Below are 68926 nucleotides of genomic sequence, written 5' to 3'. Positions count from 1 at the left end.
ATGCAGTCATTTTACATGATATTGATGTATTTTTTCAAGTTTGATTCAACTAGATTTTGTAATCATCTTTCTTGATCCGATTATATGAGAACCCAAAAGTTTTTTCATTGAATGTTATACAAGTCAATAGATCGAGACCTGAAGTCTTTTGATTTGATTATAGAGGGCCTGAAGTTCCTTGAGAGTTACATAATCAAAATTGCTACATGAAGTTTCTCAGAGCTTATACAATTAATGAGGGCCAGAAGTTCCTCAGAATTATACAATGATTAAAATCGCATGTTGCTTGATCCCTGATCATATGGGGACCTGAAGTTCCTCTAGGGTCATGAAATGTTAATTAGAAAATTGTGACATGAAGCTCTTCAGAACTTATACAATTACGAGGGCCAGAAGATCCTCAGAGTTATATAATCGAGTATATGAACTCACATATTTTTGATCCCCAATTATAAGAGGGCCGGAAGTTCCTTAAAATGTTTGGGTATTAGGGTTCCCTCCTCTGCAAGACAATATGAATTTGAAGTTCAATTCTGAACACTTGCTAAAGCTAGAAGCTACGTTCTCCACAAGATAAAATTATGTTCTTGTGTGATTAGAGGAGAGAGAAAAAAGATTATCTTTTTGAGAAGTTAAGCAGACCAGAAGTTCTGTGTAATTTCTTCATTAATGGAACCAGAAGTTTCCACAGTTAATTTTATTGCATAGTTTATCTATTTATTTTTCCTCCTTGCAATTTTTCTTTTTTATTATGTACTTTCATTATGGGGAAGTCTAAGGTGTGTTGATGTTTGTCATACATCAACTTTTTAATTAATATATATTAAATTAAATTAGTTAGTGAAACCTGTTGTACAGGTCAACAGGTTATCCACTTATAATTTGACATGTGTACTTAAAAAAAATAAAAATTATCATACTAAGTACTCATTTATTCTTTTATATGTAAATCGTTCAAAAACTTGTAATGAAGATCGTAAATGTTGTAATTACTTTTATTACAACTATAATTATCACTAAATACGTCCAATGTCGTATTTTGTTGTAAAATGCCTCATCGATGATATAATTTACAAAAGAAAGGACTCTAGTTACAAAAAGAACAACTGGATTACAAGAATAAAGACTTGAAAAGTTTTAGGTCTAATATGATTATTTACCATATAAACAAAACATTTGTTGTAGCATTGGTAAAGGGATCGTTTTTTTTTGTAAATGGATCATATTTCATGTAATTATCATAAAAACAACCATAATTACCACTTTATACCTCAATTGTTGTAATTTATAGTAAACTGCATTGTCAAACGAGTAATTCTCTCATGGATGATGAGATTTACACAAGAAAAGTATTAAATTACAAAATATAGAACTTTAATACACAATTAAGGACTCGCGCCTCATTTACAATATATACATAAAGTTTTACCACTTTGACAGCAATTCGTTGTCACATTAGTAAAATGGTTCTCAGACTTGTAATATAAAAAATTACCACAAATAAGAGTTTGATTACTACTTCTACAACAATTTGTTGTCAAACTTGTAATATTGAAGAATTACCACAAATACAACCTTGGTTATTACTTTGGACCTCAATTGCCGTAAAATCTAGAAAAAACATTGTCAAATAAGTAAATAACTCCTAAAGGACAGTAGTTACAAAATAGACAACCTTATTACACCATAAATGACTCACTGCAAATTTACTTAAACATATGAAGTGTTACTATTATAGCAACACATTCGTTGTTTTATTAGTAAAGTGAATCTGAAAACTTGTAATAATGAAGTATTAACTATGTTTTTTTTTTTTTTTTTCGAACTGAGGATTGGGGTTCTCTATTTCCCTTTCTCTTCCAGCGTCCTTCTTCCTTCTTTCTTCTTGGTCAGAGGCGCTCAGATTATTTGCTTCTTCTTTTTTTCTTCTTTTGTTGTCATTTTTCTTCTTTCTCTATCTTTTACTTCCTCATCTCTCCTCCAGTCGCTCTCACCCTCAAAAACCAGATCGAAAAACATACCAAACACCAAACAACCAAATCTGAATCGTACCTTCGCCATCCGTTTCGTCATCCTTCTCTCTCAGCCTCTCACATCCTGTTTCATTTCCTATGAAACCAATCTTGGCCCAAAATCCGTAATACCCAAATCAAAAAACCTAACACCTCAGCCCCAAATACCTCCTCCAATCACACGTGCTCTCTCGACTTCTTGCTTAGCAATCAGTTGCTTGTCACACTCGATTTCTGTTTAGCAATCGAAATCTTGTCGCTCGTTAGGTATTTTTGGCTTTTTGGTATATGTTTGCAGTTTATTTTCCGTAAATTGGAGTTGATTTTGGTTAGTTCTTTGGTTTTTGAATGTGATTCTGAAATTTTGTTCCTTTAATGAACTTTGGTCCAGTAAAGCTTTGAAGATAAGTTATAGGTTTCTGGTAGTGATTTGGCTTGAAATCTGGTAGTGATTTCAATTCGCAGCAGTCAATTTGAAGGTATTGGAGTTCGATTCGCAGCAGGCCATTTGAAGGTATTGGAGTTCGATTCGCAGCAAGCCATTTGAAGGTATGATTCCAATTGATTTCATTATAAATCTGGGTTTGAGTTGTTCCGTTTGGATAAAGTGAGTGTTATGGTCCTTCTCGGTGTTTACATGACCCTTGCATTTGGGAGCTCGTGGTCTATATTTATTAGGACTGTGTTGGTAGCTACCTTTGGTCTAGAAGCTGCACAGAAATTCTTTCTGAAGATGCTTAGGAGTGTTTTCTGCGCACCAATGTCTTTCTTTGATTCTACTCCTGCTGGACGGATTTTGAATTGTGTAAGTTTCTTATTTATCTTTCTTTGCTTTCTGCATGCTTTTACTTGTGAGCTTTCCACATGGAACCATTGATCCAAGTAAGTTCATGTTTTCTATTGCTGAAAGTTATCTCTATGTTATCATGAGGAACTGAGTGTGGTAAAAACATGTTGAGGGAAGTGGTGAGTAAGTATATGTACACTTCTATTTCACAGTGTACAGAAAAGAATGAAAATTCTTTAAACTAGATGGTGCAAATAAGAGTATGACATGTTATCTTTTTCATGTTGACATTTTCCGTTTGGCATGACTATTAATTATAACTGAATTAAAATCTTTCATTCTTTAAACTAGATGGTGCTAAGAGTATGACATGTTATCTTTTTCATGTTGACATTTTCCATGACTATTAATTATAACCGAATTAAAATCTATGAGCTTATAATTTTGAACTAGCAAGTATCCTATCTTATCTTGTTTTTAGCTCAATTCATTGTGGCCTTTTCATTCAGTATGACATTTCAGTGTGCACTGTAGTGTAAAACGCTCATTTTGCTATGTGCCTCTTGTATTAATCAACATAACATTTTGTCATTGGGATTTCTCCATTTTGTTATTGCCTGCTCTTTGGATAATTATCATGTAGCTCAAGACTACATAATGAAGGTTCGATGTTGGACAAGGAGTTCAGAAGTTCAAAGCGAGTGATAATGTTGTAGCATTTCACCATGTGAGAAGAGCCTCTGCTTCAGAATTGGAATGAACAGTAGTAGTAAGAGAAAATGCTAACAACTGAAGCTGCTTTGTGTTAACTACTTGTTTCTATGTACTTATTATGTCAAGAAAATGTACTGATGACTTGTACTGTACTTTTTATGTCAAGATAATGTACTGATGACTTGTACATATGGAGTTGCTAATATAGATATGTAACTGATTCTTTGCCTATAGTACTTGTGTCTGTATCTTATTATGTCAAGATTGGAGGTGTTAGTTGACAGGCATGAGAACAAAAACAAGCTGAAATCCGAATCAACATCAAACAACGTTGACACAAAAGGCATATATATAGAAAAATAACATCAGACATCCAAGGAAGGATAAACAAGGCTTTTAGTTTGTCATCATCCATAGCAGTTCAGTTAAACCATCAAAACCTAAAGTGACACCTAAAGAAATGCAGTTCTAACAATCAAATGTAACTTGCAAAAGAGTCTGATAAAATGTAACTAGTTGTAACTTGGTGTGCGCTATTGGTTATTTCTTAGGTTTATTCTTTGAGCCACGAGGCCGACCAGGACCCATTTTCTTGTTCATGTTGGTTGCATCTATTTCTTGGATTGCCTTCATTTTCTTTGGAGACCTTTGCGAACCTTCATCGGTATCGCTGCGTGTTGTGCAGTCTTGATCTGTCTTCATTGTGTTTGATCCACGTTTCTTGCATATAACTTTTTGAAGTGACCTTTGTCTAGCTTCAGCAATATTGTTGCGTGCTTGGTTGTCCGGATGCTTCAACAAGGTGAGAGCTATGCGCAAACGCTCGTTCACAGAATGATACTGCATGCATGAGTTTATTAGAATTTTTATAAAACAATAACTTGAAAAATTAGATGCTTAATTTCAGATAAAATAAGTACCTTGTCCCCTGCTTTGGATGCATTCTCATAATCCTCCATGAATTTAATCATAAAAATGCCACAATCGAATCCATTTCTTTGTACTGGAACACAATCGGGATGAATAATTTTAATCATAAAACCCATGTGTAAGTCTCAATCGTTTCATCCATGAGTAATGCAAAACCAAAAACTGTGGTCGATAAATGATTGTTTGAACCAACAAACAACACTAACGGCTTCTCATAAGGATTGGTTTTGTAGGTACTATCTGTTGAGACATAAAAAAAATATACAATTCCAAAATTTATTCTACCCCAGCAAGTTATGTGGGTGAACACCAAAAAGGAAAAAACAAAAAAAAAACAATATAGGCACAGGGCTTCTAGGAGAATACGAAAGTAGCAAAATAAAGGTATATATGTCCCAGCATGCTTCTTCCAAACAGAACACAAATTTCATGTTTGGTCAAATACAAAAAGCAAAGAAGTACAATAGAGATGGGAGTGTAGAAACCAGTACAATTACCGTCTCTTCATGTGGATCATTAATTGGTTCATATCCATCTCTAAAAGAAAGGAAGTATACAGCTGGTGATATATCTTGCCCGTGCAAGTTGGTGCCAAGGTGGTGTTTGAGACTGATTCAAATTCAAAGTCTCATCTATCACTCCTATAAAAGATACTCTACATCAAAAAAGACAGAGGACGAACAGGAGGAGCAGAGCAGCGTGAGAAGGAGAGGAAGAAAGCAAGAAAGAGGAGGTGAGCCTTTCACCGATCTGCACCTTTTCCTTTGCTGTCCTCAAATGATGCAGACCTCCAACGAAGTGATACCGTAGGGTATCAATATCATGCTCCGACACGGCGTGCCTTAGGGTGCCGATATTGTCGTCGAGCTCCAGCACGGCGTGCCTTCGGGTGCCGTATCATCCTCAAGCTCCGACACGGCGTGCCTTAGGGTGCCGATATTGTCGTCGAGCTCCAGCACGGCGTGCCTTCGGGTGCCGTATCATCCTCAAGCTTAGACACGGTGTACATTGGGATGCCGTATTGTCGTCGAGCCCCGGCGATATCCCTGGGCACCATTTTTGCCCTCAAAATCCGGGTGACGGCTGTTGGTTTGTAAAATCCCGGTAGCAGCCCCCTGGCTCTCCCATGTTCCAGTAGCAAGCGCTGCTCTCAAGTTCCAGCAGCGCCACAAATCTTTGACTGAAACCTGCAACAATCTGCAAGCAGGAATGTCAAAAAAGAAGAAAAGAAAGAGATGAGCTCACTTTCATCCTCACTGACAGCGAAAAAATAAGCAAGTTAAAGGCTTCCTTGTCAAACCATCTTAACAAAAAAAAATCCGAGCAGAGGGTCCTTAAAACTTTGGCTCTGCTGCTCTTCAAATCAAATCGAGCTCGGTGGGTTTTCTCTCAAAAAAAAAAAGAGTCAAAGAGGATGAAAAAACAAATGACTAAGAGAACTAATCTTGCACTTTGGGGGTCACTGCTGCATGTGGCCGAATTCTTCTTCAGTAAGATGACAAAAGCACCTCTTGGAAAGTCATTTAATGAACCATAGTTACATGATCAAGTCTTCTTCAACAGACCAAGACAAAACCAAAATATGTATATAAAATAAGGCATAAAGAAGATAAAAATAAAGGCCTGCGGTGGTCTGTCAAAACAAAGAGGAAGGCTTATTTAAACATATCTTCTTATTATGCAAAGGGTGCTGGAACATGATGGCACCACTGTGAAATAAAGACAAAAGAGGCTACGAGTGGAACTCATTGGAACTCTTGAACTACGAGTGGCTTGATCCCTTCCCGGGTACGTAGGCAACCCATTCCAAAATTCGGGTGCAGCCGCAAAAACAAACAGTCACACATTGGTTTCTTTATAAATGGAATCAAAGGGTATTCCCTTGTAACAAGGGATTGTAATTAAGAGACACATTCTGTCTTGAATGGGTCGAACCCAAAATAATTAAAACTCTATTCTATTAATGAATACGAGTGAAATTACGTTGGGTGACATTTTCACTTTGTGCAATTTTTTGCCCAACACTATCAAACACCAAGACATCTCCAAAACAAGTATAATCCACTAGAGAATTAGAGTCTCTCCAAAACATATTCGCCAACCTGTTATCTTCATCTATGCTAAACTTGCAGTAGAAATGCGAGTCTGTGGCAACTTTGCCTCTCATATATGCAAGTGCAGCTTCTGCATCACCCTCAAGTAAAATTTCTCGGCGTCTTGAATCTAACTTGTTGTACAAGTCCTTCATAATAAACCCGACATTCTTAAAACCTCCTGATCTATCAACAATGTATTCATATGTATGACAAGGCTTAACAGACACTCTCTGCATAGATGTGGCCAGTGCTAAATGATGATCTTCAACTGATCTGTGTGATCGAAGAAGATGCGACTCATGTGCTTGTGCAAGCTGATGTGAGTGGTTCGTTATGAAATCATCAACAATATAGGCATTAATATTCGAACGGTACCTTACTTTGAACAAGCATGGACAACTGAATCTTGTTTCTTTCTTTGGCCTGCGAACTCTTTTCTTGTTACTCATGTACTCTTCTCTTCTTTTCCCTTGAGCAGAACAAACCAATCGCAATGAAGTGACTCTCCCTGTTGTGCGTATACTTAATCTCTTGTAGTCGTTTCTAACATCAAAACCCATGGCCTTTGCATAAGCATTGTAAAAGGACTCAGCTTCCTCCACAGTATTAAACTCCTGCCCTTTAAGATCTTCTGTAGACAACTTATCATACCGAACTCCCTTATATTGCATTTCATTACAGTCACTTCCATTACACATTGAAGATTCATACGATCCATCCATGCCTAAAATAAAATAAAAAAAATTACAGAGATTGAGATTACAAACTAATATGCAACATATAATTAGATGGATTATCTATATCAAATTGAAACCTGTAGGATTATTAAAACAAAATTACTGTACTGGGAACAATATGTACGTACATAGTAGATCAATTTAAGGAAGAAACAGGGTTTGTGATTTGTAAAATGGAGTCTTTTGGGTGTTTTGGATTGTGGAGTAGATGATGCTGAAACAAAAGCTAGTTCCTCGTTTATATGGAAGATCAAAGTAAAAAGATTTTAGTTTATTGTCTCCTTCCATGACAATAAATGAATCAGCAGCTAGGCCTTTTTTTTTTTCTTTCTATTTTCAATAATGTTTACATTGGTTCAACTCAAGTGGGATGAGAATAACAAAAAAGATGCCTCAGTTTCCACCTGCAAGCCAACAAATAAGGTGCACCCAGATTTCATATTTAATCTTGAATATCCAAAAGAATGTTTACCTTCAGATTGGACTACAATACATGCTCAAACTATTAATCGATAACAGTTACTTTCTATGTAGAAAAGCAGAAAATTGTCCTCAGTGCTGCTGTATCTTTAGTAGTTCAAGTCATCAAACATAACCTATAAACCCAAATCCGGAAACCTTTATTAGTCGATCTGGTACCATTGTCTTCTTAATTTCTTTTCAAATTTGAAACAACTCTCATTAAACTTTGCATATAAGCAGGGTGGTGAGACAATTACACCAAAGGAAGTGGAAATGGGTGGTTTTTGGAAGTCCAAAGGATCAACACCTGACACCTATAACACCAGTGCTGCATGATGACGCATATGAAAAAAAATTCTCGTTGTTTTTCACTACATCTACCGGATCTGTTTTCGAATATCAAATACCAAAACAATCATGTGAGTGCGGATTGAAAATAGTTAATTACTAAAAACTTTCTGTATCATGCACACTGAGGACAACTTTCCCTTATTAAATCTGACAAAGTTTTGTTGTTGACAAGTTTTCCACCTGTATTGTTGTTCAAGAATCTACCACATAACTACCCCTGCATACTGTATTGTTTTTCAAGCACCAAAAACCTATATAACACACTTAGTCATGAACTTCTAAATTCCACCTAAATAGAGGCCCCGAATATGATAATAATCATGAATCTTGGTGCAGCTACAAGATTGATGGCCTACTCATATATGTGTCAGAGACTAAATTAAGTAAAAGCATGATTAACCCACTCATCATTCTTCACCGTCTTTGCCGCAGGAGATTATAGAACAGAACAAGGCAAACTTAACCAACATTACAAGTAGAAGTAAGAACTAGAATAGAACACAAAGTTCAATCAAAACTGACAATGATGAGAAGAAGCAATCTGGTAGTGTCACAATGATAAGCTTTATAGCCATTCATTAATGGGACAGAGAGCTCAATTAAGTGTGGTATACAACTCCTGTCAATTTCATGTGCAACGCTCAACCTCAACGATTTGAAGATAAAGTACAAAAAACAAAAGAACAAAAAAACAAAAAAGAAGAAGAAAAACTTACGAACGCTCTTCCTTCTTCTTCTCCTTTTCTCCTCGATCTTCACTTTGTTCCCCGTGGTCCTTCAATCCTAGTTAATATTGCACATCATCATCCAATTCAAATCACACAAAATATCATCTCCACGTCATCCAATTTATATGAAACAAAAAGGAGAGGACAATCAGTTCTATTTCTATACCTGGTTGTGGTGTTTACTTGAAACAGAAAGGAGAGGACAGCTACACAGGCTAACAGGACAATTCTCGTTTTGTACGTACAAGAACAAAACTGGACTGAGTTTCTTCCTCTTTTCTTCGTCTTCTCTTCTCTTTTTCAATTTAGGGTTTTCTAAATTTTTTTTTTTTGATATGTAATTGGGAATCTTAAAAAAAAAAAAAAAAAAAAAGTAGATACAGGTTACCTGGTAAGCAGGTTACCACTATTGAATATTCCAAACCGTCAGATATATTCAACTTTTAATTAAATCCAACGGTCTAAAATATTCAAAAAACTTGATGTATGACATACGTCAACATATACTAGAATTTTCCCTTTCATTATAGTACTTCTCTTTTAAATTTTTTTTTTTGTTACTCATATGGACCAGCAGTCCTATACCTCGAACATATGAATTTCGAATGTAATATTTTTGAACCAGAAGTTCAAAATTTCATAGCAGAACTTGAAGTTCTAACAATAAAACTCAAACCCGAAGCTTTGAGTATAAAATATAAATTAGTTAAAAGTGAACTTGAAGCTTCACTTTAGTCACCTCGAGTCTGAAGTTTCGAGCACCAAATTTATTTGAACCCGAAGTTCAAATTATAAAATCTTAGAACTTGCAGTTCATAGAAAAAATATTCGAACCTGAAGCTTCGATTACACATATAATTCATTCATAGTTTATTTGACTTTATGTGAACTTGAACTAAAAGTTTCGAGTAAATTTTCAGATGTCGATTGATACATTCTTCTTTATGCTTGCTTAAAGCATTCCACCTTAGAACCTGGAGTTCTAATTGTGCAGACTCGAGCCTTAAGTTTCGAGTGGATATATAGACAATTTATCATAAAGTTTTAATCTGGGTCAACCTCAAACCTGAAGATTTGAGGGGATTATTTTGACACCAATTTAAAAGTAAGCAGATATTTAACCGGCCGTTGGTTTATGACGAATGTGTATGAGTATACCCCAAATTTGTGATCGTGAATTTTTGTAATTAAAAGAGATCAGAACCTGTAGTTCTTTGATCCTTAATTACATGTGGACTTGAAGTTCCTCAATGATCATACTGACTAGATGAGCACCTGAAGTTTCTCACTTATAAGTTATGGTCATGAAGCTTAAACTTGACATTTCGAATATATCATTTTGGCCAGAAGTTCAAAATGCATTTGATGTTAATCTACATCAAACAATAATACAATAATTGAACGTCATATTTTAACTGTAGAACACGGACCAGAAGCTTCGTGTATATCCTATGAGATCCGCCGTTCAATTCTTACAAATTTATTTTGTGTCATCTTCAAACTTATGTTTTGAGTGACTTTCAAGCAATGCAATTTTATCCATGGTGTCCAGAAAACATTATTAAGGCTTATGCTTATGAGACTAATATAACAATCATCTCAGATCTTACATATCTGATTGATGGCTCCAGAAGAGCACATATTATTGTCTCTTTGCATCCTGCGTCTCCAATATTACCAGGATGTATAACCTCTCCCTTTGGATCTCATTGATAAGAAAGTCGATTGACATGGCTATTCCATGAAATGCCACCAGAAGTGGATCATGGGAATAGAGAAACCATGAGTCGATGTAAATACTGCCCTAACATCCACACATGTGAGGAAATTGTAAATTAGGCTTGTGTCGCCTATGGTACACTATATGGTGGATGTTTATCAAGCCATTTTTAAAATGGCACTAGTCAAATTAAATTGCATTGACTAATAAGAACATTGAGATCATCACACATCTCTGATGTCTTTTGCTTACAATAAGCAAAGTTGAAAGCACTATTGTGTTACTCCACTGATTTATTGTAACCTCTTGATTTTCCACTAAAACTAAATGTTTCTTAATCCGATTATCTAGGAACCTGATGTTCCTTAAGAGGTTTTTTTATAAATTGAAACATCAAGTTTCTTGGATCTCCAATTATATGAGGGCCTAAAGTCCCTCCTCTTTATGACTACACATTTATATGTGTGAGGTTCTCCACGTGATAAAGTTTTATAGATTGTAGCCTTCAACTCAAAATTTCGAGTATATCATTTTGGCTAGCAGTTCAAAATAAATTTGGTCCATTGCAATTGTTGATATTTCACAATTGATGTTTACTAAAGTTAAGGTAACACTCATATCAAGAGTTGTAGTTCTTGTTTTGTGGCTCCAAATGAACTACTATCATGTTACCTAATTTGAAGTATTGTCGCACTAAGTGCCTCCAATGTGGTTAGAGAATACCATTTGCTCTTTCATGTCAAATTTGTATAGTAAATTGAGGCATATAATGTCATGAACCAGAAGTTCATTGAATCAAATACACTATTTTGGCATGTGAAGTTGCGTCATCTTTTGTCTACTATGTTGTGTGGAATCACTTACAAGTTTTGATGACTGCTAACCTTACACACAAGCAAATTATTTATTTACCGCATATTTGCGAGTTGTCACTTTAATGAGACAATCCTCCTGCCATGAGGGGGAGAAAGATTGTTCCTGAAGAACGATTTGAATTGGTGTGAGATATTTATCCACCGTCTCATTTTGACTTAGAGAAATATCAAAACTAGTGAATTGATAAAAGAAAGTGACAAAATCATATGCTAAATGCAAAGTCATCTGCTTGGGTTAAAGTCCTTGAGACCGACCATATAAATTTAAACAATGTACACTCCATTTGATTTGTGGGATGTAAATGTATCCAATTGACATGGTTTTCCGGAAGAGAATGTCATTAAACAATATCAAAGCTCATTATATGGCTACACATACAAAGGGTGTAAGAACGCCATTAGGAAATGATGTCTTGGTGATACAATAATAAATTAATATAGTTGATGCTAATGAACAAAGCATGTTTTGACCTAAATCTTGGTTTGGGTTCGCCACCAACCAATGAACATCTTCAGTCCAAAGAAAGTGATAGATTTTGAATGCATCTTTTGAGCATGGTCATAATAAGACAGTCTTCCCGCTGTTAGGGAGAGGAAATACTACTGTCATTTGAATAACGGTGTGAATTTGTGTGGATTGTATCCACCAGGTCTAAAGTTTTAAACTCCCAAAACAGGGAAGATTATACAAGCCCTATAATGCTCTATATGAGATTATAAGTAAAAAGATCCACATTCGCTACATAATTCATCTATGAGAGATAATTGTCCTAGAAGCGACAATGTATGCCCCAGAAGTGGCATGGGTACCCAGTATCAATAAGCTTATTATAGCTAATGCATGCATATAAGAATGTGTGGGATCTATGATTGTTGATCATCGATGATAATTTACATTTGGTAGCTACCAAAAATCTTTAAGGGCTGTATGGACGCTATACCACGTTTCACCATGAATGTTGACAAAGTATATGTACATACCTCCAACAATATGGAGTATTTGCTATCTCACCAAGCATAAGTAACGCCCTCTTTGGGACACCCACAAGCCATGGTGAGGCCCAACCGAGACATGCATCGTGTAGCCCTATGTTCAAGCTACGCCACGGTATCCGGAAATGGCAAATCCGTCGCCGGGAAGCCACGTTCCCGCCCTTGCCAAGATGCCCTCACAAATAGGCTTTCTAGACTAGAATTGTGTGGTTGCTTGTCCCACATCGAAAACCATGTAAAGGAGAAGCATTCCTTCATCTATAAAAGGAACTCTCCTCCCACTTAGAACAACATCCCATTACACACTTTGTAATCTTGTTAGGCCGCAAGGCTCAACATACTGGTATAGCATTCAAGTGGACGTAGTCTCCCGCTAAGGCGGGAGATGAACCACTATACATCTTGTGTCACTCTCTCTCTCTCTCTCTCCTTACTTATCGTTAATTAGATCCCCACGGATCCAAACATTAACATTGGCGCCGTCTGTGGGAAGCCAACACAATGGCTTCGTCACCTACCGTGAGCTAAGTCTGCTTAGCGGAACTCAAAGAAAGTTTTCCCTCCTTTGAGCTGCTTCAAAATCATTGGTCATCTCTCTCTTTCAATCATCATTCTTGAGTCATCATTGGATCCCAGTGAATGCATCTTTGAATTGATGTTTCTTGGCTGCAACTTTTGCCAAGGCATGATCAACATTACTCTAGCGGTACAACTAGAGCAGAAATGTGCAGATATTTGCACTTTGAGGGCCGGTCAACACGCGGTCAACGCCCATCAGGCCCGGTCAACGCCCCAAAGGGCTGGTCAACTCTGGTCAACGCCGAGCTAGCTTGGTCAACGATGACCATGGTTAGTCAGCGCTGGACACACTACCCCAGCGGCAAATGTTACCCATCTTGGGCGGTAACTTAAAAAAAAAAAAAAAAAAAGAGCACTTGGAGCCTAATTTCTCTGGACACCCAGCGATTCCCTTTGGCCACCCTTCTCCTTCTTCGTTGCATCCTCCGCTCCGCCAGTCACACACCCAGTGGCGCACTTCCGCTAGCCAAGCCAACTTAGCTGTTCCTGCTACCCGGAGGGTTCCACACTCCGCTCCGTCCACTATTGCGCAGGCCTCCGCTCACTGCAGCGCAGGGCTCCGCCCACTGCTGCGCACGTCTCCGCTGCACACCCCGCAACACATCTCCGCTAGACAGCTCCAAGCTCCGGCGAATATCACCAAGGACAAAGCACCGCTGGCCATGCTCCACTAAGCTTCACCGCCGGATAACTTCACCACTGTCGAGCTCCGCTGCAAGTCCTCTGCTGAACTTCACCACTGGCCTCCACCGCTGGCTAGATCTACCGCCGGCAAAGCTTCCTCCGCTGACCAGCAAAACCTCCGCTGAGCTCTACCGCTAGGCATCCTCCGCCGGGCAAGCTCCGCCAATGCTGACTCGCTGAGCATTATCACTAAGCTTCACCGCCCAACTTGCTGCAATTATGAATTAAGCTCCGCCGAGCACCATGCTCCGCTCCGCCGGACAACCCGCTAGCCAACTCCGCGCGAGCACCATGCTCCGCTCCGCTGGACTGTTCACCGCCGGCATCTTCCGCCAAGCTCTGCCAGGTTGCAAGACCACGAGCAAAGTTCCATTCCGCCAACCAGCTGCCACCGCTAGCTAGCCTCCGCCGGATTCCATGTAAGAATAGAGTTTGAACATAAATACAATTTGCATTATGATTGATAACTTATCATAGATTGCAGAAATAATTAATCCGAGACAGAACACTTTTCCTAGTCCTTGTATAATTATGTTGTGATAAGAATCACACTTCATAATAGGAGATCTAAATATCTTGGAAACCAAGTAATAAACATCGGATATAATTGTAGTAGATCAGTTACGATAGAATTCATATGCCTCTTATGGGGAGGACTCTATTTACATTGATCACTATATAAACAAGGTCCCTGTGACCTCTCTATTCACGAGCTTTCAGAAATCTAGCCCCATAGATAGTTGCGAGTAAACAGAGAGAGGATCACAGAAGTTCTTGTTTCTAGAGCAATGGCGTCCTTTTCATCATCCACTGGTACGAGTCCTTCTGCAAGTTATGAAGGCTCATGGGACATGTTTATTTATCTGCTGCACTCTGTTTTGTAATGATATGTTTGTTGTGTTTATTCTATATGCAATTATGTGTGCTTTAGTGTTATTAATCTTTCAATTGGTATCAGAGCTTGAATTGCATGTTAATAAACCGGATTAAGTTTTACAGAATTAAGGGTTATTGTTATATGCATATATGTATATTGTTTGTTCATGAGAAACAATCATCTTTTTCCGGAACTGGGCCATAACATTAATGGGTCCAATACTGACCATGCAGAAGCTTTTTCTATCAAGCCCAAATGCGCAAACGCGCGTTTTAGTTTAATCCCAGAATGGCCGTCAGAACGGTCTCCTCTCTTCAGTTTCATATTTTGGGGATTAATTTCGATTCCGCTGATTTTGTGCTTCTGATTGAAATTGATTTAAGAAACCAAGTTTGCATGTGTCTTCGAATCTTTCTATACATATATATGCATATGATTAACTCTAATTGCAGCGCGGGAGCGTCCGGGTACGTTTCTTCTTTTCAAAACTGGAACTTCATATGTAATTGATTATAATTGTGAGCAAGAACCCTAGAATGCATTCCCGGCGTGCACGTAGGATAGAGTAGAACGTGACCGGATGGAATTTGAATTTGAATTTCTTGATCATGATTTTCTGGTATCTCGACCTTGCTGGTATTGATTGTGATTGAGAATGATTCTTGTGTGTTTTGCTTGTTGAGATTGATCTGTGTGTTTGTATCAACTTTAGTGAAATATCAATTAACAAGAAAATCTCCCAAAATTGATTCATTACGCCTTGTTATTTGATTTTCTAATTGACTGGTTGTATAAGATTAAAATCATTCAGTAACAACCATAAGTTCTAGATCACGTAATGGTGTTTTGATGCATGTTGTAACATCAATCTATCACTATACTGTTCTGTTGATCATTAGAATAGAACTAAACTTGTGTCTTTATTTTTGGGATGTGATTGTATCTTCAACAGAAGGATTGACCTTCATATTCTTAAAATCAAAACAGTGTAATATGAAATTTTAGAGATTAAATTCAGTGATCTGAACTCTTCTTCTTGCTAACATGCGTTGATTGTTCAGTGATGCCTTATTTTCTAAATTTTCAGTTTTACAATTGAGTAACTTCAGTATAATGAATTATCTTTTTGCCAACAGGTAAAGTCTTTCATTGAATGTGCTTTTGGGGTTTGTGTGTTTTCTGTGATGAAATGTATCTCATACATTGTGTATTTTTGTTTGAATCGCTGTGTATTATTATGCGATATATATTTATCCACCTTTTCAAACAAATTTTTATTTTGACAGAAAACTAAAACCTTCTTTATTTTTTGTTTTCAGCTTTGCATTCTGGCATTTCCCTGTCCAACATTGAGCCTCTGAATGGGTCTAATTTCAAAAGATGGAAAGAAAATGTTGAGCTCTATCTTGGTCTTCAGGGCATCGATTTCTGTTTGACTGACCCTGAGCCTATTATTAATGATCAGAGTGATGAACCTTCGATTGCTAGGCATAGAGATTGGCACAGGGCGAATAGAATGACGAAACTTATCTTGAAGCAGACTATGTCACCAATTGTGAGGGGTAGTGTGATTGAACCTGAAACTGCTTTAGAATTTATGACTGCCATTGGAAGTTTACAGAGAATGTGAAGGCTGAGATATCACTATTGCTGGATAGGCTGATAACCTCTAAGTATGATGCATCAGGTAGTGTCAGAGAGCACATCATGAAAATTATTCAGATTACTACTAGGTTGGCAAACTTAGAAATTGTCTTTCCAGATGCTTTTATTGTCCATCTTGCCTTGAGAAATCTCCCTGCAACCTTTAGTCCACTGAAAACAACATATTTTGCTCAGAAAGAGCAGTGGGATCTGAATGAATTAATAGCTATATGTGTGCAAGAAGAAGAGCTGCATAAGAGAGAGGGTACAGTTTCAGTCAATTTAGTTAATAAGCCGAGCTGGAAGGGTAAAGGGAAAGCAGCAGGGTCTAGTGCAGTAGCTATTGCTGGTTCTGGTGAAGGTACTAGTGGAGTTAAGTCCACCAAACTTAGCCCCAAAAAGGCAGCAGGCAAGATGAAAAAGGCTGGAAATTTTAAGTGTTTTTTCTGCAAAAAGGAGGGGCACATTAAGAAAAACTGCAAGGGCTTCAAGGATTGGTTAGCTAAAAAGGGTAAGGTTTCAGTGTTTTCTATTGAGGTTAATGCAGTAGATTTTTCTTCTAGTTCTTGGTACCTTGACACAGCCTCACCTATACATATCACTAATTGTTTGCAGGACTTCCTAACAAAGAGGGCCCCAAGTAGAAGTGAAATCAATGTCTCAGTAGGAAACGGAATGGGAGTGGCTGTCAAAGCTATAGGGACAGTCAAGTTGTCTTTAGGATCTGGCTCTAGTTATATTTTGGATAATGTTTTTTATATTCCCTCTATGAAGAGGAAGTTGATTTCAGTAGCTCGTTTGGTTAGGAATGGATGTACTTTTTTCATCAATCTTGAAGGAATAAAAATCTCCCATTCTTCTGGCTACCTTGCTTCTGCTTCTTTTGTTCATGATTACTGGATGCTTGATTGCAGTTTACCACATGATGTGTTATTGATTGAAAATGAAAGAAACAGTTTGAATAAGAAAAGAAAGTTCAGTGAAAATTCTGCTTTTCTTTGGCATAGGAGACTTGCGCATATTTCAAAAGATAGACTTAAAAGAATGGAAAAAGAAAAATTGTTACATGTACTTGATTGGTCTGATTTTGATATCTGCATTAAGTGTGTTAAAGGAAAACTGACAAAGTCAAGAAACAAGACATCGAATAGAAACACTGAACCTCTACAGCTAATTCATACTGATATTTGTGGACCCTTTGCAAATAGAACTATCTGTGGAAATAGATATTTCATTACATTCATTGATGATGCAACCAGGTTTTGTCATGTATTCTTGTTATCTGAAAAATCTCAAGCATTGGAAAAATTTATTATCTTTAGAGCTGAGGCAGAAAAGGAATTGGGGAGAGAAATAAAAGCAGTTAGATCAGACAGAGGGGGAGAATACTATGGTAAATACACTGAAACTGGGCAGCAGAAGGGACCATTTGCGCTTTACTTAGAAAAACATGGCATTCAAGCTCAATACACCACACCTGGAACTCCTGAATCAAATGGTGTTTCAGAGAGAAGAAATAGATCTCTTCTCAACATGGTGAGAAGCATGATGTGTACCTCGGGGTTGCCTAGATACCTTTGGGGTGAAGCTTTAAAAACGGCTAACTACTTGATAAATAGAACCCCAAGCAAAGCCGTTCCCAAAACCCCCTATGAATTGTGGAAAAATAAGAAACCTAGTGTGCACCATTTACATGTTTGGGGCTGCAGAGCTGAGGCTAGACCTTATAATCCTCAAATTGGAAAGCTGGACCCCAAAACCATTACTGCCTATTTTATTGGCTATCCGGAAAGATCATTCGGATATAGATTTTATAGTCCAGACCACACCACAAGGATCATTGAGACAAATAGAGCAGTATTTTTCGATGAAATAAACTATGCACATGCTTATGAAGATTTGGAGCTTGAATTCCAAGAATTACCAGATGAAGAAACTGAACTTTTACTATCACCACCATTAGACTCTATCGTCACCAGTGAACCTGCTGTACAACCTCAATTTGAAGTTGTGCAGGAAGACCAAAATGCTCAAATACCAAATCCTGTAGATGTCATAGCTAACCCTCAACCTGAAATTGTGGCAGAAGAAGAAGCTCAAAATGAGAATATGAATGATAATCAAGTTTTGAGAAGGTCAGGAAGAGTTAGAAAACCTGCTATTAATGCTGAAGAATATGAAATCTACTTGCAGGAAGCAGAGCTTGACCTTGGTGATGACAATGACCCTCTAAGTTTTAAGCAAGCAGTAAGTAGTGATGATAGATTGAAGTGGGATGAAGCTATGCAAGCTGAGATTAAGTCCATGTATGACAATCAAGTGTGGGAATTAGTTGAACCAGTTAAGAACCACAAACCAATTGGCTGCAAATGGGTATTTAAAACCAAGAGATGTGCAGATGGCTCAATAGAGAGACATAAGGCCAGACTTGTAGCCAAAGGATTCACCCAAAAAGAGGGAATAGATTTTAATGAAACATTTTCCCCGGTTTCTACAAAGGATGCTTTTAGGATCATAATGGCTCTAGTAGCTCATTACGACATGGAGTTGCATCAAATGGACGTTAAAACAGCCTTTCTAAATGGTGATTTGGATGAGGAAATTTATATGAAGCAACCAGAGGGTTTTGTGGAACCTGGGACTGAACACTTAGTATGCAAATTGAACAAATCAATCTATGGTTTGAAACAGGCTTCGAGGCAGTGGTATCTTAAGTTTGACGCAGTTATAAGTTCTTTTGGTTTCACAGAAAATGTAGTAGATGAATGCGTTTACATGAAAACAAGTGGCAGCAACTTTATTTTTCTTGTTCTCTATGTTGATGACATTTTGTTGGCTAGCACTGATTATGGATTGCTGCATGATACTAAAATCTTTCTATCAAATCATTTTGATATGAAAGATTTGGGGGAAGCATCATACGTTTTGGGGATTGAAATACATAGAGATAGAACCAAGCATCTCTTAGGATTATCTCAGCAAAGTTATATCTCTAAAGTTTTAAAGAGGTTTGATATGCATAGCTGTTCACCAGGACATGTTCCAATGTCCAAAGGTGATAAATTAAACAAAAGTCAGTGTCCTAGAAACAAGCTTGAGGAAGAAGATATGAAAAACAAGCCATATTCTAGACTTGTAGGCAGCTTGATGTACGCTCAAGTTTGTACAAGGCCTGATTTGGCTTATGCAGTGAGCATCCTAGCTAGATTTCAATCCAATCCAGGTCATGAGCACTGGATTGCTGGAAAGAAGGTATTAAGATACTTGCAGAAAACCAAAAATTATTGTTTGGTTTATCGAAGGGTGAATGAGCTTGAAGTAGAAGGCTACTCAGATGCAGATTTTGCAGGGCAATATTCTGATTCTGGAAAGTCTACCTCTGGATATGTATTCATGTTAGCTGGAGGTGCTATAGCCTGGAAGAGTGTAAAACAAACTCAAACTGCTACTTCTACTATGATGGCAGAATATATTGCAATCTATGAAGCGACTTGTCAAGGTCTATGGTTGAAGAACTTTCTGCAGCAAACTAAGTTAGTTGATTCTATAATTTCTAGACCTTTGAAAATACATTGTGATAACTCTGCTGCAGTGTATTTTACAAAGAATAATAAGAGGTCAACTAACTCTAAACATATAGACTTGAAGTACTATAGTGTTAGGGAAAGAGTGAAGCATAAGGAGTTGGAGATTGCTAAAATTCATACACTGGAGCAACTTGCAGACCCTTTCACAAAACCCCTAACTGTAGTAGCTTTTCAAACTCATACTGAAAAGATTGGCATCCTCCCAACCTTGGACTCTGAAGTTTAGTGGGAGATTTGCATTTTTAAGTGGGAGCCATTTTTCATTCCAGTAAAGCTGAATTTTCTTTAAAGTTTAAACTTTCCTTTGTTTTAGTTCTGTTTTCTCAGAACTATTTTTGATGTAATCTTCAGTTGATTTTATTAATAAATCATTCGTATTTTCTGATCAATTTTGTTACTGCAGTACCTTTTGTTTGTTGTTTCTTTTGATCCTTATGACATTTACAATTCACGTATACATTCTGGTAATTGGTCATATTGAATCAAATATTTATGAGATGTTGTTTATATGTTTAAATAACAAATTGATGAGGTTCTGGCACATTGAACCATTCTGTGGATCATATGTAATGCATTATCAGTTGATTCTTTTTATATTGGCATTACATATATTAAGTGATGTTTAGTGTCTCATGTAATGTAGAACTATGGAGTCTGTAATTGCAGAGTAATCAAATTTTTCAAATTTGAAATTTTCTGTAGTTCTTCTTTATAGTGCTGCATTGACAGAGATTTGATTAGATTTTTGGAGCTTGTTTTGTCTCAGTGCACACTTCAGTGATTGTTGTTTCTGATTAAGATGATATCGTTGTCAAAGTAAATTGTATGAATGTTCAAGTGGGAGATTGTAAGAATAGAGTTTGAACATAAATACAATTTGCATTATGATTGATAACTTATCATAGATTGCAGAAATAATTAATCCGAGACAGAACACTTTTCCTAGTCCTTGTATAATTATGTTGTGATAAGAATCACACTTCATAATAGGAGATCTAAATATCTTGGAAACCAAGTAATAAACATCGGATATAATTGTAGTAGATCAGTTACGATAGAATTCATATGCCTCTTATGGGGAGGACTCTATTTACATTGATCACTATATAAACAAGGTCCCTGTGACCTCTCTATTCACGAGCTTTCAGAAATCTAGCCCCATAGATAGTTGCGAGTAAACAGAGAGAGGATCACAGAAGTTCTTGTTTCTAGAGCAATGGCGTCCTTTTCATCATCCACTGGTACGAGTCCTTCTGCAAGTTATGAAGGCTCATGGGACATGTTTATTTATCTGCTGCACTCTGTTTTGTAATGATATGTTTGTTGTGTTTATTCTATATGCAATTATGTGTGCTTTAGTGTTATTAATCTTTCATTCCAAGCCTCCGATGAGCAACTCCAGCAAAGTTTCCACTGAACTCCAGGCAACCGCTGACCTCAGTGCCTCTGCTAGGACATTGGCGGGGCTCCTCCGCTGGCATCCTCCTTCGGCCATCGCCGCTGGCCAAAGCTTCACCACTGGCCAAGGCCCGCTCCACCGAGCTTCACCGTTGCCCAAAGCTCCCCCGACCTCCACTCCCGCTAGCCAAGGCTCCGCCAACCGCTACCGCTGGGCAAGTCTACCGCTAGCCATGTTCCGCCGAACATATACCGCTGAACATGCACCGGAGCTTTAATCTTCCTGGCGGAGCTTCAATTTTCCAATGCACCCAGTTTACTCTGGACACCCAGAGCTACCTCTGCACAACGCCGATCTTGTTCTCACCGATCTTGTCAAAGCACTCTGCTGAAATAAGAGACCTGGGCACCCTCCTGCAATTATGAATTAAGGTGTTGGGTTTCTGCGGGGACAGAGCGGCCAACAAAAGCTGAGTTTCTCTTCTTTCTTTATCTATTTATTGGGTTTTTTATGGACACCACACACCCATGGCTTCGCACAAGTCAACAATTTTACTCTGTCCATATAGAAACTCGTGATCTACTGTCATAGCATGTTGTACTTATTCATATATGTACACGCAACACAGCGATATAATTGCTTTTTATATGCTCATTACTCAAAGTGACACGTGTGCTCATCAACATGCATATGACACATGAAGTGTTTGTAATATATGTCCATACATACATGTACAAACAAAGCCTCTTAACTGCCACGTTAAGCTCATTTTAGGCTTTATACATGCTAGCTCTATTATGCATGATTACATCTCGCTTTTGGTACTTGTTCACTGGTTGCATACGCCATCCCTACAGGCCTTTTTAATACATATGCCTTATGACATTTACAGCAGCTATCTAAACCAGGCATGTTAATTTATTAACGCACACAACCACATGATTATTAAACAAAATAGATATATATGCAAGATATTTGTCATCCATTATTACTTTGCTTATACACTTTGCTTACAATCTTATCAAAGTACATATGCAACATATACATGCAAATAACTAGTGTTGATTTTACATACTCGTGTACTAATCACCTATTCTGTTTCAAGGAGAGACAATCACCAAATACTTCTTTGATCAATGATGTTATTGACCATCTCCTATGGTACATTGCCGGAGCAATGGAGCGCCATGCTTGGAACAACTCCACCATGATTTGGGTACTTACATTAATTCCAACTCCAGCTCGCTCCAAATCGGCATAAGATAAGTAACTATATCTTATCTTTTACGCTCGTGCAATTAGAGCTATTGCTACACTTGATATGCTTTTACATGCTTCCATAAACTTTTGGGCATGCCAAACAACATTTCGTCGATTTGGCAACACTTTCTATTTTTATTGCAACTCACTCGAACAAAATATTATTACTTGCTCTATGTGTTTGTCATTTTTTCATGCAGATACAAACTTTACGAGTCTATGGTCTACGACCAACCGCCAAGCGGTAAGGCAACGCCTCATAATAACAATGACCGCTACGCGGCATTGCAGCAAGGGACTAGTTAACACAGCCTATGGCAGCCATTGATCCGGCAGTTAACCCCGACGCTTGGGTACCAAAGATTGGGATCGCTACCCAACACCCTCTGCTCCGTGCAGCTCCCCCTCAACAACCAATTTACCGACCATCCGGAGGTCCGTCGTGGCTGGGGAATCGGGGACTCCCTGGCGGGCCTAGCAGGGGCCCACCCAAAAGGGCAAAAGCGTTCGCTCCGACCAATTCTAGATGGACGACGCACTCGCACTAATTATGCTTGACTTCGGGGACTTGTACATACAGCCCAGCATAATTCGCACCGGTCACGCTCATGCCTCAGGGCATCACCTCGAGCTTACCGCTCAAGCCTTCCCGGCAACCATTGAGCTACCGCTCATGCCTTCCCGGCAACCCCGAGTTTCCCGCTCACGAGCTTTCCGCTCATGCCTACTCGACACACCACACGTTAATGGAACATTGAATTCTTCTACCATTTGTCACTTGCGACAAATTGAATTCTTTTCGCGTTCCATTAATGCGACCGACACCCACACAAACACAAAGCGTTCACATATTCATCATTCACGGATTACAAACGCTTACCTTCGCACCGCTCATGCAACTTACATTTATCATATGCAATCCATACGCTCACACGACCATACGCGTTCTCGAGTTTGTACATCATAATCGTTCATACTCGGCACCATTCGCGTATATGCATCAACATGTGTCACGCACCCCATACGTTTATATATGCCAACGCATATCCATACAACTCACATTTGTCGCCCAATGCAACGAGCATTCTACGTATGCCTGTTATTTTGTCTTTGTTGTGCAGGTTAGACGAGTCCCTTCTTGCTTACGGAGTTCGGGGACTTGTAGGGGCTCCGTACCGCCCGGTTACTTATGCTTGGTGACATCTTGTTTATAACTCCCCAACCAAGAAGCTCCTCTTACTTGGGGACTTCGGGGACTTGTACATACCTCCAACAATATGGAGTATTTGCTATCTCACCAAGCATAAGTAACGCCCTCTTTGGGACACCCACAAGCCATGGTGAGGCCCAACCGAGACATGCATCGTGTAGCCCTATGTTCAAGCTACGCCACGGTATCCGGAAATGGCAAATCCGTCGCCGGGAAGCCACGTTCCCGCCCTTGCCAAGATGCCCTCACAAATAGGCTTTCTAGACTAGAATTGTGTGGTTGCTTGTCCCACATCGAAAACCATGTAAAGGAGAAGCATTCCTTCATCTATAAAAGGAACTCTCCTCCCACTTAGAACAACATCCCATTACACACTTTGTAATCTTGTTAGGCCGCAAGGCTCAACACACTAGTATAGCATTCAAGTGGACGTAGTCTCCCGCTAAGGCGGGAGATGAACCACTATACATCTTGTGTCACTCTCTCTCTCTCTCTCCTTACTTATCGTTAATTAGATCCCCACGGATCCAAACATTAACAGTATATTATTGGCCAAATTGGAAAGAGGCAATTCCAATGAAATTCAATATTTGAAACGTGATGAAATACTTGGACCTCTAACCCTACAAGTTACAAAAGGGTATTTATCAAAAGTGAAGATAAATCACTATGACACAATGTCTATTTATCGAGACATGAGATTAAGAATATCTTCCCTTATACGAATGACAATTTTCTATAAGTACAGTGTTACATATAGCTGTTATATTGACAAGAGATTTATGGCACGTTGTCATCGTATATTATGAAGATCTTAAAGACACATTGCTTAAAGCAAAATCTCAAAAGCAAAGGGTCATAATAGCGTATTGCTTATCAAATCCTCAAGGGATTCAAATACATCAATGATTCAAGTTCATGAAAGGTTGAAAGAGCCTGAAGCTCACTCATAGAATCAAAGAGTCTAAAGCTAGCTCATATGTACTCATTTCGTTCTAGTCAACGAGATCTAAATTGCCTTAATGAGTACTATGACGAGACTACTATCGAATTCAAATTATGAATATAATGTTGCAACATATTCTAACTTTCGCAAAGTTATGAATTACTTAGAGCTCTTGAAGAGCTTATATGAGACATATCAATACACAAAGATATTGATGTGTATGGCTAGGTATGCCATGATGATTTTTCAATGTTTTAAACTATACAAAGTTAAATGTGTCAATTTCTTTATATTGTTTAGCTATTACTTTGTGTATTATTTTGAGCATATGAGTTTGTTTTCTAACCTAATTATCATATGAGGTAAGGCTTATTGAAAATCATCTAGCTTTGTTAGTATTACTTTAACTTTGCAGGTATGAAATTTTGTGATGAGCCCCTATATACAAAGCACACATGGTCTCACTTCAGTGATAGACACATCAAACTACTATACATGGTACATGTAGCTTATCGCATACATGAATGAGGCTTGCAATAATCAGGGGGAAATTCTCATCAGGGGGAGCATCCAGAAGCATGCTACCTAGGACATATGCGCGTTGTGCTCTTTTTGTCTTTCGACCAGGGTTATTTTTGTCCCACTGGGTTTTTGTTACCTGGCAAGGTTTTTAACGAGGCAACAATAAGCGCGTCCAATACCATCATTCATTGGTGGACATCCAAGGGGGAGTGTTGTAAATATTATTATCTATGTGGATGTCCATGTAAATACTCATTAGTTATGTACTTTGATGTAAACCCTACCTCTATATAAAGGAGGCTAATGAGACTGAATGAGAACACTTCTACTTCCTCCCTACTATTCTCTCTCCATATTCTCTCTACTTTATAACAGATGCCATATTTTAGGAGATATGTTTGTGTAGATATTCTTTATTTAAAAAGATTAATTGCCTTAATTATTGTATATCTCTTCCTTTCAGATTTGATCTATATATTTGCTAATTTTTAGTAGATATGCTTGTGTAGATATTCCTATTAGATTTCGTAGATTTCTCAACGTGATTAAACTTTTTTTTTGAATGTTCGTGGAATTTGTATTGCGTGTGGTTTTTTGGAGCATGGTTCTGCTGGATATAGGGTTCCTCCTTGGGTTGGAGGCGATGCCTCTTGTTGCTGCCGTAATGCTTTGCTCCTTCATTCAGTGGTGCAAGCGGATGTTGTGGTAGGGTCCCATTATTACCTCAGGCTCCCCCCTTGTTGCTGGGTCTAGGTATCCCACTTGTGCATACCACATGTTGTTACCCAAGCGGCTAGCTCAAACGAGCTCAAGTACTCCTTGTGTCTCTCTCCTTAGAGCATATGCAACAGTAGGCACTGCCTATAGGCTGAAAATGTATAAAGGCTGATACTATTCACATGAATTGCCTTTGCCTTCATGTTTTTTATGCAGCAGTTGAAGGCATTAATAATAAGCAAAGTATAATTTTAAATATAAAATCTATTTTGATAAGATTTTGAATTATCTTTGGATATTACATGTCATATATCTTTAAATATAAACATATATTAGATTTAGGATAAATTGTTGGCCTATCAACGTATGACATCTGTTAATGCTTCAATCATCATTATCGACAAAATATCTCATATTTTTGTAAGTTTTTATCCAATCTCAATTTGACACGTGTGAATTTCGGATAAACAATTATCTTCATAACAAAATATCTTTGATTTCAGATAAGATTTCCGGCCAATGGAAATCTCCCACTTGTTGTTATTTTAACTTCACATGTACAATGATTGACAATAAATAGACCTCATACTTCATCATCTACTCACACAACCTCATTCTACATCTCTGTTTCTTCTGACTTCTTCCACCCAAACACTTCACCACATTCCTCCTCCTTCAAATGGAAGAGTTGAACAATTGGTTGTTGCAGAGGCAACAAGAAAGTACATAAGACATTGAGCGGATCAAACATCAAAGCCACAAATGCTCAGCTTTTTCCCCATAACTTGTTCTTTGATTGACGATTGCCCGTGATGGAGCATGTAGTAAAACGTACCCATGACCTACACAATTGAGTTTCTTCACAAGGAAGCCAATTAGTATTAGACATATTTAGAACACAATGGAAGAGAAGGGAAAATAAACAATGAACAGGAGAGAGATTTGTAGCTTAGGAAAAAACTTTGGTGTGGAAAATGCCCATTTCACCAATTAATGGGGTGTATTTATAATTTTTTCTAGGGTAATTTTTTATTATTTTAAAATATATGTTTCCGTTTTTGTCTGTTGGGATATGTTACCAATGAGTTTCTTCAAAAAATTACCTTTTTTTTTCCGACGTAGTTCAAAAAATTACTGTTGCTATCATGGAATCTACCATAAATTTTTATTTATTTTTTAAATTGAATGAAAATGATGACTTGATACCATTATTTAGCAATTTTTTATACAAATATGGGTGAGGGGGACTATTTCATGTCGGGCAATTGAGAAGGCAAGAGTTGCCTCTTGAATTGGTTGGGCAGGTGGGCCCCACCACCTTGCCTTGGACTATTTCAACCCGTTGCATTGGATTTTTTGCCCAAGTTGACCAAAAGGCTGCCTTTTGGTATAGGTAGGGCTGTCAATTTGGACACGACCAGATAACACGACTCGAAACCCGCATGAAATAAAGCGGTTTGAACTCGCTCGATTAAAAAGTGGGTCGGCAACGGGTCAACCTGTCATGACCCATTTAATAAATGGGTCGGCCGCGGGTCAACCCGCCAACATAAAGTGAACCCGTATAACCCGATTATGCTATACTTCTTCTTGAAATTTTGGATGTTGGGACTTGGGAGTATTTGATCCTAGGATTGGACAATTTGAAATATTTTGCTTCTGTTCAAGTAAACCCTAATTTGTGTTTGGCCCAAACTCTAGGTTACTTGCTCTAGTGGTAATAGGGTTAAATTAGAAGGATTTAGATTCCTATTCAATGTACGATTACTTTCCTTGTATGATTGAGATTCTATGCATTGTAATCCTCTATATAAAGAGGCTCATATTATCAATGAGAATACACAGCGATTTCCTCTCAATTCCGTTTCCCTAAAACATGTTATCAGCACGAAGCCCTAACCTTGAAAACCCTAATTTCGTAACTTTTGAAATCCGGCAACCACCACCCCACATATCGAAGCCCTAATCCCAAGGAGCCCAGAACCGGCGGCGGAACCACCGGAACCGGCAGGAATCGACCCAAACCGGCCCCTGCCTTGAGCCTGCCCCCTGCGAGCCCTGCCAATAGCTGCCGAGCCCTGTGCGTGCACCTGCCGAGATCTGCCGACAGCCCCTGCAAGCATCCTGTCGAGTCCTGCCGACAGCTGCCGAGAGCCCTGCGCACCCCTGTGCCTACCCCTACCGAGAGCCCTGCGCACCCCTGTGCCTGCCACTGTTGACATATGCCGAGAGCTCCGCATAACCCCTGCCGACACCTGCGGAGCACCTGCCGAGACCTGCGCACCCCTGTCCCTGCATCTGCCTACAGCTGCCTAGCCCCTGCGCATCACCTGCTGAGCATCTGCCTGCCAGCCCTGCACAGCCTCCGCATAGCCCCTGCAGAACCTCCGCACAACCCCTGCAGCAGCCCTGCCTAACTCGGCCACCAGTTTCCGGCCACTTTTCCGGCGATCTCCAGCGACCTTTTTTCCGGCCATCTACAGTGACTTTTCCGGTCAAATTTTCTGGCCAATTTTCAAGGTAAACTTTTTTAAAAATTCCCGTTTTTGATGTTTTTTTTTATATTCTTTTCTTCTTTTCTCGGGGACTTGCAACCTCCCTTCTTCTACCCCCCTTTCTTCTTCATAGGGGAGATCAAATTAAGCCGAACTGTGGGGGTTTGTGCTCACTCCATATGGACTCGTCATATGGATGATTCGCTCCAGTACGAGTGTATGAATGAAGAAGACCCCAGAAGGATGTGGGTCTCACTCGAAGATAGATTTGGCAACGTCCGTGACTCCCTGCTTCCTGACCTAGAAGTGAGATGGCATAGCCTCCTCTTCTATGATTTCAAGTTAGTTCTTGACTACAACTCGGAAGCACTTCGCATTAAATCTTTAATGGAATTCTGTGGTAAAGAGATCACAAATGCGATGTTGATTGAGAAGACTCTCTCTACTTTCCTCGTCTCTGCATTGATGGTTGCTAAGAACTATCGAATCGATGTTACTGCAAGACGAATCACAAGGTTTCATGAGCTCATTGGAGCTATGAATGTTGCTGAAAAGCATGACAACATCCTTGTGAAGAACTATAATTCGAGATCCGTGGGAACAAAGCATATTCCGGAATCCAATTATAGCCACGCCCCAAAGAGAGGGCGCCAAGAGCGAAACCCTAATCTTAGGGATACATTTAGACGTTCTGATCCATATAATCACTCTACTTGGGAAGGTAACCGCCAAAATAGGCAAACATGGAGCCGAAGAGGTCAACGTGGAAAGAGAGAGGGAGGCAACGCCTCTGGTTGGTGGCGCCACCAACACTAAGAGCCATCTAAATGACGCTTTCAAAGCGCCTCAATAAATGGAGTTTGAGCAAAGAGATGTATGTTCCCGATGTGGAGTGTCTGATCATTGGGCACACATTTGTAGAGCTCGTGAAGAACTTATCACCGCCTACAAAGCATATTGTGAAGCAAGAGAAGCTCACTATGTGGAACAAGAAGATCAAGAAGATGATCTAGAGTTAAGGGTTTGAAGACTACAAATCTGGCTGGGATCAATAGATCGCTAATTCTGTTTAAGTCTTTATTTTTCCAAGAGATGTAATAGGCAATTGCCATATATTTTTGTAGTAAATGCCAATGGTTTAGTTTTTCTTCAAAGTAGGCTCACTCAAAGTAAGTGTGATGTCGAGGAAGGTTTTAAGATTAGTGGTACTTAAGCGAGCCTTGCTCCACCGACATCTCTCTACTCACCTAGTCATATTTATTTTGGAATTACCGAAAGAAGTTAGACGACTACCATTGTTTTGCATTAGCTATCATTTTGGATTAGATTTTGTTTAGTCAAAGAGACAATGATGCAACTCCGTTGGCTTATGAATAAAATTTCGAGTTCTTTATGACTCCATTTTGATTCTAAGCATATGACTTTTGTGACTACGATGGCTGGGCCATGAGTATTAATTCAAGGACGTGGAATAGCCCAAGTTCTCATTGCCAAATGGCACCTTGATTACTATCACAAAAACTCTCTACGCTTCTAGGGAAAATCGCACCTATGAATAGCCAACGAATTCCATGCGAAAACGCATGTAAAGAACATAAATGAGTTCTTTTGCAATACCTCTAATGATTGCGAACAAAGACGCATCTTAGAGAAGTTTATGTGTCTCCCTAGTGGACTTTATGTCACTATTCGAGCTATTAAATCCAATAAAGTTACGAGAGAAGATCTCTTGGATTTAGACACATATTGGCTTTGTCATGACATGATAGGTCATCCTAGTCATGATATGATGATCCGTCTACTAAAGACTTCATATGGACATCATTTCTTTCGAGCGAAACGAAGCATGAATCAAAAGTTGATTTCTGGACTAAGTGTGACCGATGCAGCTGCCTAGGGCACCGCCTCGGTCCACCACCAGCCTAGGGCTGGCGCAGTCCTTATCCATAACGCCATGGATAGCGTCCATCATGGTGATGGCTCCCCAAGTGATGCTGCAATCACCAACTTGCTTCAAATAGCGTTTCAGACGCTCAGGCCTAACCAAAATACTCATTGGTTGCTTCTAAAGCCTCTCGCTCGTTTTACAAAGCCCGTTCCTTAGGGAAATTAGGACTTAGACCGTCCTATGCAAAGGAAATGAACATACTCATTCTGTTCTTACATAGAATCCATGGGGATTCTGTAGATTGATTCAACCAACTTGCGGACGCTTAAATATTTCATGATGTTAGTTGACACGCAAACACGCTGGTCACGTGTTGTGCCATTGCCCACCTATAAATGCTGCTTATGCTACACTCCTAGCACATATCATATGACAACGGGCTCACTCCCCAGATCATCCTATTCAGTCAATTGGATTTGACTATGCTAGAGAGTTTACATCGAAAGACTTTCGATGGATATTGCAATGGGACTGATGTTGGACATCATATTCCCATGTACACACCCAAATGGTCTTGCGGAAACGACTACGATGATAGTCCGAACATTGGTAATGCGCACCAATCTCCTTATATCCTCTTGGGGTGATGCAATATCGCATGCAGCTATGCTAATTCGTCTACGACCCACCACCACTTAATGCACCTCTGCGTTACAGCTAGTGACTGGGTACAAGTATCGTACTTACGCATATTTGAGTGAGCCATTTATGTGCCAATTGCACCGCCACAACGCTCTATGATGGGTCCTTACAGACGAATGGGCAACTACATTGGATTTGAGACTCCAACAATCGTCCGCCACTTAATGCCCTTGCAAGGCGACCTCATTACCGCTAGATTTGCGGGTTGTCACTTTGATGAGACAGTCTTCCCGTCGTTAGGGGGAGATAAGAACACTGATTTTCAGCAGGAACGACAGGAATTGTCATGGCCTATCCCCACTATGTCTCATCTCGATCCCTGTTAAAGTGACGAGATCACACAAATATGCTGCAAACAAGCCTGCAAGGAATGACGTCCATACGAGAGGACGTAGCACCACCCTACAAGGAGGTAGGCATGGCGCCAACGCCAAAGAGAGTGGCATTCTGGCGTTACAGGCCATGGCCCCAGCTAAGATGCGTGGGAGGCCCGTAGGTTCGAATGACACTTTGGCACATTCCAATCCTTTGATCATCGACAGTCAAAATCCGTCTCATGAGAATCTTCCGGGTTATGGTTATCGTTGAGGGACGCCTCAACGTCAGAACCTATTCCCGAGAATATAGAGCTCTATGAAACTTACACTAGTGTACATGAGACGTGGGATAGAAACTCCATCATAATTGATGATGTAGTTGCGCATTTCGTTGCGCATGAGTTTGTTAAGTCAGATGATATCGAACCACGCTCCGTTGATGAATGAATGCCAACGTAGAGAAATTTGGCCTAAATGGAAAGATGCGATCCAGGTTAAGTTGGATTCTCTAACGAAGAGGAAGGTTTTCGAGCCAGTGATGCGAACACCTCCTAACATAAAACCTATTGACTAATGGGTCTTCATTAGAAAGCGTAGTGAGAAAAAGATATGGTAATCTCGTCTTATGGCCCAAGGCTTCTCATAAAACGTCCTGGAATCGACAACGATGAGACATATTCTCTTGTAATGGATGTCATTGCACTCCACTACCCTGTCAGTTTGGTAGTTTCCGAATAACTGAAAATGCAGCTTACAAATGTGGTCACTACGTATTTCTATAGGGATCTAGATACAGAATATACATGAAGGTTCATGGTGAATGAAATGAACTTCATTTACCCAAGTCAAGTGGCTCTAGACCACGGAGCACGTTTACAAAGAGGTTGAAACGCTCACTAAAGTGACTACTTGATTGGGAAGGGATATGCCCACGCGTTTCCATAACAAGTTTCGGATTCCATCGCGGTTCATGTTGGACATGATCTTCATTAGAGACCCTTAAAGAGTTAAGGGAAACCGCTGAACACTTGAAATCCGATTTTGAGATGAAGGATTATGGGAGAACACGATTATGTCTCAGTTTGGAACTTGAGCATCGTATCGATAGATGCTTAGGCATTTTGACAAAGTCAAACCTTCAAGCACCCCTATGATCGTCCGTAGTCTTGATCCTGAAATGGATCCTCTTCGTCTGAAGGATGATGACGAAGATGTGCTAGAGGCAGAAGTGCCTTACTTGAGTACAATAGGCGCATTATTGTACTTAGCTCAATGCACAAGACCGGACATCTAGTTTGCAGTGAACTTGTTAGCTAAGTTATAGCTCTGCGCCAACGCGACACCATTTTAATTGGTGTAAAAGATATCTTTCAGTACTTGAGATGTACGATTGATATGAGCTTGTTCTATCCCTACAGAGAGAAGATGGATTCGGACCCATCACACACCAGAAACGCCACCAACGCTGGCCTGCGTTCTCTATCCCTATCCCAAAACGATATAAGTGTTTTGGAAGGTTTTGCTGATGCTGGGTACCTCTCTGTCCCACACAAAGGTCGCTCCCAAACTGGTTAAGTGTTCACCATGGGAAAAGACAGTGATATCTTGGAGGTCTAAAGAACAGACCGTAGTCGCTATATCTTCGAATCATGCAGAGATTATTGCTTTTCACGAAGTGGTTCGTGAATGTTTATGGATTGAATCCATAATCATGCATGTTCGAACAATTGTGGTTTGAAGTCTACCATAAGATGAGCCTACGAGCATTTAGGATAATGTTGTTCGTTTTGAATAAATGAAGCAAGGCTACATCAAAAGCGACAACACCAAGCATAATCAGCAACAACAGACTCTCCTCAAATACCAAAGTGAACTAGGTTCGATATGAGGATAATGTGGCAGACTTGTTTACTAAGTCATTGCCCAAATCCACGTTCGAGAAACATGTGGCAAGAATTGGCTTGCGGAAATTATCTGAACTCCCATGATCGTAGTCATCAGGGGGAGATGTCTACATGTTCACCTCGAAACGTGAAGGGTGTGTTGTGCTCTTTTTCCCCTTCGACCGAGGTTATTTTTGTCCCATTGAGTTTTTGTTACTCGGCAAGGTTTTTAACGAGGCAACGAGAGAAGCACCGCGTTTGGGCAACACAAGGGGGAGTGTTCAAGTAACTCTAATTTGTGTTTGGCCAAAACTCTAGGCTACTTGCTCTAGTGGTAATAGGGTTAAATTAGAAGGATTTAGATTCATATTCAATGTACGATTACTTTTCTTGTATGATTGAGATTCTATGCATTGTAATCCTCTCTATAAAGAGGCCCCTATTATCAATGATAATACACAGCGATTTCCTCTTAATTTTGTTTCCCTAAAACAGCTTCATCATTATTGGATTTAATTATTTATGAATTATATATAATTATTTATATTATTCGTCTTATGAAGTTTTTAGTGAATTTAATCAATTTATGCATGTTTTTAGTTAAATGGGTCGTAGTGTTAACCCTTAAATGGGTCATTTTGTCCGATACGACACGACTTATTTGTTACCCGTTTCCAACCCATTTAACAAATAGGTTGTGTTTTGGTTTAAATTTTCGACACGATTAATAAATGGGTTGGAGTTGAGTTTGAGTTTGTCTCTTGTGACACGATATATACCTTGACCCGACACGAACCCAACCTGACACGACCCATTGACAGCTCTAGGTATAGGCGAAACCGCTGCAGATGCTCTTATAAAAGAGGATGGTTGGGGGCTGTTAATGCCCAGCTCTCTATGGAAGAGTAAGCCCTTGGGAACGAGTATGGTGGCAAAACTCGACTTAGATGAGTTTTAAAGTGAAGGCTAAGGGGCCATCTATGGGGAAGAAATCATCCTCTATACCAGAAAGTACCTCGAGGGTGATGAATGCGGTTCTAAAAAAAGTTTTGTGAGACAATCTGTGTAAAAGACCAATTCAGAAGTTTTGATGCAGATTAAGATGACAGTACATTTAAATTGAGTACAAAAGGTGGACTAATATTTTCTTTACTTACTCTGTACTCCTGCATTTTTCAGTGTTTTTGAGCTTCGTTGTATTTGTATCGTATTATGTGTGGCCTTGGACACTTATTTTCTTAGAACACTCTCCTTTCATATATTTAACAATAGGCAGACTCTTCGAAGTGTCTACATTATTGTTAGGATACATAATTACTTGCGAATCATAAGTCATAGCATTCAGCAGACACACCAAAGTATCTCTCACCAGAAAAGTTTCAAGACTAGTACACATCTAAAGAGTTTTATTTCAGGACTTTCTTATACCACTACTCCACACCAAGCCTCTTCTCCATCTCAAGAAGATTCTCATAAACCTTTTTCGGGTCAGCAAGAGACTTCGAAACACTCTCCTTCTGCAAGCATCTCTTGGCCCATGAAATCAGCTGTCAACGTGAGTTGTTATGAATGTGCTAGGAATCACAGAACATGGAAGATCATCATGGCATGACAACATGGAACGTGCAGATCTAGATCGGAATGATTATGGTAGACATCATTAGTGTAGCACATGAAAGCAGTATGAGTAAAGGTTTTATATAGCTGTAAATGTTCTGTAAACTTTCTATATAAACGTATGTAAATCAGATGAATATAACATCAGTGAATTAAGTCTCATACCTCAATCGAGTTATACTTGACTTGGTATCAAAGCAGAGATCCGAAAGGACTTTGTCTCCTTAATTCTTTGTTCAAGACCAGACCGATCTTCGTCTCTTCTGAGACCGATCTTCGCCTGCAATCATTCATCACCCATCTCAGAGCAATTTGCTCTCTGCACCCATCAAGCAGGCAGCCTTCATCAAAGCAGGCAGCCTTCATCCAAGCGGATCGGCTTCTCGTCTGCCTTCATCTTTCCGGATCGGCATCCTTCATCTGTCCCAAGATCGGACTCATCCAAACCATCATAATCTCAAACCTCAAGGCTCCAGATCGATCACTTTCTGTTGTCCAGTTGGCTTCGTCTTCAGCCCAAGATCGCTGCTGATCCTCTTATCAATCCGGTCCGGCATCGTCCATCAATCAGTCTCCGGCGTCAGCTTCCTGTCGTCACCTCTCACCAGACCCAACGATTTACTTTGGGCACCCAAAGTAAAACTTTGATCTCCAGATCGTTTCCATCCGGATTTGCTCTCCAACGAGCTTCTGCCATAACCCGAGCATCAGACCCGTTCTTGGTGATCAGGTCTCCACGGAATTCTCCCGACTCCAGACCACCGTCGGCCCCGAACTCCTGCATCAGACCCGTGAGCAAGCCCAGATCACCGTCGGTCTTCTTCCATCTCCAGATCACCGTCGGCCCCGAGCTTCTGCATCAGACCCGTGAGCAAGGCTTCATCTGCTTCATCCTCTCCCCGGCCGCGCAGCTTCACCGGCGCCGCTCCTAAACCCTTACTCGCCTCCATATCGACCACCGATCATCTTGTGTTCCTTCTCGAGATCGGTAACTCAAGCTTCCAGATCAACCAACCCAACTCGAAAGCAGATCAGATCGGCTTTCTCCTCTCACCGGCGCCGCCCTTGAAGAACCTACTGATCTCCTTCACTCGCCGGTTTCAGACTCGGCCTTCAGTTTCCTGTGGACCAGAACTCCACAATTGTTCTGAGGTTTAGGTTTTTTAACCCGTGCAAAAAAAAAAAAAAAAAAAAAAAAAAAAAAAAAAAAAAATTAAATTAAATTATTATTATTATTGCACGATCTGTTCCGCTGCATACTCTGTGATTGTGTGATATTCCTTCTATATTATTGCAATGGGTGGTGATGAAAAAGAAGGTCAGAGTGCCAAGATCAATGAGGTCCAGAAAGTTGAAGTTTCTGTCCAAAGTTCAGACGGTGGTTCTTTTGGGGGTATGAAACTCAATGGTACCAATTTTCGAACGTGGAAGAAGATTATGTCCGTCTATCTTCGTGGCATACACAAGATAGGGCATGTGACTGGAACAACTGAAACTCCTGGTGACGAGGATGTGAATGCCTATACTAAGTGGGAGGATGATGATGGATCTGTGATGGCAATCTTATTCAAAGCCATGACTGATGATGTGCTACAATTGGTGGAAGGGTGTGAGACTGCTGAAGCAATATGGAAGACCTTGGGGGATCTATATACAAATGAGTCTGATTTTATACAGATTCATGAATTAATGTGCAAAGCTGCAAGTATGCAACAGAATAGGCAATCAATAGCTGTGTATTTCACCAAGCTAAAGAATGTATGGGCTGAAATTGATCAGAAGCGTCCTTGCAAAATCAAGAATCAGGAAGATCTTGTGTGGTACCAGAAGGAAAAGGAGCTAGAAAGGGTACATGTATTCCTGAGAGGGCTTGATGAGAAGCATAGCAGTGCCAAGGGAGAATTGCTCAGAATGACAGACCCTTCTAGTTTGAACACAGCTTTTACATACATCCGCAAGGATGAGTCTCAACAGGAGAGTATCAAACATGCACAGGTTGAAGTATCTAGCCTAGCTATTCAGGCCAAGTCACCGGCACCTTTCCTTCAGCAGCAGAGTTCAGCCCCACTTCATCAACAAGGTTTCCCACAAGGCTTCACCAACCGCCCTCGTCCTCAATGTTCTTATTGCAACGAGCTTGGGCATGTTCGGGAAACTTGTTGGAAGTTGAATCCACACCTTAAACCTAAAAAGCAAGGTTATCGTCCTAAGGCGAAAGCAGCTGCTGTTCAATTGGTCCAAGAACCGGATTTCTATGGAGTGGCTGGCCAAGATCATCATACAGCAGGTGGAGCTACTCCTACAGCCTCCATAGCTGGTCGACGTAAAATTGGTATGGCTTTAAAGGTTTCTAACTTTGTTGGTTCTGATACATGGATCATTGATTCTGGTGCCTCCGATCATATGACTTATGACAAATCATATTTTACTGAACTGTCTTCCCCACCAGTGTCCTATGTAACCAATGCCAATGGTGAGGCCTTTCCTGTGTTAGGGTCAGGGTCAGTTCGTATTACTCCCACCATAGAACTTCATAATGTGTTATATGTGCCTGACTTGTCTCACCATTTGATATCTGTTCCCCAGTTGAATACTGAGTCTAAATGCTCCGTAACCTTTTATCCTATGTATGTGATTTTTCAGGATCTTCTCACCAGGGAGATAATCGGTCGGGGGTATCTGAGGGGCAGGTTGTTCCATCTGGATCAGACATACGCAGGAGAGAAACCAGGAGCACAGTCTCGCGCCGCATTGACTTCGAGTTCTGATAAGTTAAGTGAAATTTGGTTATGGCATCGCCGTTTAGGGCATCCCTCTTTTAGTCTTATGAGAAAAACCATGCCTACTCTGTTTATTGGTGTGGATGAGTGTGCTTTACATTGTGAAACATGTGTCTTGGCCAAGAGTCATCGTGCTACTTATTCTCCTAGTGTTTCTAATAAAAGTGTTATTCCTTTTGAGTTGATTCATTCTGATGTTTGGGGACCTTCTCGAGAACCCACTGTGTCCGGTATGAGATACTTTGTGTTATTTATTGATGATTGTACGAGATTGTCATGGGTTGCTCTTCTTAAAACCAAAGATGAAGTCTTTCCAGCTTTTCAAACTTTTTGTACCCTTATTCAAACACAATACCATGGCACCATTAAAGTCCTTCGTTCTGACAATGGGGGGGGAATATGTTAATCATGTTTTCCAAGAGTTTTTTGAAACCCATGGGATTGTTCACCAAACCACATGTCCACAAACACCAGAACAAAATGGAGTGTCTGAAAGGAAAAACCGTCATTTACTTGATATGGCTCGTGCCCTTCTCTTTAGTGCTCATATGCCTAAGTATCTTTGGGGCGATGCTGTAAATGCTTCCTCTCATCTTATCAATCGTCTTCCATCTAGTGTCCTTCAGGGAAGAATTCCATTTGAGGTTCTTGCATCTCATGTCTCCTTACCTTCATTTCATAATCTTCCAGCTCGTGTCTTTGGTTGTGTTGCATTTGTCCATATTCCTAAAAACCAGCGGTCTAAGTTGGATGCCCGAGCGCTTAAGTGTGTATTTGTGGGCTACGGAGGTTATCAGAAAGGGTACAAGTGCTATCATCCACCAACCAGAAAATACTATGTCACTATGGATGTTACTTTCTTTGAGGACATGAGTTATTTTTCCCCCTCAGATACAGCTCTTCAGGGGGAGAATTCATTTTTTGAAGAGCTGTATCATGGAGAGGGGGAGGAATCAGGAAGCGGAGAAGAAGTCGCACAGGTAGGAGGTATTTTGATTGATCCAGTTGAGAGCATCAGCTTATCACCTCCAGAAACAGAAGCTCCTGCTATCATTTCTACCCCTGACCCACAACTCCCTGGTACTGAAGATCTCCTTGGTACTGAAGATCTTCTTGGTACTGAAGATCACCCATTTGAGGTATGTCCATCCACTGGTACTAGCAATAGTGAGCCTAATGTTGAGCAATATGTGTTACCAAATAGGACCACCCGAGGTCAATCAGCCAAAAGATATGAACCTACTCTTACTGCCAAATCTAAATACCCAGTGACCAATTATATGTCCACTAGGAGGTTGTCTAAGTCATATGAATCATTTGTGAATCAAATATCTGCTGTATCAGTACCTAACAGAGTGCAGGATGCATTTGGGGATCCAAAGTGGAGGAAGGCAATGGAGGAAGAGATGGAGGCGTTGCAGAAGAACAATACTTGGCAACTTGTGCCGTCACCACAAGGCAAGAAGGCTGTAGGTTGTCGTTGGGTGTTTACTGTGAAACATAATGCAGATGGATCAGTGAATCGGTACAAAGCACGCCTTGTAGCAAAGGGGTTTACTCAAACGCATGGTATAGACTACGATGAAACATTTGCTCCTGTTGCCAAGATGAACACTATTCGAGTTCTGCTCTCGTTTGCTGCTAGCTTAAACTGGCCACTCCGACAGTTTGATGTCAAGAATGCATTTCTTCATGGAGAGTTAGCCGAGGAAGTGTACATGAGCCTTCCACCTGAGTATGTAGTTGCTTCTCCTGGTGATTTCGTATGCAAATTGAGAAAGTCTTTGTCTGGTCTCAAACAGTCGCCTCGTGCTTGGTTTGGGAGATTTTCACAATTCATGCGGAAGGTTGGTTACAAACAGAGCAACTCAGATCATACCTTGTTCCTCAAGCATCAACAAGGGAAGGTAACAGCTCTAATTATTTATGTGGATGATATGGTAATCACCGGCAATGATACTGTTGAGATGGATAGACTGCAGAGACAGCTAACCTCTGAGTTCGAGATGAAGGATTTGGGTGAACTTAAGTACTTCTTAGGAATTGAGGTAGCCAGGGGGAGAGAAGGGATCTACCTGTGCCAGAGGAAGTACGTTCTTGACTTGCTAACAGAAACAGGTTTGTTGGATTGTAGACCTTTTGATACTCCTATTGAGCAGAATCATTGTTTAGCTGAGTATCCAGATCAGGTACTTACTGATCGAGCTCGCTATCAGAGGTTAGTTGGGCGCTTGATTTATTTGGCTCATACTAGACCAGATGTGGCATATGCAGTGAGTGTGGTGAGTCAGTTCATGCATAACCCAAGTGAGAGTCACATGGATGCTGTTATGAGAATTTTAAAGTACCTGAAGTCAGCTCCAGGAAGGGGAATATTGTTTTCTAAACACAACAACATCCTTGAAGTTTGTGGCTTTACAGATGCAGATTGGGCTGGAAATATTACAGACAGGAGGTCAACATCAGGTTACTTTACCTTTGTGGGAGGTAATTTGGTTACGTGGAAGAGTAAGAAACAGAAAGTTGTGGCAAGATCTAGTGCTGAAGCTGAGTATAGAGGTATGGCTCACGGAGTGTGTGAGCTGTTGTGGCTGAGAAATCTGTTATGTGATCTGGGTTTCAAACTCAAAAGTACTATGCAGTTGTATTGTGACAACAAGGCAGCCATTGATATATCACAGAACCCAGTACAACATGATCGTACTAAGCATGTGGAGGTTGATCGTCACTTTATAAAGGAGAAGCTAGATGCCAAAATTATTAGCTTTCCTTTTGTTCCAACGGAAGAGCAACTTGCAGATATACTTACCAAAGGAGTTTCCAGGAAGGCGTTTTATGACTCACTAAGCAAGTTGGGCATGGTTGATGTTTATGCGCCAACTTGAGGGGGAGTGTCAACGTGAGTTGTTATGAATGTGCTAGGAATCACAGAACATGGAAGATCATCATGGCATGACAACATGGAACGTGCAGATCTAGATCAGAATGATTATGGTAGACATCATTAGTGTAGCACATGAAAGCAGTATGAGTAAAGGTTTTATATAGCTGTAAATGTTCTGTAAACTTTCTATATAAACGTATGTAAATCAGATGAATATAACATCAGTGAATTAAGTCTCATACCTCAATCGTGTTATACTTGACTTCAGCTTGGGGCACTCGGCCTCTATATTGAAGTTTCCAAGTGTCTCACAAGCATGAAACCAGCTATAGAATGTGATGAGAGCAATGTCCAGGAACCCAAATCTCTCACCCATGAAATAAGGCTTGCCTCCAAGCTCTCCTTCCAACACCTTCAGGACTTCAATGAATTCCTTCTTTCCTGCCTCCTGCTCTTCTCCTTTTGCAGGCCATATCTTCCTGATTGCATCATATAACTTCTTATCAATGAAATCGGCCCAGAATCTGGCCTGGGCTCTCTGGTAAGGATCAGAGGGAAGCAGAGGAGCCTTATCCTTCCATACCTCATCAATATAATGCACAATGATGAGCGATTCACAGACTGGTTTGCCATTATGGATGAGCACCGGGATCTTCTTGTGGACCGGGTTCATCTTAAGAAGCAGTTGGCTCTTGTTCCTCAGGTCTTCTTCTCTGTACTCATATTTGATTCCCTTCTCGGCCAGAGCTACTCTGACCCTCATCCCAAACACGCTCGCATAAGCGTCCAATAGAATAACCTCGTCCGCCATGGAAACTGTTCACAAAGTTCTTCTAGCTAGCTTGTAGGTATGCTAACTAACTCGGAGACTGATGAGTAAGAATCCCAACAAAATCAAAGGGGTTATATAGAGGTGTTTGAGGTATAGTCGTGGCTGATTTTGAGATAGGTGTCTGACGTGTTGCATGACGTTTGCTTGAGAGACTTTGAAATGTTCTAGCTTGTTCAGGACGATGTGATGGTGCAAATCGAGTGCTTTGCGAATATGAGAAATTCTTAGGTAGGGGTTTCCCCACCACGTGGTTTTAGGGCAAACCAATCAGAAGAAAGAAAATTCTCTCTTTTCTGAAACTGCCCGGTTCCACACCCCCCTGCTGGGCAGTGATTGATCCGCCCCACCACGTGGCCGTGCGGTTGCCCCCACGCAAGATTCTCTCTGCGAATATGCCATGCATACACTATTTTATAGTTATCGCTGAAACATAAAAGACAGGAGCAAACAAAAGTAGACATCATCCTTGGTTTGTACCAAAAGAAAAAAAAAACGAGACATCCTTGGTACAATCATGATAGAACTTTTTCCATCACACCTAGTAAAAGGTTCACATGCTATCTGCCGAACAAGGAGTTTCTAAATTTACAGATTTTAATAAAAAGTCACAATTAAGAACCTCCTACTGTTCAGAATATGATCACATACACGAACTCCCAAAATCTATGGATATTCTGCAGATGTCTTTTTATAAGTCAAAGCTAGTTAAAAACACCCAGCCATGCTACGTCCTCTGACACAACTCATATGCCCGACTAAAATAATTACCTGAATCAAAGCAAAACGCTTAGTTAGCATAATGAAGTGGAAAACAAAACACATCAAACTATGTACAATAGACTAATTAAAGAGTAAAAAGGAAAAAATAAAAGAAAAAGAAGCAGAGTAATTCAAGTAAAAAAGAAACGAGAAATTATCAAATAAAGTATGATTTCTAACCAGTTACCACATATCTTACTTATAATATTCCGGATTTTCAACAACTAGAAAATAGTTTTTTTCCTTTGGACAAGTTGAAAGTTCAAAAATTGTGATAATTGTTATCACTTGACCATCTTTACCTACCCATTTGGATAGGCACAGATTGTAAAGTGCAACACTAACAACCACCACAATTCAGATTATAGTTAAAACTGTATCCAGGAACCCAGAAAGAGAGATAAGAGCGGAGTCTCAGCATTCAGACCAATAGTAGTCTTCAAAGAGAATCCTCAACTTTCAGTAAAAGTCTATACTGACTGGTTTTGTTGATCTTTTTTATAGCCGAGTAACATTCAAAATTCAGGTGGAAGCTCTTTAAATGACAAATTATCTTCTGGCTTTCCGATCCATTATGTATGATGATGATGACAATTTACCTGTCAGTAGTAGAGATCACCTTTCCTCCGTAAAACAACCTACATGGTAAGTCTCGGTAAGATTTAAACTGGAGGATATATTCGATGTGGAGAACTGCCGGTAAGGACGATTAACCGGAGGCAACAGTAAAGCTGATTGTCGGTCCATAGCTAGCAGTCGTTCGCACTTACTGCGCTCAATAGAAGAAATTAATAACTTCAAAACCACTAAAGAAATTCAAAGTTAAAGGAGAAGGCTGTACCTGCAAACTTTTGTAAATAGAGTTTGGTAGCTGCAGATCCAGAGCTATAGAATACATGTAGAAAGTTAGACACAATTGTGTAGATTCTGCTCCTGTGCAAATAAATTAGTTCAGTGAGTTAACATGAACATGATAGAGACTAACCAAAAGGGAATATAGAGCTGTTTCAGCTTGAACTCCAAGAAAGTACTGCAAGGCCAAGCCAGCATGTTCCTGCAATAATAATTGATAAGTATTCTAACCAAGGCCCAATTGCATAAGAATAAACTTCAACCGGAAAGTAAAGCTTATACCGTGATATGTTTAAACACATGATAAACTGAAAAACCCCTTGCATGAATGTAGCTGCCTCCCTGTTCAAGAATGAAATGAGGAACATGAACATCAGGGCAATGCGAATCCTCTTTAAAAAAAAAGGAAAAAAACTAAGAAAAAAAAAAGTGAATATCCATATCAAGTGGGACCAACAAAGTTGCATGTTATCTGAAATCTAGTGAAAATCTGAAGGCTTGTCAAAGAGTACGGAGGACAACAATACACTATCTAAGGTAGCATACGATCTGTATTACGGCTGATCAAGTTATAATCAGCAAATTAACTGAGCTCAGTATGTTGGAGTAATTGATGTGGTTAGCTTCCTAGCATAGACAAGGTTGCTCAACTAAATCAGGATTCATTAGCTGACTTCTTACACTTTCCTTGTGGTCTATATCCCATAACAGCTATACAGTACATCAAGCTAATCTCTCTACTTTCAAGTTTATATCAGATCAGAGCAGGATATCAATATTTCAAATCCCTCCAATTGCAAAGTCTCCCAAATAAGTTTAATTCCATATGATGGGCTGAAATGATGGAGACTGATGTAGAACAAAGCAAGCATGAGGGTGAGTATGGTTATGGAAGCACCAAGAAAGATAGAAATTTTAAAAAATAGAATGGTTTTGGAAGATAAACAATGTTTGTAGCTGCTGTAATCTACTAGAGCTTAGGGAAGTAGAGAATAGAGGGATTTTTCTTAAAAGATGAAACCATATATTAAGGCTTCAAATACTCCTTGGGGAGACATATGAAAGACGAGGTCCTCGAAGAACTGAAGACTTGTATGTACTCTCTGATTCAAACAGACTCTTAACAGCTTTTGACCCAAAAGATGTTCTCAATAAAACTTAATATTCTCATAGAATGACTGTTCTTTTATCTGTTTATTCATTTTACTGACTTGGACTCTTAAAGTACCATGGGGACTTAATAGCTCTAGACTCATATACATAATCTTAGTGAAACTTAATAAGTTTTACAATGAATCTTGGTTTATTATATTACTAACTTATACTGACTTGGACAAGTAAACCATGGAGACTTCTCATTGGACCAAACAGGCTGTAGCTAATGGGCTTTGTCTTGGGTATCCAAAGCAGACATTTTTTTTCTAAACAAGCTGTAGCTAGTGCATGAGAGACTCACATGTTTCTTTTCTAACCACGCGGTAGCTACTGCATTAGAGACCCACATGTAAGAGAAGGAGAAGGAGGAGAGAGGGGGAGGGAAGGGGGTGGTTTGGAGTATAAAATAAATGTTGGCTGGCATTTAAGAGATTAAACTTTTGAAAATAATGATAAACCAACAAAATTTATTAAATTAACAAGAAGCAGAGTTTATGAGTTTTGTCTTATTTTGATCCTGAGAGTCACTATCAATTCTAGTACTGATTGTCAAGATGTTAAGACCTATGGTTAGAACCTACATACGTATGCATGTCAAGTCATGCTCATATAAATATGATCTGGAACAACTACTTATGCATAAGACAACTACTGAAACAGATCAACCAATATGAAAAGTGAATCCTACTATGAAGGAATAATAGGCATGAAGGTAACATAGATTACCTCTTCTGGAGAAAAGAAAGCTACTGCGTCTGGGTCAATAGAACCAGCAGGATGCAATGATACTACAGCTCTGAAGACAGACGGAAACAGCAACTCGATGACAGCAACCTTATCTATCGCAACATCAGCCAGTGGAGTTGATCGTAACTTACTCGAACTATGAAAACTATGGTCCTTCACTGTTTCCAGTGGACTCTCATTTGCTGGCAGTGAAGATGCTCTTTTTAACCAATCCAATCGTTCATAGGTGAAAATTTTCAAGTTTGGCACCTTCTTTTCCAAGCTCATTAAAACCTCTGATAGTGTCTTGCAATCTAGCAGCTCTTCTTGATTGTGTGTAGTCAATGATGGGGAAACACACGGTTTCTTTGAAACTGGTTCATCACTCTGACTGTCCGATCCATCATCAAGGTGAGGAAAAAATCTTCTTTTCTGATCAGTAAAGGCCTTGAGAGCTAACCTAAAATATCGACATCATTCAAGAAATGGCTTCTTAGTTCAATACTTCGATTCAAAAAGTAAAAACAGAAAATAACAACCAGTTTCCAAATCAGTTGCGGCATAAAAAAATCACCATGCTGATTGATTCCTAAATGAAAACTAACACTGTCTACTTATTAAAACCACACTCTTCTGCGAACCACCAAAAATTCATTATAAGCAAGAACTATTCTCCTATTTCAATTGGATAAACTATAATCCAGAACTGCTTTTGTATGAGGCAAGAGTATAAAGAGGCAATGTGCATAAGGAAGAAGATGAATTCCATCAGATTTGAGACCAACCTGGTCCTGTCCACTGCGGAAGCGCCGGCCTGACCGGCGAGCTGCCGTTTCCAAGCATAGGCGACGACGGCGCCGTCGGGACAAACCAACGGCATGTGCAGTCCCCACGAATTACTTCGCGACCGGAGAGAATCATTCAGAACTCCAGACTCTTCTAGCTGCCTTCCTACCAAAAATCAACCCCGAAAACCCTCAGAATTTTTCAAACCTCGGAGCCCTAATGAGAGAGAGAGAAGGAAGGAAGGAAGGTACCTACGGAGCGGAGGTCTTGGAGGTGCTGGCGCATGGAGGCGTCTTCATTGAGGAACAAGTGGAGCGGCTTGGTGCTCTGGTGAGGCTGCGCCGCCACGAACAGGGCCTCCAGAAGGCGGTCGGCGCCGAGCCTAATGTCCGCGATGAGGCGACCGGCTTGGCCGAGGCGGTCCATCGCCAAAGCCACCTGCTTCGGCGGCGCCTCCGCCGCCGTGGACCCTACCGAAGCTGGCGGAGTAGTAGTAGTCGTCGTCTGCGGTGGCTGTTGTTGCATCGTCTGAAACGTAGCGACAGGGCTTCGATCCCAATCACTCTCTCTCTCTCTCTCTTCTTTTCTAATAATAGGGGCGACCCGGATGACCCGACCCGTATCCGAAACCCGGTGCCGCGTAAGTATTACTCTAATATCGTTTAACTACAGCCGTCAGATGCATGTGGGGCCTACATACACAGAGACGGTGTAGATTTAAAGACTCATAACCTAAATTAAATTCATAACTGGAGTGGAGCGCAAGAGCTTCTTCTTCTTCTTCTGCTTACGGTGTTGTAATCTCTGTAGCAATAGCAGAGCTTCACTTCAAGGTTAGAACTTTTTACAGTTTGATAATTTTTTTTCGGTTTGTTTTTTTAAATTTTTTTTTTTTTTTTTCTGTTTCGCTATTTCATACTATTAGTGTTTGGGCGTTTGGCTATCTTCTCTTGTGTATATATGAATTTGTGTCTACTTTTTTTCTGGAATGTTGGGCTGTTTCGAGGGTTTTGATTAGTTTATTAGTAATTGATTCTTTGATTATAGAGGTTTGGCTAATTTTTGTTGTTGTTGTTGTGTGAGGTGTAGAGATATAAATGGCAGGCTCTAAAAATGCGTCAAAGAAGAAGCAAAAGCGCGGTATCGACTTCAAGGTAATGAACTATTTGGGATTGAGTTTACTAAGCTCTGAAAGTTCAACATATGAATCCTGTGTTTTTTCTGTTTGTTATGTGTTTTATTTTATTGTTTGCAGAAAATAAAGCGGAAGATTGGCAGAAAATTGCCACCAGCACAGAATGCTACAAATACTGAGATTAAATCTAAAGGTATTGACTTTATCCGTTTTTGGATTATATATATATAAAGCTATTGTTTGTTGTAAACCCTAAATTGTTTGTTGTAAATGTTCTGTTACTACATCAAAAGGTAAATTTTGTCGTCTCTTTAACATACATATTATTTATCATGGTGGAAGTGGCTGAAATTTTGGCTGTTGTTTTCTCTACTTGAAAGTTAGATAGATATTATCCACCAGAATCAATGTTGCTCCTGACTTTTTAGTTCAAGTTCTTGTGGTGAACGAGTATCTGGAATTAAGTATTAAATATGGGTGATTTATGATCAGCAATTGTTCTCCCCGAGCAGAGTGTGGCATCCGAGAAGGCAGGATTAGCAGTGAACGAGAAAGGCTTGACTTTGAAAGAGCTTCTTCAACAAACATCTCATTATAGCTCAAAAGTCCGTAAAGGTATTTCTCTATTATGTAAAGATTTCATTTTGAAAACATTAACGGTACCTTGTAAAGTATGCTCCTTAGTTCAAAAAGCTTCAACAGTGTCCTTATTATCCTGCCATTTGGAATCAAGAAGGGAATAATAAAGTAAGGTTGAGAAACCAACGGTGGTAATGTACAGCATAAGTTTCAATTGATTTTTCTTTTCAGCAGCCAAAGAAAGGCTAAAACAAATTTAATGCATATGATTAACACCTGTTTCTGCTTAATTCTGGTGGTTAAGATTTTCTCTACATTTGGGAGTCAATTTTTAGCAATGTTTGGATATAGACCATAGATATGAATCTATGATTGCAACCTCTTTCTTTGATCATAAAGTCACCTTAGATCGTTGATTATATTATTCTGCACATTCATTTTGTATTTACTTTGTTCAATTTGAATAAGTTGCTTTCTTTCCAGTACTTATGTCTTTAGGAAGTATATCTGCCACATTTTTTTTTTTCTAGTGTATCTACTTGTGATTCTAACATTCTAAGTTATGTCTCTTTCTTTAGACGCATTGTTGGGAATTAAGGATTTATTCCTTAAGCATCCAGAAGAGTTGAGGTTGCATAAGTACGCTGTTATTGAAAAATTGCGTGAACGGATTGGTGATGATGATAGACTAGTTCGAGAAACGCTGTATCAACTTTTCAAGTCAGTGATTTTCCCTGGATTTAAGGAGGTAATTTTATGGTTTTCTAGTTTTTATGAATGTTTATAAGAAGTAGGTACCAATGTGTTCTACATAAAATATATAAATGTGAAAGAAAGGCAGTTATATTTGATTGTTCCCAACTGAGAAACTTTTGGGTGGTTAGTTATGCTATTTCCTCTTGGTCGTTTCAAAATATATTCATCAACTCATTGTAAGTTTCATCCAATCATTGCCATGTACAACATGTGGCTAAAATTCTACATGGTGGAGCAATAGGTATCTTGTATAATCAAAGCCAGTTCTTAGCTCGGGTGTCTTTCTTTCTTATGAGGCTTATTCTTTTGTCTTTCTTTTCTTTTTCTTATTATTATGAATCTTCATACTGTAAACAACAACTTAATAGTTCAAAACATATACAGCTCCTTTTGTTGCACATATGGATTGTCTTTTTTTATTTATCATCATCATTTTATTGGTAGAATTGTTGGATTTAACTGACACTTTTTGTTCCTTTTTTTTTCTTGTCCAGGATAATCAAGAGCTTTTTGTTTCCTTGATGATGGCCTATATATTTAATTCAATGAGACATTTAGCAATTGATGTTCGACTGATGGCTTTCAAATTTTTGGAGCTTGTTATCCAGTACTATCCACCTTCCTTTTTCTTGTATGCTGAAAAGGTATCTAAGACTCTGCTGTGAAATGTTTTGTGTCATTCTCTTATTAAGATTTTTGCTGGATGTGTTATTTGGAAGTAAGCAATTTGAGGATTACTGTTCATGTTTTGGTTATTGACCGTAAATTGTTATATGTTTTCTTGCTCTCATGCTTATATATTTTTTTCGTGGGATGGAATTTTGGTATATTCTCACCTGTGACAACATTTTTGTTTAGATCATCATGTTTTGAAATAGCACACCATCTCCTGCTAAATATTAATAGAAATAAACGGTGCAACTTTTGGGGCTACAATACCATATGTAAGGTGTTTCAGAATGAAGCCTTATTGTGAAACTATTCAGTTTTTTCAAGGCTCCAGTGGTATGATGTCTGTTTCTCATTCCCAGCCATTTCTCCTTGGGTTTCATTTGCTTTCGTTTTGCTCCATAAGAGTAGGTTACTGGATTTTGGTAATAGATGTAGGTGTTTAGGTCTTTATTCGAGGTAGAAATGGTGTCGAACTTATTGAAACAAATACTTTTTGGCATTCCTCATACTCGAAAGGATAGAGTCTTTATCTTCATATGGTATCTTTATCTTTTACTTCAATGTTTCTTTCTTTATTTTCCCCCTGTTTTTAGTCGCTACATGCTGTAACTCTTATGCTGGCTGCTAATCCATCTACAGTTTAGATTAACTCAAATGACTATTACAGTGTCACAACTCTCTTGTGTGTTTAGGGATAACTATTGAAATTTTTTGGCTGTTTGCTTGCTTATTGACAGATTCTTCAAAACTTTGAGGATATTTTGCGAAAGAACCAGTTTTATTTAGAGGACAAGAGCAAGCTGAAGAATGCTCTTTCTGGGTTGGAGCAATGCTTGTTACTGCTTCCATGTAACAAGAAAGAAGTTGGCTCATGTGAACAGGTACTTTTTGTTCTCTCAAATTTTGAATACTACCTTCTTTGGTCAATGAATACTGCACGTTTTCTTTTATGTTTTGGTAAACTGTGTGCATCTTGCACCGCTTGTTGTCTTGTATGGTGGCATTTCTTCATTCCATGTTACTTCTGAAACTTCTGTTGCCATGCTTTGTTGTTATTAGTGTTGCTGATTTGCTATCCTCACCATTGCTGATCATCATCCTACAAAATTTTCACCAATGAATTCTATATCTATTGATGCTTTACTCTCTCTTACTTTAAATCATGTCTTCCTGTTATGAGAAGTGGGGAAGCTTTATGCTTGTAACAAAAATTTCACCAATTGATCCCTTGTGCTTAACCCAAGAGGTGAGGGAGGGTGGGCTAATATGTTAGGGTTAGGATAGGTAAGGGTTGGACCTGAGGCCCTTCCAATATAACTAGTTTTAAAAGTTATACATTTGACTCTCATGATCGCAAAAATTTACATTGCACCTAAAACATGCTCATAAATTGTTTGAGTCTTAATATGTGCTACTTTTGAATGCATTTGGTTTGTAACTAAGGCGAACCTGTAAAGAAAAGGGTTTATTGTGATAGAAACTTTTTATTGTAAAGTTACTACTTAATTGACCGAAAAAAAAATTAATACTGAAAATTGAAGGGCTGGTAGGTATGCATCCAATTTTTCAGGTAAATCATTATCTAATCATTTATTTTAAAAGGTTTTGATCATGGTCCAGACATGATACCATGAGAAATAAGATTGTTCAAACATGTCAAAAAAATTTCTTATGTCCATATGCAAATACAAAAAACAGGTCAAAGTTTTGAAATTGTCTTTTATACTCATTATGTTTATGTCATGCTTTATATTATGCTGATTTCAGATCAGACTTCTAAAGCTGGATGAACAATTTGCATTGGGAAAGGGTCTTTGAATTGTGCTTAATGAATTGAGCTAACAACTGTTTCCTTTGTCATGCAAACGGCTTTCTAGTACAGTAATACTTGACTTTTTACTTGATAGAATGATGCTGGACAAGGGATGCTGCATGCTTTTGACCCTGATGTGCCTGCAGAATCTACTGGTATGTCAAATACTTGTGCCTTGTATCTATATAGTGTTATTGATAATGTTGTGCTGATGATTCCCTTCGTCTAGTGTATAGATCAATATGCACTTAGTAGCTGAAATGCTTGATCTTTCAGATGAAGTACTTTATATATATGATATTAGTAGTCTCATAGTCTGCGACTCTGATTTCCTTAGTTTCTGATGCCTTGCATTTGGTACTGTTTCTTACAAGATGAGAAATCACAATTCACTGTGATATTATTATCTATAGTTTGTTCCTTAGTCCTTACATTCTGTTACTAAGTTCAATTTGTGGGACAAGGCATTCAACTTCTGAGCTCCATTTTATTTCATATGTGTTCTGTTTACCTTCTATTGGCCTATCATCCTCTCTCTTTCTTTCTGTAGGGTTTTCTCTCATCATCCCAAAACTGAAAGACCTTGTGCCAGTTCTAGTCAATTGTTTCCAAGATTTTATTCCTGCAGTACAGACTGGTGCACATCTTGATGTGCAATCATTTGATTGTATGGTGTCTATACTTCACAGTATAAATCATGCAGTCCGGTTCTTTGTTTATATGATTGATGAGGGTACGTCAGAATCACGACCTTCTGATGGGGAGCTTGATGTGGCTATGTTGGGCGGAACTATCTCCATGACGCTGATGAAGAAGTTACTTGTTCTGTTTCCCCTGAACATGAGAAATCAACTTTCTGAGAAGGTAAAACAAGAAGTACTTCTTAGATCTCATCGTTTAACTTGCCTACTTTTTGCAAGAGTCTCTTGGTTGGTTCAGTGTCACTTTCTTTTGAATCTGTTGTATAATTAAGTGATGGCCTTCCTGTTTTTAATGGTATTAAAAATCTATAATATCCTCAATATTTCTGTGCTGAGCTACAATGATTTTCTGAATTGTTTGCTATCTAATTTTCTCAAAATTGATATGTTGAGATATATTTAACAATACAGCTGTATATTCTCACCCTCAGTGTTTCCATTAACATCAACCTTTAATATTTCAAATTGTAAAAGTTGGGACAACCATATTACTAGTGGTATAGCATATTCTCTGTTTGACATGTGTACGTTTTAATTCATCTGTATTATTTCTTGTATCTCATGCAATTTGTATTTTGTATTTTTGATTCCTACTATTCAGTTCATTTGTATCAAAAGTTCAAAACATGTTGAGGTTTTAGTCGAAGGTTGTAGCATGTTTCCAGAAGTCTTGTATTATGCCGTGGGAGTATTATATTTGGCCAACACCTTGGCAACTCTCATTTTGTTGAGACCTGTTTACAGGAAGAATTTTATAGGATTTGTGCTGTAATATTCTTCTCTGTAGCTCATCTCCCTCTTCGTGAAGAATCTCTATTTCTCTTTACTAGATATTTATTGATTGTTCTTTCTCTGTTGCAAGTTTGCAACTTAAATCAGTTCTTTTCTGTTTCTCATTGGCAGGATGATGTTAAATATTTTGTCCTGGACAGTGTGATGACAGAAATATTTCTGCACTTAAGCAAATGGATCTGCCCTCCCGGTGTTCTGTTGGAGAAATTTTTAGAATTTCTAGAGAATGCGCTGCTTGGAAAGGTTTGATCTTGCTCTGTAAAATTTGATATTAATTACAAAATTGCATGCTCTTGGAAAGTTAGGTCTGTTCATTGTACTGGAACAATTTCTTGAAGATACTGATTAATGTGCAATAATCAGATACATCTGTAGTTTACATTACTAGCATTTTACTCTTCTTCAATCTTTACAGTAATGTGAAAGAGGGAACCCTATGGTGATACTTGTAGCAATATTCATTGTGTTGTACAAGTCACAATTTGCTTGTTTTGTTGTTTCAGTACAATGAGCTCGTGCATTAGCAATGAAATCTTTTCTAATGACAATGTGACAAATTGATCTCATTTTATTAGCCACAATTATCTGTACTTGTGCAATGTATATGAATAGTGCCACAATTGCCTGACAAAAGCCAACTAAATATGCATGCTGTGTTTGATATAGTAACGCAATTGATAGATAGTTATTTTCAAGATCCAAGTTTCAACGTAAAATTATTGTTCTACAATTGCTTCAATAGTTTTATTTATAAAAGATGCATATAGTGTAATTAGTATATCTGGTAGGCAGTAAGGTAAAATGATTACACTGTTTTTGTATTGAGTTATTCTATTGTTATTATTCTAAATGGCTTTTAAATAATTGGGAATTTGTTTGCAGATTTGTAGTGATAGACGCTCTGGTAAAGCAATCCAGGAGAAGCATTTAATTTCACTTCTTCCTTTTGTACCGAAACTTGTTTCGCAAGTGGCAAATGACTGGAAGTCTCGTCTTCTTCAGGTGACCTGTCTCATTCGACTCTATTATGTTAAACGGATTCCTTTTCTTCACAATTTTTTTTACTTTGATTGGTCCGTTTAACCTAATTGTCAGAGTACCTGTCTCATAAGAGGCCTCATTCGACCATATGTTATTTTAGTTTTTGGTCTCAGACAATTAGAGTTTCCTAAGTTGCACATACAATGGTGAAAATTTGAAGTGATGTTAATGAATCATCCTTGGTTGCAGGCTTTTACTAAGGCATTCAAGGATTGCAATCCTGTGTCATCTTTAAAATTAGCTTGTCTTTCCACAATGGAGGAGATGGTTGTTCCTGTAAGCCTTCTATACCCTTTCCTTGAATTTCTGCAAGCTTTCTTTTAGTATATCAGATAGAATTTCTAATGCACCAGAAGAAATAAATCAGTCTTTTTTTTTCTTCTTTTTTTTTCTCTGTCCCTCGTTTCTACTTTAAAATTGATTTTGATATTTATTTTTCTTACGAACCGTAGAGACAAGGCATGCTGTACCTGGATCCAAGGGATCCCGAGATATTAAACTTTCAGATTGCCTGGATAAGAGAGCTTCCCATGTTGCTAATCCTGCTGGGTGATAAGAACACGTCCCACTCCCAGGTGAGTATTTAACCTTGTGAAAGAATTACCAGTGAAGCAGTTAGGAACAAATAATTGATTTTTGACAATGTTAAATGCCTGATCTTCCAAAAAAAAAAGTCCTGCTCTGAATCAAATGCTTTTGCAGGTTGTGTTACACCTTTTACTTCGCCTGGGACAGCGTGCTTTCATGAACTATTCCTTTGCATTGGAATATGACAACATGCAATTCTCACTGCAAGAATTTTTCTGCATATATCAAGATGATGGTAAATAAACCATTCAATTGATATTAATCATCCATTCGCTGACAATTAGGCCTCTTATGGTACTCTGTTTCATTCTTGTAGGAAATATAATATATGGTCCTTTTGTAAGGCTGCCCAGAGAATCTCAGGAACTCTCTCTTTGTTGCCTTCGTTATATCTCTTATTTGGATTTGCATATGTTGAGGTCAATAGCTTATTGTTGCCTATGTAAGTTTTTCATCTGCCTCAGTTTGATTCTGGATGGTTTATCAGCTTAGGCTTTGTTATGCTGTAATCAGCTTTTATTTAATGTTGCTTAAAGCTCTTTGGTATTTTCATGCATGGTGCAAATAATTGTGTCCACTTAATATGCAAATTATTCTTGCCTTATTAACTTATGGAGGAACCTTTGACATTAATGGATTGACACCCAATTCTCTCAAAAACTTATGGAGGAACCTTGTGTTTCTAATTTGGATACACTTGGGTAGTACTGGTAGTAGTACCAAATACATTCCTCAGTGCATGGGATTTTTATTGGGTGATAGAGCTATCTTTTGCAGCAAGAATCAGGAAAAGCCCTATCTGCTTTAATTTCTGAATTTGAAAGATGACGTTCTTTTTGAAAATCTCATGTGAAAGTAAAACATCATTTCAAAAATCTTTCTTCATCACTTTTCTGGACCTTTCATGGCAGAATGAAGGTATTTCCTTTCAACTGGAAAAAGTGATGTGTCTTTCAAGTCTTGATGTTACTATCAGTATATTATGTATGATATTTGGTGATAGTGTGTGTTAGATACGATTACGCATTTAAAGGGTAATTGTCTTATATGCTAAAACTATGGAGGAATTATATGTGTTCTCTTTTATGTTTTCCGGCAGATATGAACACTGTTGAAGTACAGAGAGGTACTGGCAATATTGGAATACTTTTTTGTAATACTTTCTTTCTTACCTATCCATATCAGGTCCAGAATTGGAACAGTATGTAATAATTCGAGTCATAGAGATCCTGTATTCAGCTTATAAATCTGGACATATTCAAATTGCGGATCACATTAGTTTCTTCATCACTTTGCTCTCCCGCTTCAGAGTTTTGCCAGGTATCTCTAATAGAAGTTCTTCTTTTGCCTATTTATGTTATGCATATGATTAGCATACACCAGTCTATTTTTACAGCTTTCATCTCAACTATTTTCAATTATCTATTAGCAATATGCTTATTTGTCTATGTACCAGTTAAATTGTATATGTAAGACATTGTTAACCATTTAGAGCACTGCTTCAGAACAAGTATGTCTTGCTCCAAGATTTGGAGAAGGAATTTTGAACTTATGTGTATGGTTTTGAACTGTGTTCTTCTGATTGTCAAAATATCTGATGCCTTAATGTTAATTACTGTGCAACCTACATGCCTGATGTATGGAAAAACTAGTTGGTTTCTAAACCTATATGGGTTTTATCTTTGCAGAAAATGTTAATGCTGTTATGGAGAGAGATGTGAATATCTCAAATCGGGGGACTTTTAAATCAATCACTGGCATTGTTTGCTCGTGTCTGTCACAGATGGGCGATAGTTCTCTTGTTTTTAAAATACTAGAAAAAATGGTACTGGATCAAATGGTGAGTTGATGTACATCAATCACTGGCATTGTTTGCTCGTGTCTGTCACTAATTTGTACATCAATGTCCTTTTAATTTGTTTTTCCTCATTTGTTGACTCTGGTTGGCAGTTTGTTCAAAAGTTATGCTTTTCTTGTTGACTCTGGTTTGTATTTTTGCTTCAGTCGCAAAACCTTCCGCTAGACAATGTCTGTGCTATGCTTAGGATGCTTGTTGCACTGGACTCTGAAGAGACAATAATTTCTGAACAAGCTTTTGTAAGCTTAGTCAAAATCGTTCCGCGATATCTTATTGACATTGTGCATGTAAGTTTCTTTTTTTGTTAAGTGTACACTCCCCTCCCCCGTAAGGGAAGAAACAAAACTTGCTTATTTGTATTAATACTTGGTTTTGTGGCATGCGTCAGTTAAAGGGTTGCAAAATCTCTTATTATTTGCTTTCTCATTAAACGCTCCTTTATCTACATCACACTGTTCCATGAAAGGAAGTAACAAGCATGCACATAGATGACTCTTTACTTTAAAAAGAAATATGTTAATGGTATCTTTCATTTTTTCCCTTTGATCAAGTTTATGTCAGATTAAGCTAGCGTTATAGTTGTTGTTTAGTTTCATATCCATATCATTTATTTCTTTATTTTGATAAGAAACAAGATGCTGTTAATAAAATGGAATCGTGCAACATAGAACCAGATGTCCACTTAAGGGAGAAAAATTGTCCTAACTACCTAGAAAACAGAATCAAGGATTTATGTTGTACTTGATTCTAAAAAGATATCAAGACAAACCGTTTAGGAACCACAGCAATGTAATCTGAAAAGACAGCAGGATATGAACTCTCACTAAACTAGGACAACACTGATACCCAAAGAGGAGCTGAGAAGAACCCAAAAGATGACAGGCACAATTGTTATTAAATAGTTGTCAATTTGATGATGTATGTGTTGCAGCATGTGGTGCTGTCTTATTTCTATATGTTTTTTAATGTAACGTGCTACATGTTGTGCCATCATGCATACTTCTCCTTTCTATATAATGTTAGGTCCTTTGGCTTGATTTTCTTAGGTCCTCTGCCTTGTTGAGGTCATAATACTTTCAGTTTTTTGCCTTCTGATGCAGTGCATTGCTGAAGATGATGGGAAGGCCTCTGGTTCCCTTTCCTCGAGTGCATGCTGTTATTATCTTGTTCCTTGCTTTTTCTTATTTGTTAAAAGTCACAGACTTCTGGGTCTTGTGTTGAAGACGTTGGGGTCATGGATAAATGAAAGTTTGTCAATTTTACCTTGCGATCATACCCACTATGAAACAGACATTTCAAGCAGGGTAGAAACAATCGTTTCAGTTCTTTTGTTGTTGCCTAAGGATGACAAAATTTGGCAAGTTATGTCTTCATTCAAGGCAGAGATTGACTGTATTTTGCAAAGCATCATCTCTATACAGGTATTTGAGTTTCCACCCTTGACATAGCTTATATGTTCGAATAGTCTTGACAATTTCTTTTTGGCACATCTGAAAGCGGATCCTCAAATATCAAAATTTCCAAATATTATATAGAATGGAAATAAGGAGCCCTTCTAATGAGGACCACTATACTGAGGACTAGTTGAGGATGTGATGTGATGTGCTCATATTTATGTATATGTTGCACACATAGATGAAGGGATTCAATCCCTAATTGTTGTGTTTCTATCATGTTGAGATCTTTAATATCTGTTTGTGCAGTCCTCAGAGGAAATCAGCATGACCCTTCAAGAAAAGCACAAATTGAAATGTGCACATGATAGACTAAAGAACGCCACAAGTGGCTGAGATGCAGTCAGTCTAGAAGGATGTCCCTACCCCTAAGTACCTGACTGTGAGTCTTCTATTTTCATCACCATCTTCAATTTTCTCACGCTTGTTGAAATTTGTTTTGTTATTTAATTAGTTCATTTTGGAATTTAATGATTAGGAAATTGGAAGAGAACAGATGGTAAATATCCTCCTGACAGTAGTTGGGGAGTGACTATGGTCATTTCAATCTGCGTCAATGATTCAGCTTAGCTACTTACTTGAAGCCACGGAACGGGTGCATGTCTCCGGGATGCACTCGTCTTCCTCACTAGTGGAAGAACAGCATACACACCTAGAAAGTTTTGGGGTTGAGAGTGCGAGGCTAAATCAGAGCCTCAAATCTCATTGTACAGTTATGGTGGGTGTCAAATTTTGTTGTAGAACAGCTTGAAAGAGACTTATAGTTGGTTTAGTACGTAATATACCTCTCTAAAAACTCTCTCCTTGGGAGCTTTTGGTCGGAACATTTTGTATCAGTTTTTGTTTTAATTAGCTCTAATTTGAATCCAAAGATAACAAAAAACAAAATCAATGTATCAGAAATACCAATCTGTCAGTAGATATCAGCTTACCGACTAGTATTTGGGTTTAGTAGTAATGCATTCCTCTTCAACAATGTTGGGGGAGGTCCCAATCTTGACTCCCTCCCCCTCTGATGTGTGGTTTGCCATGAAAGAGCGAACAAATGGAGATGGTTCAACTAGTAACAAACGCAGAGTGACTTGGGAAACTTTAATGTTTCTATCTACTATGCAAAGTATGAGTAGATGTAGGATTTTGGGTAAACAAAGTTGAGTTTTGGGTTTATCACCTGAAATAACTGTCTTTAGACAAAATAACCAGAAGTTTTGGGTTTACAGAAGAAGAAAAAAAATCACCCAATTTTTTTGATCAAATAACAACTCTCATAGTCTATTGTGAGTAGAATTCACGGTCTCCCACTTACTGAAGAAGAAAAGACCATCCAATGTGATATTGTGATACAGTGAAGTGCTCTAAAATTTCCTCGTTTATGAACTAATTTAAAGTATGGTTGGTAACGAAATGGGGCTTTGATGAAGAAAATACCCAGGACCATGACCCGACCCGACCCGATAAAAATTGAAAGGCTAGGCGGGAAAGTTAATTAAATTGTCTGCCCAAAAAAATTTGGGCGCCAATTCAAAGTAAGCGACTAATAATGCGTATAACCCAAAATAACCACAATCAAATTCCTCTCGTTCATTCATTGATGCGATGCAATCAAAGATCAGTGCCTTCTTCAAACCCTCTTCTTCTTCTGTTTCACCCAAACCAGCAGACCCACCTCCCATTTTCGACGACGACGACCAGGAATTGAGCATATGGGAAAAGAAGCAACACCAACAATTCTCCACCTACAAGCGAAGAGCTCCAAACCCACCAAGGTATCTTCTTCACCCACTTTTCACTTCATCTTAAATCGTTGTTTCTCTACTTGGGCTTGGTGTTATTTTGAATTCGGGTATTTAGGATATTGGGTTTAATGTAGTTTCTTAGATTTCCCTTTTGTATTCGTAATCAGAAGTGAAAATTTTACTGACCCTTTTTGTTATTTTGTGTATGAAAGGGGTGGGAGTGAGTGTAGTTGGGATAACCAGTTGGCAAAGACACCCATTTCGGATGTCGACTCTCCCAAGCCTGAATCGACAGTATTGGGAAAGACAGTGACCAAGAACAAGAAGAGAAGCTATGCTCAGTACCATTTAGACTTGGGTCAGTCTGATTTTCTTCTGCACACGTGTTCCGCATGCGGAGTCATGTATGTGACTGGAGATGAAGAGGATGAGAAGGCTCACAAGGGATTTCACAATGACTATACCCGCGGAATACAATTCAAGGTGCAAATGCTATGAGTTGTGTGTTTGCATTAGATTGTTTAGGTTCATTTGGGGTGCTTGTTATGTCAAGTTGCTGATTGAGTTTTGCAGGGTTGGGGCAATGAGAGGGTTGTTCATTCGCTTAAAGTTGGAGGAGGTCGGATTCTTTTGGTGTTGGATGGTGATCCTCCTGCTCAGAGGAACAAGGTTCAAATTCTTGTTGTTGATCTAATGTGGAGGATGATTTACAATTGTTAGTACCTTAGATAAGTGGGATAGCACAAAGGAAGCTCAACAATTAGCTTAATAGGACTAGTATTTTATTGTGGCAGGTTGAGAAAGTTGTGACAATGATGGAGACTGAGCTTGGCAGTGGGTGGATTCTGCCCAAGTTGTTTAAGGTGACTGTCAATCACTCTTACTTGGTCCTATTAGAAACATGCTAGCAGGGTTTTTGTTACACCAAATGGCTTAGAATTCTTGAAGTACTATTCATTTCTGTGTTAGTTGTTGAAATTTGAATATCTTCAAGACTCGTTCTTGAACTATTACAAAAGCAGTGATGACCTGTGATTCTAAAACAATGCAAATTGATATGTTTCCTATATACTTGTGCTTTCCTCAGCCACGTATTTGAGTCTTTGGGTTTTTTTTTTTTTTTTTTTGGCGTACCAGGCATTTATATTCTTGCAATTTATAGTTGGTAACCATCTCTTCTGACAGTTTTAGTGAATAAAGAATGGTTTTGTATCTCTTTTTCTCTGTATGGCATGATCTCAACCTTTTGTCCATTACAATTTTATCTCAACCTTTTGTTTGCAGGTGTATCTGTTTGTTTTGTCCGCAAGAATTGTAGGCTGTCTGATTGCCGAACCTATAACAAAAGCACACAAAGTCCTATCTTGTGCAGTTGATGGAAGTTCAAGTTCTGCTAGTACGAAAACAAATAAAACAAAGTTAACTACTCTCCAGTTTGGGGAAATCAAATTTCACAGGGAAGTCATTAGAAAAGCCCCTTCTGCTCCTGAACCATTGAATGAGTGTTTCACTGGTGCTATCATTTGTGAAAAGGAAGCAGTACCCGCTGTCTGTGGCATTAGAGCCATTTGGGTCACTCCAGCTAACAGAAGAAAACACATAGCCACCCACTTATTGGATGCCCTGAGGTAACTTAAACACTCCAAGTCCTTGATTTTAATTCTCTCATGTGTTCTTTTGGAGGGACTTTAATATTTATTTTGTTTTCTGATTCCCATCAATTGTATGATATCTCAAACTCCAAGGAACAAGGTCCTTGGGAACTAGGATATGTTATATTTTTCTCTTCTGCAAGACTGCAATACTGGTGGTATATGAGTCCATCTCTGCCCTTTACAACACTAAACTAAAAGATTGAGTATGCATTTTTCATTAGTATTTGGTTGGTTTCTTATTCTTTTTCCATCACAGGAAAAGTTTCTGCATGGGATTTGTCCTTGAGCACTCTCAGTTGGCATTCTCTCCACTAACATCGGCTGGAAACGCATTGGTATCAAATTATATTGGCAGTGGACATTTCTTGGTGTACAACACAAACAATGTCGTCTCATAACACATAGATAAATGGTTGTAGTTGTTCTGTAGGCTGAGTTTTTTGTTTTTTCCTTCTTTTTGAGGAAGATCTACCCACACTCCAGATCCTAATTATTTTATAACTCAAAATCTTTCAGACACTTTTGTTAAATTAAAAAAGTTAATAAAATGCCTGTTCTCCAAGTTTTCATTCTTACTTATTTCAGTCTCTTCTGCAACACTAGTTTATCTAGTTCGTCCCTTGAGTTGTTAATTTTTCTTTAAAAATTAGTTATAATCACTCGTATCAAAGGTTTTCTGACCTCCTCAAAATAATGGAAAGCCTGTTGGGGGCATTGTTTCTTGTAGCATCGGCCGGCAAGATCCGGTCTTTTGCTTATTACCAAAGAAGGAAAGATTAGCTCATTGAAGGTGTAAAACAGCAAGAACCGCACCCTCCAGTTCCCACTTATTGTCTCCGGAGAATATTCTCTTACTCATACCATAATCAATGATATTTTACTACACTGTAAAGTCTGTAATTTTGAGATTTAATCACTTCAATCCCTGAAATGATCCATATGCACTCTCAATTATCACCCAAGGTCCAATTCGTTTAGTCTCTGTCTAAATTGGCTGTTAACTCGCTGATGTGGTAACTCCATCCACGCCAAATCAGCACGATGAGGCTTATTTTAATGATGAAATTTCTATTAGAAAAACGCATAGTAACACTGGACAAAAGTTGGAAAAACAAAAAACCCAACTTTTGTAAGTTTCATACAAATAAGGACACGTAGCCCATGAGGAATGAAGCAGACCTAATCTCTAATCTTTCATGCACAATTATGACTTAAAATAACAAAAAATCGCGATGCCACTGTGCGGTACGCTAACTCCAAAATAGGGGTCTTATTCCCAAGGACCAAAATATCGAGTTTCGAGGAAATTTCGATGGTCCCGGAAACGGAAATTTCGACGGAAATATCGAGGATATATCGATTTCGATATAAAATCAAGAAAAATGATGGAAATGTTTGGCTCCAATTTAACTGCAGCTGGTCAACAGTCTCTTTTCTTGCGCGGGCGTGCCAGCACCGTTCGGGTGCGGTCGTCGGGGATGTCCCTTGACCTGACTTCTTTTCAAGCAATTGTGGACGAGAAGAGCACCAACCTCGTCGTGGGATTCTTTGTGCCTCGTGGCGAGGACTTTTGCTGAGCTTCTTGTTAACACAATCGATACTCAATATTGTAGATCGAGCAGAGCGACATCACCGGGAAATGTTGAGATCTTGCTAAAGCGTGACTTTAGCTTGGCTGGGTTGCTAGGGCGTTACCCTTGCTTGGCTGGTTCTGTAACCGTTGTGGTCGCGGCACTACCGTCGGCTCCCGAGGAGACTAGGACCGAAGCACGTTGACAGAGGGTTTGGTGGCACTGAAAGTCGGCTTCTGAGAAGACTAGGACTAGGAGTGAGATCACCGCTAAGAGAAAGAGAAGGAGAGGGAGAGGAGTTGCTCTTAGAGAGGTTTGCTCTAGAGAGAACTTAGATCATCTTAGAGATGTTGTTGTTGTGTTGTGAATGTGTGTTTTAGAATGAGAAGAGAAGGTGTTTATATAGGGAAGAAAAAGAAGAGTGAAATGATGAGTGGAAGAAAAATAATGAAAGTGGAATATGAAAGTGATTTGTAAAATATGGAAAAGATAGAGAAATGATGAAATGAAAGCAAGGCATGAAGGTGCAACAACATGGAAGTGATGATGATCTATTAAAGAGATTGTCTTGAAAAATATATCCAAGGAAAAGAAGAAAAGCATCTAGCTTTCTTCATGTGGGTAGGAAACATGAACATGTGAATATTGAGCTGGTTTTAGGTCAGTTTCTGCCCCTTTATTCCTTCAATTATTTCTCCAACAAGCATTCCAAATTTCACTATGACCTCTTCATAAAAAATGTTCCATTATGAGTGTAGATCACCCTGGAAAAATTTCAGAATTTTTGGTATAGTGGTTGGGCCGAAAACGCTGCTGGACCTCTTACAGGTCCAGTTTTCCAGTTTTGCTTCTGTAGAAAATTAGGCTGATTGTTTGAAGGCCTTCCACTCAAAAAAAACTCTTGCACTCTTCATAAGAAATGATCCTTGGGCTGTCTAGAATGGATCTGGAAAGTTTCAGCACATTTCGATTTCATTTGGTTAGTCTGCCACCCCTCCTTCCTTGTCTAGCTCGGTTTTTCCTAGCCGAAGTAGGAAAATATGCTAAAGTTGACTTGTCATACTTCCATAGTAGGCTTTATTTAGCCTCTAAATATATATTTCGAGCTTGTCGACAATATATAGCTTGAGCCACTGATATTGGCTCAATTTCTCCAAGACACGCATTGTCAGGCCAAAATGTTCATTTTGGGTCCAAACATTGCCCCCCAGACCTCGAAGTCAAAGGTCCTCGTCTTGACTAAAGAGGTCTTGAATCAGCACTCCTCTTATAATGTTGTTGCTCCAAAGCCACTTGTATTGGCTTGACTGTTTCCATATAGGCCTCTAAATAGGCCATAAAGCTTGAATGCCACTACTGAATTGCCTTTGTCATGAACTGACGCTTCCTTTGCCAACTTTATTGCCCCCCATGGATCTGGCGAAACTTGGGCAGGTTGTAGGATATCAGAACTTTAGCGTGCCCCCCATGCGAATGAGACTACTTTTGATCGCGAATGAGTATCCTTCTCTTCCTTGGTGGTAGCTTCGCCATGTGTATAGCAGCAAGTATCGGCCTTGTTTGCTAGCTCTCTGTTGAGAATGCAATTGCTGCAAAAGAAGCCCAACTCGATGAACCTTTGGCTGCTTCTGAAGAAATGGGCCACAACCTGGCCCATCTCAGAGAACGGGCCACTCAGGCCGAAGCTAGTGCTATTGCGGCGAATCTCCGCGTGGAGGAACTTTGCTTGAAATTGAGCTTTGCGGGCCAATCTCTGTAGGCCCCCTCGAAAACCGTTCGGTCTCCTCACATACTGTTAATCCCTTCTTTTTCGAGATTTAAGGCATTAATCACTCGTTGAAAAACAACAGTCGTGAAAAAATAATCTTGTGAAAAGAACAGTTACCTCCTCGAAAACCGTTCGGTTTCCCCACATGCTATTAATCCTCTAATAATAGCTAACTCCTCAAAAACCGCTCCTCACATGCTGCTAGTCCCTTTTTTCCAGAGATTTGGAATCACTAATCTCGATTTACTGACATCGGTTTTGAAATTGAGCTTCATCCAAGGGTGGGGATTTGCCTGAAGTCCCTATAAATAGTTGTATTTCAGGAAGGGAATACTCACAACTATTTTTCTGAAATATTCAAGAAATGGCCTTTCAGTCCTTGCTTCTTTTTCTCCTTCTTCACAAATCTTCCCCTCATGAAATGACCTTTAGCCTCTAATTTTTAGGCTTTATGGCGTAATCTTAAGCCTGGGTTAGGCCTCATGGCGTAATCTTAGGCAAACCCTTGTTTCGTCCTTCTGGGAGTCTGTAACAACAATGTCAGGCTTCAGATTGGTTTAGAAACGCGAGGGGGCTCCGAGTGTGGGATCTCCGGTCATGTAAGATCATTTTTTGAGAAAATCTCATACGCGGAGCGAAACGGGGAGAGGAGGGAAGCCAAATTGAGGTTCATCTTTCCTCCTCTGTTTCCTTTCTTCTGGACCTGGCCCGTGTTGTGCCCTCCAGATGGAAGGGGCTTTGGTTCTCACCTCCTTCTCCCCCTTTCTCTTCTTGATAGAATCTTGGAGGGATGAGAAGGGATGGACTCTTTGAAGGAATGGGTTCAAGCTACAGAATGGCTGTTCCTGTACTTCACGTCCAGCTAATGGTGGTTACCAAGGCTAGAGGGGGTGCAGAGACTCAAGCTGATATTTGGTTCCTTCACTCTCTGCCCCTCCTTGAGATAATGGCGCGGCTCAACCCGACGTTGGATTCCATAGCTGCTTCCACTTGAGAAAAGATTTAGAAGATAATCCGAAGATTCTTGTTTTGTATTCTAGCCACTTTTGGCTTTGTAATGAATGTATTGCTTTTGGCCGCAAAGCCACTTTATGAATACAATAATATTTTCTTATCCTGATATCCAAATATCCGTGAGAAGCCAATAATTGTGTCTCGCAAGGCCCCAAATATAGGCCCCCATAGTTGTATATTGAAAATAATATGAACTTTTAAAATATGCTCCGCGTCAAAAAGAGCCTCGTGGCGAGGTTTTTGAAGACATATGTATCTTTTGGATCCACTTGCTGGCTCCCAACTCAAAACTCTTAGCGACAATAACTCCTTCTTTTCCGAGATTTAAGGCACTAATCACTCGTTGAAAAACAAAAGTCATGAAAAATAATCTCGTGAAAAGAACAGTTACCTCCTCGGAAACCGTTCGGTTTCCCCACGCGCCAATAATCCATTCTTTTCCGAGATTTAAGGCAACTTTAATCACGCTTTACTGACACTTAGTTTGACTCTTCTCTTTGACCAGAACTTGGGTCTCCGAGTTCATTCTTCGCGGCTCTTGCTTCACAGGCCTCTTATCAGGCAGCGTTGGTAGTTGGTGGCATACCAAGTCTGGTGATAGGCCTGGCATGTCCTCGTATTTTTCCGCGAAGCAGTCCTTGAATTCCAGCAATAATTCGACGAGCCTCTGTTTCTCGCTAGGCTCTAAGTAAGTGCTGATAGCCACTTCTATAGGCTCATCAGTTGTTCCCAGATTGACCTTTTCAGTAGGGTCCCTAACCTTCGGAGGTGTGTCATCCAATGCCGCTGGAGCAAGCTGAATCTCTTCTTCCTCCTCTTCTTGGTCCGTGAACTCTTCATTAACAATTTCTAAAGTCGCGACTCGATCATAGGCCTCTTTTTCCAACAAGTATGAGGATAGCCTCTCATACAAGGAATGGACGGCCTCCACCTCTTCCTCCATGAGTTCGTGATCCATTAATCAGCACTTGGAGATGGCACCGCATATCCAGGCCTTTCGAGGTCGTTTTTTGCGACCGCGAGCCCCCATTGTGCCAATTCAGAGGTCGTCACCCCTGTGGGGCGGCCCTTATCATCAATACCAACGACTTGTAAAGGAGAGATTGGTTCTAGGTAATACCTTGCGTCCAAGTAGTTGGCGGACACCGAAAAAGGGCGCGGGTCTGCTTTAACAATTTCTGCCTTGTCCGCGACTCTGTCCCATATGATCAGCTCCTGATGAAGGGTGGATGGGACACAATAACTCCTGTGGATCCAGTCGCGGCCCATAATTGCGCTATATGCCGCATAGCAATCTGTAACAAAGAAAGTGTAAACCCCTTCTGCTGGACCCACCTTGACTCGTAGGAAAATCAAACCCAATGTTTTGGTCACAGTCCCCGCGAAGTTCTTTAGCGTAAGGGAAGTGGATTGGATCTTCTCTTTCTTGATCCCTAGTAGATGCATGGTTCTGGTAGTAATGACATTCACAGCCGCGCCGGTATCAACCATTATCTTATTGACCTTAGTCCCATTCATTTCTGCTGTGATATACAAAGGTCGCATGTGTTGCACCATGGCGGGTGTGGGTCTTGTGAAGCTCATGAACAAACCCTTGTTGTTAGCATCTTCAGTCTCAAGGAACACTGCTTTTTTCACCTGCGTTGTTGCGGCTGAAGTGATCTGCAACTGCTGTTCTCCAATCGCGTCAGTTTCTAAACATTCCTGCGCAGCGACTGGTAAAGCATATTTAGCAGGGAGCACATAAACCATATTGCAAGAGGTATCCACCATTTCTGTCTCGTCCATGTCATCATCAAGATTGAGCTTGGGTTCATCTGCTGAGATTTCGGTGTTGAACTGTTTAGCCATGAAAGCAACCAATGATTCCTCTGCGGGGATTACCGCCTTGGCTTGTTCGTGCTCCTGTACCATGGGAACCTGGTTCAACGACTCTGAAATTTGTTTCGCCGTTGGCACTTCCTCTGGGAGAGCGACCACCAAACTTTGAACTTTCTTAGGCCTCCACTGCACAGTTGCGGACCGATTGTCTTTGCCCCCCAGCCTGTCAAAGATTGAAGGCTCGCTATTTCTTCCTTCGTGAGATATTCTCCGCCAAACATTGACTTTACGAGCTGGCGGCGGTTCCCGCCTTGCGGGAACCAGGGACTTCTCCTGAGTGCTGCTCTTGGGGGCCCGTGGCTTTCGCTCTTCAAGCGATACTTTGGGCTGCTGTTTCTGAACTCGCGGGGAAACGAATCTCTTGGAGGCCAGTGCCTCCACTTGTCTCTGATACTCTTCTGGAGATTTTAGTAATTGCGATGGTTTGATCAGTCCTTGATCTAGTGCTTCCAAGGTTCGCTTTGCTTCTCCAAACCTTCGCTGGAGTTTTCTCTTCCTTGAAGAGCTCATCTCCACCGCCTTGCCCTTCTTCTGTGTATACCATCTCCCTTCTTTGATGGAGGACGTCGACACTGGCGGAATGTAAGGTCTGGTTAAAACCCCTTGCCGCTTATCTACTTGCTCTTCTTCCCTCGCGGTCTTCAACTTTTTGAATAAGTTTGAGTCCCTTGGAGAAAGAGTTTCTGAACCACTGTATACTCTTGGGCTGCATGGTTGGAAGTTTCTAGAGGATGATACTAACCGTATTGGCGGCAGAGATCCAAAGCGGACAGTCTGGGATGTTTCCTCATCTAGGGCTTGAGTGTCACATTCTTCCTTGCACCGAGAGCATAGGACGATGGGTAAACGAGTCTTGGATTCCCGCTTCATGACTTTGTCTCCAATCCTTTTCAAATCCTTAGCCGCATTGTCTGGACTTTGATTCTGCTGATCTTTTTCACCCCATGCCACGTCCACCATGTTGATGCCGGTATCTGGGAAGGGATCTAGGTCCACCAACGCTGCTGCTGTTTTCGGTGCCTCTACTTGCAAACTACCGTTATTTAACCAGATTTGGATCTGATCCTTCAGCTTAACACAATCGGCTGTATTATGATTCCACATATTATGGAGTTTGCAGTATTTCTTCCCCCTTAGCTGCTCTGGTTTGGGAAATGGGCCGAAGTCAGTTTTCACCATCCTTGCGGCGATCATTTCATCCAAGATTTCATGCGCTTTGTTCGCGTCGTAAGTATAACTTGCAAACTCTGGTTTGGTGAAAACCACCGACTTGAGCTTCACCGGCTCTTTGCACAGTTTCAGTTGCTTTAACGTTGAAGCCTTTTTCCCGGTGAGTTCCAGCGCAGCTATCTCGTCTTCTTCAGACTCGTCAACCTCTGCCAGGCCGGATTCCTCGCTCCTATAGTAAGGATCATAGGAACTTGATTGATGGCTGAGCGCAGCCACAGTTCTATGCTTCCCAGGCATGTATGTTCCTTTGGATGAGTTTCTCATGGCGTCCATTTCCCTGAGGAGATGCTCAAAGCTCCCTACTTCTGTGATCAGTTCCCCCATAGAGTTGAACATGCTTCCATGCTGTTTTTTGCGTTGGCGGGGCTCTAAGCCTTTGATTGCCAACTTTACCAGTTCTTTCTCCGGTAGAATCACGTTCAACTTTCCTTTCTGGATCTGAAAGCGCTGAAGGTACATGACAGCGGATTCAGTTGGCTGCTGAGCCATCTGAGTGAGTGAAGCCAGATCTACTTCCGGCTCGATAGTCCCGAAGGTTTCCTTGAACAGCTTCTCCATCGCGGGCCAACTTGCAACTGATCCTGGTTGCAGCTTAGTGAACCAGGTGAAGGCAGACCCCGATAAAGAAGTAACGAAGATGTTACACTTCAGATTGTCATCGTTCTGGTATTGGCCACACTGTACTCGAAACCTAACCAAATGGGCCGCGGCATTTTCGACTTCCTCTCCCGAGAAAGTAGAGAACGTAATGTTCTTATATCCCCTAGGATAAGGTGTCTGTGTAATATGCGGTGGGAAGGGCCCCTGGTAGGCCTCCTCCAGGTTAGGCCTCTGGTTCGCGGCCCTGATCATTGCTTCTACCTCCTCTCTCCTTATATATCTTGGATCAGGAGGAGGTGGGTGAACCACTGTATCATCAACTGGCCAGATCTGCGGTGGCGCCTGTGAAGCCTGATTAACCAAAGATATGCCGCCTCCATGGGTCATTTTGTGTTGGGTTGACGTCTGCGACGAAAAACCCACTGCTGGCTGACCCTTTGTGGCTGTGGTGACCTTCGCTGGACTTTCAACCCGGTCGATACCATAATGGCTTGCTGGACGTGGATCGTGGTGCACGTATTCAACTCCGTCGCTGTCATATTGGGGAAACAGGCTATGACCAACAGAGGCCCCTTC

General features: G+C 39.7%; 8 protein-coding genes and 1 long non-coding RNA gene across 12 annotated transcripts; 5 read left to right on the top strand and 4 right to left on the bottom strand.

Moving 5' to 3' along the window:
* Positions 1-1821: 1821 nt before the first annotated feature.
* Positions 1822-3744, top strand: LOC133721927 (uncharacterized). Of its 2 annotated transcripts, XR_009852380.1 has the most exons (3): positions 1822-2279; positions 2404-2817; positions 3443-3744. It is a non-coding gene; the product is annotated as an uncharacterized LOC133721927 (long non-coding RNA). The 2 variants fall into 2 exon arrangements; XR_009852379.1 differs by having other exon boundaries at positions 2404-3744.
* A 237-nt stretch (positions 3745-3981) lies between these two features.
* On the bottom strand, positions 3982-4559 carry LOC133722961 (uncharacterized). Its single transcript, XM_062149803.1, has 2 exons — positions 4434-4559; positions 3982-4353 (listed from the first exon to the last, which is right to left on the bottom strand). Exons 1-2 carry the CDS (start codon positions 4557-4559, stop codon positions 4054-4056), a joined length of 426 nt encoding a protein of 141 aa, XP_062005787.1. The 3' UTR covers positions 3982-4053.
* Positions 4560-5435: 876 nt separating this feature from the next.
* On the bottom strand, positions 5436-9117 carry LOC133722960 (protein FAR1-RELATED SEQUENCE 5-like). The gene is made up of 4 exons (XM_062149802.1): positions 8984-9117; positions 8806-8872; positions 6546-7263; positions 5436-5640 (listed from the first exon to the last, which is right to left on the bottom strand). Exons 3-4 carry the CDS (start codon positions 7259-7261, stop codon positions 5436-5438), a joined length of 921 nt encoding a protein of 306 aa, XP_062005786.1. The 5' UTR covers positions 7262-7263; positions 8806-8872; positions 8984-9117.
* A 5497-nt stretch (positions 9118-14614) lies between these two features.
* LOC133723519 (uncharacterized) lies at positions 14615-17029 on the top strand. The gene is made up of 3 exons (XM_062150363.1): positions 14615-15012; positions 15865-16700; positions 16805-17029. The coding sequence occupies exons 2-3, from the start codon at positions 16253-16255 to the stop codon at positions 16831-16833; spliced, it is 477 nt and encodes a 158-aa protein (XP_062006347.1). The 5' UTR covers positions 14615-15012; positions 15865-16252; the 3' UTR covers positions 16834-17029.
* Positions 17030-34336: 17307 nt separating this feature from the next.
* On the bottom strand, positions 34337-41273 carry LOC133723757 (probable glutathione S-transferase). Its single transcript, XM_062150624.1, has 3 exons — positions 40675-41273; positions 36370-36379; positions 34337-34662 (listed from the first exon to the last, which is right to left on the bottom strand). The coding sequence occupies exons 1-3, from the start codon at positions 41205-41207 to the stop codon at positions 34546-34548; spliced, it is 660 nt and encodes a 219-aa protein (XP_062006608.1). The 5' UTR covers positions 41208-41273; the 3' UTR covers positions 34337-34545.
* On the top strand, positions 35969-38538 carry LOC133723756 (uncharacterized). Its single transcript, XM_062150623.1, has 2 exons — positions 35969-37064; positions 37376-38538. The coding sequence occupies exons 1-2, from the start codon at positions 36029-36031 to the stop codon at positions 37498-37500; spliced, it is 1161 nt and encodes a 386-aa protein (XP_062006607.1). The 5' UTR covers positions 35969-36028; the 3' UTR covers positions 37501-38538.
* A 395-nt stretch (positions 41274-41668) lies between the features above and the next one.
* LOC133721369 (mediator of RNA polymerase II transcription subunit 27-like) lies at positions 41669-46176 on the bottom strand. Its single transcript, XM_062147958.1, has 8 exons — positions 45758-46176; positions 45506-45671; positions 44721-45180; positions 43122-43181; positions 42973-43041; positions 42829-42872; positions 42587-42756; positions 41669-41996 (listed from the first exon to the last, which is right to left on the bottom strand). The coding sequence occupies exons 1-7, from the start codon at positions 46029-46031 to the stop codon at positions 42603-42605; spliced, it is 1227 nt and encodes a 408-aa protein (XP_062003942.1). The 5' UTR covers positions 46032-46176; the 3' UTR covers positions 41669-41996; positions 42587-42602.
* A 38-nt stretch (positions 46177-46214) lies between these two features.
* On the top strand, positions 46215-57819 carry LOC133721368 (uncharacterized). 2 transcript variants are annotated; one of them, XM_062147956.1, is made up of 21 exons: positions 46215-46339; positions 46596-46660; positions 46762-46834; positions 47134-47256; positions 47799-47968; positions 48471-48620; positions 49386-49529; positions 50556-50616; positions 51012-51325; positions 52066-52197; positions 52837-52956; positions 53185-53271; positions 53448-53570; positions 53698-53818; positions 53900-54025; positions 54769-54903; positions 55272-55423; positions 55588-55728; positions 56542-56862; positions 57145-57277; positions 57374-57819. In XM_062147956.1, the coding sequence occupies exons 2-20, from the start codon at positions 46604-46606 to the stop codon at positions 57229-57231; spliced, it is 2637 nt and encodes an 878-aa protein (XP_062003940.1). In that variant the 5' UTR covers positions 46215-46339; positions 46596-46603; the 3' UTR covers positions 57232-57277; positions 57374-57819. The 2 variants fall into 2 exon arrangements, with proteins under 2 accessions (XP_062003940.1, XP_062003941.1); XM_062147957.1 differs by having other exon boundaries at positions 46264-46339; positions 47154-47256; positions 57374-57818.
* A 612-nt stretch (positions 57820-58431) lies between these two features.
* Positions 58432-60865, top strand: LOC133723599 (protein CHROMOSOME TRANSMISSION FIDELITY 7-like). Of its 2 annotated transcripts, none has more exons than XM_062150486.1 (6): positions 58432-58661; positions 58862-59114; positions 59205-59300; positions 59426-59494; positions 59916-60259; positions 60543-60865. In XM_062150486.1, the coding sequence occupies exons 1-6, from the start codon at positions 58492-58494 to the stop codon at positions 60682-60684; spliced, it is 1074 nt and encodes a 357-aa protein (XP_062006470.1). In that variant the 5' UTR covers positions 58432-58491; the 3' UTR covers positions 60685-60865. The 2 variants fall into 2 exon arrangements, with proteins under 2 accessions (XP_062006470.1, XP_062006469.1); XM_062150485.1 differs by having other exon boundaries at positions 58844-59114.
* Positions 60866-68926: the final 8061 nt, after the last annotated feature.

The sequence above is a fragment of the Rosa rugosa genome, chromosome 7 (genome assembly GCF_958449725.1).
Source record: "Rosa rugosa chromosome 7, drRosRugo1.1, whole genome shotgun sequence".
Classification (NCBI taxonomy): Eukaryota; Viridiplantae; Streptophyta; class Magnoliopsida; order Rosales; family Rosaceae; genus Rosa; species Rosa rugosa.
Note: the sequence above shows the minus strand (reverse complement) of the source record. Positions and strands in the feature narration are given on the sequence as shown.

What these genes read in the sequence shown, in the direction of transcription:
- LOC133723599 (XM_062150485.1), top strand. Translation starts at nt 58,492, where the DNA reads ATGCAATCAAAGATCAGTGCCTTCTTCAAACCCTCTTCTTCTTCTGTT. An exon ending in AGAGCTCCAAACCCACCAAG is followed by an intron (nt 58,662 to 58,843) that starts GTATCTTCTTCA and finishes TGTGTATGAAAG; the next exon opens with GGGTGGGAGTGAGTGTAGTT. An exon ending in TTCTGCCCAAGTTGTTTAAG is followed by an intron (nt 59,495 to 59,915) that starts GTGACTGTCAAT and finishes TTTTGTTTGCAG; the next exon opens with GTGTATCTGTTTGTTTTGTC.
- LOC133722960 (XM_062149802.1), bottom strand. Translation starts at nt 7,261, where the DNA reads ATGGATGGATCGTATGAATCTTCAATGTGTAATGGAAGTGACTGTAAT. An exon ending in AGCATAGATGAAGATAACAG is followed by an intron (nt 5,641 to 6,545) that starts GTTGGCGAATAT and finishes TCCTGCTTGCAG; the next exon opens with ATTGTTGCAGGTTTCAGTCA.
- LOC133721368 (XM_062147956.1), top strand. Translation starts at nt 46,604, where the DNA reads ATGGCAGGCTCTAAAAATGCGTCAAAGAAGAAGCAAAAGCGCGGTATC. An exon ending in TACTGAGATTAAATCTAAAG is followed by an intron (nt 46,835 to 47,133) that starts GTATTGACTTTA and finishes ATTTATGATCAG; the next exon opens with CAATTGTTCTCCCCGAGCAG. An exon ending in CCGCTTCAGAGTTTTGCCAG is followed by an intron (nt 54,904 to 55,271) that starts GTATCTCTAATA and finishes TTATCTTTGCAG; the next exon opens with AAAATGTTAATGCTGTTATG.
- LOC133723756 (XM_062150623.1), top strand. Translation starts at nt 36,029, where the DNA reads ATGGGTGGTGATGAAAAAGAAGGTCAGAGTGCCAAGATCAATGAGGTC. An exon ending in AGCTGGTCGACGTAAAATTG is followed by an intron (nt 37,065 to 37,375) that starts GTATGGCTTTAA and finishes GTGATTTTTCAG; the next exon opens with GATCTTCTCACCAGGGAGAT.
- LOC133722961 (XM_062149803.1), bottom strand. Translation starts at nt 4,559, where the DNA reads ATGGGTTTTATGATTAAAATTATTCATCCCGATTGTGTTCCAGTACAA. An exon ending in CATCCAAAGCAGGGGACAAG is followed by an intron (nt 4,354 to 4,433) that starts GTACTTATTTTA and finishes TCATGCATGCAG; the next exon opens with TATCATTCTGTGAACGAGCG.
- LOC133721369 (XM_062147958.1), bottom strand. Translation starts at nt 46,031, where the DNA reads ATGCAACAACAGCCACCGCAGACGACGACTACTACTACTCCGCCAGCT. An exon ending in CCAAGACCTCCGCTCCGTAG is followed by an intron (nt 45,672 to 45,757) that starts GTACCTTCCTTC and finishes GATTTTTGGTAG; the next exon opens with GAAGGCAGCTAGAAGAGTCT. An exon ending in CAGCTCTATATTCCCTTTTG is followed by an intron (nt 42,873 to 42,972) that starts GTTAGTCTCTAT and finishes TGTATTCTATAG; the next exon opens with CTCTGGATCTGCAGCTACCA.
- LOC133723519 (XM_062150363.1), top strand. Translation starts at nt 16,253, where the DNA reads ATGAAAATTATTCAGATTACTACTAGGTTGGCAAACTTAGAAATTGTC. An exon ending in GGATTGGTTAGCTAAAAAGG is followed by an intron (nt 16,701 to 16,804) that starts GTAAGGTTTCAG and finishes AATTGTTTGCAG; the next exon opens with GACTTCCTAACAAAGAGGGC.
- LOC133723757 (XM_062150624.1), bottom strand. Translation starts at nt 41,207, where the DNA reads ATGGCGGACGAGGTTATTCTATTGGACGCTTATGCGAGCGTGTTTGGG.